At 38.7% G+C, this 60,948-nt stretch overlaps 1 protein-coding gene across 2 annotated transcripts; it reads right to left on the minus strand.

The window, feature by feature from the left end:
* Window positions 1-22,338: 22,338 nt before the first annotated feature.
* PDK1 (pyruvate dehydrogenase kinase 1) lies at window positions 22,339-60,158 on the minus strand. Of its 2 annotated transcripts, XM_029226040.1 has the most exons (11): window positions 59,898-60,158; window positions 57,994-58,135; window positions 55,214-55,285; window positions 52,991-53,175; window positions 52,582-52,677; window positions 51,488-51,565; window positions 49,940-50,016; window positions 47,997-48,095; window positions 30,675-30,785; window positions 27,163-27,276; window positions 22,339-25,035 (listed from the first exon to the last, which is right to left on the minus strand). In XM_029226040.1, the coding sequence occupies exons 1-11, from the start codon at window positions 60,097-60,099 to the stop codon at window positions 24,895-24,897; spliced, it is 1,317 nt and encodes a 438-aa protein (XP_029081873.1). In that variant the 5' UTR covers window positions 60,100-60,158; the 3' UTR covers window positions 22,339-24,894. The 2 variants fall into 2 exon arrangements, with proteins under 2 accessions (XP_029081873.1, XP_029081874.1); XM_029226041.1 differs by lacking the exon at window positions 51,488-51,565 and having other exon boundaries at window positions 59,898-60,143.
* Between the last annotated feature and the right edge of the window lie 790 nt (window positions 60,159-60,948).

Genomic DNA, 60,948 nt, shown 5'->3' on the forward strand with positions numbered 1-60,948 from the left:
AGTATCCAGGGATGTTTCCTTTCTTACTTCTCTGAGTTGTTTGGAAGTATTTCTTCTGTGTGGTCTTGATTTTATAGAATGCAATGGATAGCTTAGTTGCCTGCAGCAGTAATACTATAAATTGCTGTAAATCAAGTTAACTTCATTACACTGGTCCTGAGAAAAATTAATCAGAGAAAAATGTAAATCTTATTTCCTTGATTGAAAATAAAATTTCAGATTGTTTAATATGATACTTAATAGAAAAAAGGCCCGTTGAGTACACTGAGGAGTAGTAAAAGCTTTTACTTTGTTCAATTAAAGGTACTTGACCAAAGAATCACAATGTTGCCCCTTCTAAGACAAATTGGAGAATCTTCAGTTTGAATATGTTCAGTTTCCACTTAATCATTTTCTGGAAGTTTTGTGTGTACTTCTCATAATGTTAAACAGAACACCATTGTGATTTTGCTTTGAATTCAAGTACATTTAGGGTCCTCTCAAAAATGCCCATTATTAACTTGAAAAAGCATAGGTCTGAGGCAAGCATATTTTTAGTTTTGCCTATTGCAATAACTCACAATAATATGTGATTTGGGACTTACATTCTTTTTTCGTTATAGAAATTTAAAATTATACAATTTAATGTGGTTTATGAAAATACCCAATTATCCATGAGCCTCCAAATGTTCTAACTGAAAATGGAACCCAATCAACTGAGTGGCAATTAAATGATACTGGGAAAGAGAAATTTAATTCCATGACCTAGAAAAGCCATCTGAGGATGGTGCTTTTCTTGTAGTCTTTTTAGGCCCAGTGCCTTTCATGAGGCTTGCTATACAGTAGACACTCAAAAAATACATGTTCAGTAAGCAACCAATCATAGGTCAAATAGCTTTTAATATTTTCTCAAAGGGTCTAGATGCCTCACACACAGAGAAATGATATATAATTCAAAAGAACATTAATGATTTTAAACAGAAGGAAATGGAATAAGCAAAGAGACATTCGAAACAATAAAAAAGCAAGTTTTGGAGGCGGTAAAACAGCCACTGGTAAACATATGGATTGGGTTTCACATGGACAGACTAAACATAATGAATCATAAACTCTCATACAATGAAGCATGATGGAATTTTTGCATTGACCTCTTTGCCTTTGGCATCTCATCCTCAGCTGAGCCAAGTACTGGCGAGGCTACTATTAGTAATCCGTAGATAATTACTACTGAGATTTTTGCTTTATACTACAAAAGCTGCATACCATCTCATATGGCTTGGACAGCTATGGTCTTCCACTAACCATAGCTCCTTTCAAAAATATTTTTAGTAGAATTGCCCAAGAAACATTTGGAGAGGAAGTGTACTGGAAATGGTACACCATCCTGTCCTGAACTGGAAGCTGCAGATTGCAAATGTCAGTTGCCAATTCTTATTCTGTTCCTGGGAGTTTCCCCTCCCTCTGCTCCTCCTCCCTCACCTGCTGCCTGCAGGGTCCTTAAAGTTGGCTGCTGTCCAACCTGCTCATTTAGGACTGGCCCTGCTACAGCAGGACACAGGGTCAGCCTCCACTTGGAGTGTGGCCAACCTCATCCCTGGTGCCATACTCCTGGATTCTCCATCACATGACTGCTGGGGAAGAGAACTTCGCTTCATTCCAGTGGCTAGAAAGAACACAGAGCCCAGCACCGTGGGGCAGCCTGTAGCCGCAGTGATAACACTGTGAATGCAGTGAGAGTTGGCTTGCCTCAGGCTAACACCACCTCTTATATTTGTTTCAGGCAGGCCCAGGAATGCCAAGACAGCTGGGGGCATGTTGAAGCCATAATTCTTGACTGGGTCAAACTATATCTTAGAGAAAAGTATGAACAGCAGGGATTTGTGAAAGAACTATACTCTTAATTTACCCAATTACATTTTCACAATTGATTGTATTTCCAAACTCATAAAACAAAATTAAAAAAAAAAAAAAAAAAGGGCTTCCCTGGTGGCGCAGTGGTTGGGAGTCCGCCTGCCGATGCAGGGGACACGGGTTCGTGCCCCGGTCCGGGAGGATCCCGCGTGCCGCGGAGCGGCTGGGCCCGTGAGCCACAACAGTGAGAGGCCCGCATACCGGAAAAAAAAAAATCCAACATAGTAAGTGCATTCTTTTTGGTTTTGTTTTTGGGTTTTTTTTGCGGTACGTGGGCCTCTCACTGCTGTGGCCTCTCCCGCTGCAGAGCACAGGCTCCGGACGCGCAGGCTCCGCGGCCATGGCTCACGGGCCCAGCCGCTGTGCGGCACGCGGGATCCTCCCGGACCGGGGCACGAACCCGTGTCCCCTGCATCGGCAGGCGGACTCCCAACCACTGCGCCACCAGGGAAGCCCTATGTTGGATTTTTAATTTAAAATGGACCCAAAATGTAAGCATGTTGGTGTTAGTCTTTGGCTGGTTTAAAACATTCCTTTTGAAGGTAATATGTCCAAGAACTAATCTAGGCACAAACTGTTTCTCTAGGATTACCCATGTATATTTTCACTCTTATGTAATTTACCACTGCAGAAAATGACTCCAGGATAAGCTCCCAGGAATAATATCTCAAACCTTGCTACAAAACTGCCATGAGAAAGAAACTAGCACTGCTTAATAGTGCAGGGTTTCCTTTTGGTGTGATGAAAATGTTTTGGAACTAGAGAGAAGTAGTGGTTGCACAATTGTACTGGATGCCACAGAAATACTTTAAAACGGTTAGTTTTAGGTTACGTGAATTTCACCTCAAGAAAAAAAGTAGAAACAACAACAAAAAACGGAAGGAGAAAAAAAATCACCACCATATCCTGCCACCTCTGAGCACTAAAATCTAGGAACTCGACTTTACAGTAGCACCAGCACTGATGCCATTTCTGTTTCACGAACATGACCCTTGCGACCGCGATGCCCTCTGAAAGCCAGACAGATATGCCATGACTCACACCAGCACGTGGGAAACTGCACGGAACTTGTTCTTCGTGTTGCTTAGGGCAGGTGTTTCTAATCACCAACGCCCAGGTTACTGTCTGTCTTCTAGCGCAAAGGAGACTTGAGGAAGCAAGACTCATAATATGGAGGTTTACTAAAATATAGAAAGGCCATTCAAAAGATGGTGGGCTGCCACAAAATGGTAAGATTTATTACATCCTCCTTGCCATGTGGATGTCGTGGATACCGAGAATTTGATTAAGTGCTAAGAGAGAGGAGGCTTTGGCACATTTAACCTCCCAGATGATCAGGCAAAATCTTTGTCTAGCAACAACACTCAAGTTTCTTTTTGGGGTCATTATACTACAATCAATATTTGGCATGTATACTACATCACTTGTTAAATTGACCTGCATTCTTCTCCCAAGCATCACCTTCCCAGGAAGTATGGTTAACCACTATCCTGTTTAGACATAGGACTACCCTATCTAAGAGGGAGCACCAGAGACGTCACCCTTGGAGTTATCCACAAAACTAAATGATTTTATATATTTTAAAATTGAAATATAGCTGATTGAAAATATTGGATTACTTTCAGGCATACAGCAAAGGGATTAGTTGTATATGTTTTCAGATTATTTTCCATTACAGGTTATTACAAGGTATTGAATATAGTTCCCTGTGCTATATAGTAAATCCTTGTTGCGTATCTATTTTATGTATAGTAGACCATATCTGTTAATTCCATACCCCTAATTTATCCCTTCCCCCTATTTCCCCTTTGGTAACCATAAGTTTCTTTTCTGTGTCTGTGAGTCTGTTTTGGTTTTGTATATAGATTCATCAATATTATTTTTTAGATTCCACATATAAATGTTATAATATTTGTCTTTCTCAGTCTTACTTCACTTACTATGATAAACTCTAGGTCCATCCATGTTGCTGCAAATGGCAATATTTCACTTTTTATGGCTGAGTAATATTCCATTGTATGTATACCATATCTTAAGCCAGTTGTCTGTTGATGGGCACTTGGGTTGTTTCCACGTCTTGGCTATTGTAAATAGTGCTGCTGTGAACACTGGGGTGCATGTATCTTTTCAAATTAGAGAATTAGAGTTTTCTCTGGATATATGCCCAGGAGTGGGATTGCTGGATCATATCATAGCTCTATTTTTAGTTTTTTAAGGAACCTTCATGCTGTTTTCCACAGTGGCTGCACCAATTTACATTCCCACCAACAGTGTATGAGCATTCCTTTTTCCCCATACTCTCTCCAGCATCTGTTATTTGGAGACTTTTTGACAGTCGTTCTGATCGGTGTTAGGTCATTGTGGTTTTGATTTGCATTTCTCTAATAATTAGTGAGGTTGAGAAGCTTTTCATGTGCCTGTTGGCCATCTGTATGTCTTCTTTGGAGAAATGCCTATTTAGGTCTTCTGCTCAGTTTTTGATTGGGTTGTTTTCTTGATATTGAGTTGTTTGAGCTGTTTGAATATTAACCCCTTGTCAGTTGCACCATTTACAAGTATTTTCTCCCATTCCATAGGTTGTCTTTTTGTTGATGGTTTCCTTTGCTGTGCAAAAGCTTTTAAATTTTATTAAGTCCCATTTGTTTATTTTTGCTTTTATTTCTTTTGCCTTGGAAGACTGAGCTATAAAAATATTGCTATGATTTATGTCCAAGAATGTTTTGCCTATGTTCTCTTCTAGGAGTTTTATGGTGTCAAGTCATATTTAGTCTTTATTCCATTGAGTTTATTTTTGTATATGGCATGAAGGAGAGTTCTAATTTCATTGATTTACATGTAATTGTCCAGGGTTCTCAACACCACCTGCTAAAGAGACTGTCTTTTCTCCATTGTATATTCTTGCCTCCTTTGTCAAAGATTAATTGACCATAGGTTGGTGGGTTTATTTCTGGGCTCTCTATTCTGTCCCATTGATCCATTTGTCTGTTTTTGTGCCAGCACCATGCTGTTTTGATTACTGTAGCTTTGTATTACTTTCTGAAGTCTTGAAGGGTTATGCCTCCAGCTTTGTTCTTTTTCCTCACTATTGCTTTGACAATTCTGGGTCTTTTGTAATTCCATATAAATTTTAGTATGCTAGTTCTGTGAAAAGTGTCCTGGGTATTTTGATAGTATCACATTAAATCTATAGATTGCTTTGAGTAGTATGGCCATTTTAACAATATTCTTCCAATCCCAGAGCATGGGATAGCTTTCCATTTCTTTGAATCATCAATTTCCTTTACCAATGTTTTATATTTTCAGTATATAGGTCTTTCATCTCCTTGGTTAAATTTATTCCTGCGTATTATTTTTTTGATGTGATTTTATTTATTTTTGGCTGCATTTTTAGGGCGGTGGGGTCTTCGTTGCTGCATGTGGGCTTTCTCTAGCTGAGGCAAGCGGGGACTACTCTTTGTTGCAGTGCGCCGGCTTCTCATTGTGGTGGCTTCTCTTGTGGAGCACGGGCTCTGGGCACGCGGGCTTCAGTACTTGTGGCACGTGGGCTTAGTAGTTGTGGCTTGCAGGCTCAGCAGTTGTGGTGCACGGGCTTAGTTGCTCCACAGCATGTGGGATCTTCCTGCACCAGGGCTCAAACCCATGTTCCCTGCATTGGCAGGCGGATTCTTAACCACTGCACCACCAGGGAAGTCCCTTTTGATGTGATTTAAATGAGGTTGTTTTTTAATTTCTGATATTTCATTGTTTGTGTAAAGAAATGAAACAGTTTTCTGTATATTAATCTTGTATCCTACTACCTTGCTGAATTCATGTATCAGTTCTAATCGTTTTGTGTGGAGTTTTTAGGGCTCTGTATATAGAATATCATGTCACCTACAAGTAGTGACAGTTTTACCTCTTCCCTTCCAAATTGGATACTTTTTATTTCTTTTTCTTGTCTGATTTGCTGTGGCTAGGACTCCCAATACTGTGTTAAATAGAAGTGGTGAGAGTGGGCAAACTTGTTGCTGAATTTAGCAGGAAGGCTTTCAGCTTTTTACCATTGCATATTACGTTGGCTGTGGGTTTGTTGTAAATGGCTTTTTTAATGTTGATATATGTTCCCTCTATACCCATTTTGGTGAGAGTTTTTATCATGAATGTTGAATTTTATCAAAAGCTTTTTCTGTGTCTATTGAGATGATCATGTGGTTTCTTGGTTTTTTTTAAATATCTTTATTAGAGTATAATTGCTTGACAATGGTGTGTCAGTTTCTGTTTTATAACAAAATGAATCAGTTATACATATACATATGTCCCCATATCTCTTCCCTCTTGCATCTCCCTCCCTTCCACCCTCCCTATCCCACCCCTCTAGGTGGTCACAAAGCACCGAGCTGATCTCCCTGTGCTATGTGGCTGCTTCCCACTAGCTATCTGTTTTACGTTTGGTAGTTCATATATGTCTATGTCACTCTCTCACTTTGTCCCAGCTTACCCTTCCCTCTCCCCATATCCTCAAGTCCATTCTCTAGTAGGTCTGCATCTTTATTCCCTTCTTGACCTTAGGTTCTTCTGACCATTTTCTTTTCCTTTTTTTTTTTTCAGATTCCATATGTATGTGTTAGCATACGGTATTTGTTTTTCTTGATCTGACTCACTTCACTCTGAATGACAGTCTCTAGGTCCATCCACCTCACTACAAATAACTCAGTTTCATTCCTTTTTATGGCTGAGTAATATTCCATTGTATATATATGCCACATCTTCTTCATCCATTCATCTGTTGATGGACACTTAGGTTGCTTCCATGTTCTGGCTATTGTAAACAGAGCTGCAATGATCATTTTGGTACATGACTCTTTTTGAATTATGGTTTTCTCAGGGTATATGCCCAGTAGTGGGATTGCTGGGTTGTATGGTAGTTCTATTTTTAGTTTTCTAAGGAACCTCCATACTGTTCTCCATAGTGGCTGTATCAATTTACATTCCCACCAACAGTGCAAGAGGGATCCCTTCTCTCCACACCCTCTCCTGCATTTATTGTTTCTAGATTTTTTGATGATGGCCATTCTGACTGGTGTGAGATGATATCTCATTGTAGTTTTGATTTGCATTTCTCTAATGATTAATGATGTTGAGCATTCTTTCAGGTATTTGTTGGCAATCTGTATATCTTCTTTGGAGAAATGTCCATATAGGTCTTCTGCCCATTTTTGGATTGGGTTGTTTGTATTCTTGATATTGAGCTGTATGAGTTGCTTGTATGTTTTGGAGATTAATCGTCAGATGCTTCATTTGTAAATACTTTCTCCCATTGTGAGGGTTGTCTTTTCGTCTTGTTTATGGTTTCCTTTGCTGTGCAAAAGCTTTTCAGTTTCAGGAGGTCCCATCTGTTGATTTTTGTTTTTATTTCCATTTCTCTAGGAGGTGGGTAAAAAAGGATCTTGCTGTGATTTATGTCATAGAGTGTTCTGCCTATGTTTTCCCCTAAGAGTTTGATGGTGTCTGGCCTTACATTTAGGTCTTTAATCGATTCTGAGTTTATTTTTGTATATGGTGTTAGGGAGTGTTCTAATTTAATTCTTTTACATGTTGCTTTCCAGTTTTCCCAGCACCACTTATTGAAGAGGCTGTCTTTTCTCCACTGTATATTCTTGCCTCTTTTATAAAAGAAAAGGTGACCATATGTGTGTGGGTTTATCTCTGGGCTCTCTAGCCTCTTCCATTGATCTATCTTTCTGTTTTTGTGCCAGTACCATACTGTCTTGATTACTGTAGCTTTGTAGTATAGTCTGAAGTCAGGGAGCCTGATTGCTCCAGCTCCGATTTTCATTCTCAAGATTGTTTTGGCTCTTCGGGGTCTTTTGTGTTTCCATACAAATTGTGAAATTTTTTGTTCTAGTTTTGTGAAAAATGCCAGTGGTAGTTTGATAGGGATTGCACTGAATCTGTAGATTGCTATGGGTAGTAGAGTCGTTTTCACAATGTTGATTCTCCCAATCCAAGAACATGGTATATCTCTCCATCTATTTGTATCATCTTTAATTTCTTTCATCAGTGTCTTATAATTTTCTGCATACAGGTCTTTTGTCTCTTTAGGTAGGTTTATTCCTAGATATTTTATTCTTTTTGTTGCAATGCTAAATGGGAGTGTTTTCTTGATTTCACTTTCAGATTTTTCATCATTAGTGTATAGGAATGCAAGAGATTTCTGTGCATTAATTTTGTATCCTGCTACTTTACCAAGTTCATTGATTAGCTCTAGTAGTTTTCTAGTAGCATCTTGAGGATTCTCTATGTATAGTATGATGTCATCTGCAAACAGTGACAGCTTTACTTCTTCTTTTCCAATTTGGATTCCTTTTATTTCTTTTTCTCCTCTGATTGCTGTCGCTAAAACTTCCAAAACTATGTTGAACAATAGTGGTGAGAGTGGGCAACCTTGTCTTGTTCCTGATCTTAGTGGAAATGGTTTCAGTTTTTCACCATTGAGGACGATGTTGGCTGTGGGTTTTTCATATATGGCCTTTCTTATGTTGAAGAAAGTTCCCTCTATGCCTACTATCTGGAGGGTTTTTATCACAAACCAGTGTTGAATTTTGTCAAAAGCTTCCTCTGCATCTATTGAGATGATCATATGGTTTTTCTCCTTCAATTTGTTAATATGGTGTATCACGTTGATTGATTTGCATATATTGAAGAATCTTTGCATTCCTGGGATAAACCCCACTTGATTATAATGTATGATCTTTTAATGTGCTGTTGGATTCTGTTTGCTAGTACTTTGTTGAGGATTTTTGCATCTATGTTCATCAGTGATATTGGCCTGTAGTTTATTGTAGTATCTTTGTCTGCTTTTGATATCAGGGTGATGGTGACCTCATAGAATGAGTTTGCGAGTGTTCCTCCCTCTGCTATATGTTGGAAGAGTTTGAGAAGGATAGGTGTTAGCTCTTCTCTAAATGTCTGATAGAATTCTGTGAAGCCATCTGGTCCTGGGCTTTTGTTTGTTGGAAGATTTTTAATCAAAGTTTCAATTTCAGTGCTTCTGATTGGTCTGTTTATATTTTCTGTTTCTTCCCGGTTCAGTCTTGGAAGGTTGTGCATTTCTAAAAATTTGTCCGTTTCTTCCAGGTTGTCCATTTTATTGGCATAGAGTTGCTTGTAGTAATCTCTCATGACCCTTTGTATTTCTGCAGTGTCAGTTGTTACTTCTCCTTTTTTATTTCTAATTCTATTGATTTCAGTCTTCTCCCTTCTTTTCTTGATGAGTCTGGTTAATGATTTATCAATTTTGTTTATCTTCTCAAAGAATCACCTTTTAGTTTTATTGATCTTTGCTATCATTTCCTTCATTTCCTTTGCATTTCTTTCTTTTTTTTTTAACATCTTTATTGGGGTATAATTGCTTTACAATGGTGTGTTAGTTTCTGCTTTATAACAAAGTGAATCAGTTATACATATACATATGTTCCGATATCTCTTCCCTCTTGCGTCTGCCTCCCCCGCACCCTCCCTATCCCATCCCTCCAGGCGGTCACAAAGCACCGAGCTGATCTCCCTGTGCTATGCGGCTGCTTCCCACTAGCTATCTACCTTATGTTTGGTAGTGTATATATGTCCATGCCTCTCTCTTGGTTCACAGCTCACCCTTCCCCCTCACCATATCCTCAAGTCTGTTCTCTAGTAGGTCTGTGTCTTTATTCCTGTCTTACCCCTAGGTTCTTCATGACATTTTTTTGTTTCTTAATTTCCGTATATATGTGTTAGCATACAGTATTTGTCTTTCTCTTTCTGACCTACTTCACTCTGTATGACAGACTCTAGGTCTATCCACCTCATTACAAACAGCTCAATTTCGTTTCTTTTTATGGCTGAGTAATAATCCGTTGTATATATATGCCACATCTTCTTCATCCATTCATCCAATGATGGACAATCAGGTTGTTTCCATCTCTGGGCTATTGTAAATAGAGCTGCAATGAATATTTTGGTACATGACTCTTTTTGAATTATGGTTTCCTCAGGGTATATGCCCAGTAGTGGGATTGCTGGGTCATATGGTAGTTCTATTTTTAGTTTTTTAAGGAACATCCATACTGTTCTCCATAGTGGCTGTACCAATTCACATTCCCACCAGCAGTGCAAGAGTGTTCCCTTTTCTCCACACTCTCTCCAGCATTTATTGTTTGTAGATTTTTTGATGATGGTCATTCTGACAGGTGTGAGATGATATCTCATTGTAGTTTTGATTTGCATTTCTCTAATGATTAATGATGTTGAGCATTCTTTCATGTGTTTGTTGGCAGTCTGTATATCTTCTTTGGAGAAATGTCTATTTAGGTCTTCTGCCCATTTTTGGATTGGGTTGTTTGTTTTCTTGTTATTGAGCTGCATGAGCTGCTTGTAAATTTTGGAGATTAATCCTGTGTCAGTTGCTTCATTTGAAAATATTTTCTCCCATCCTGAGGTTGTATTTTGGTCTTGTTTATGGTTTCCTTTGTTGTGCAAAAGCTTTTCAGTTTCAGGAGGTCCCATCTGTTGATTTTTGTTTTTATTTCCATTTCTCTAGGAGGTGGGTCAAAAAGGATCTTGCTGTGATTTATGTCATAGAGTGTTCTGCCTATGTTTTCCTCTAAGAGTTTGATGGTTTCTGGCCTTACATTTAGGTCTTTAATCCATTTTGAGCTTATTTTTGTGTATGGTGTTAGGGAGTGATCTAATCTCATGCTTTTACATGTACCTGTCCAGTTTTCCCAACACCACTTATTGAAGAGGCTGTCCTTTCTCCACTGTACAGTCCTGCCTCCTTTATCAAAGATAAGGTGACTATATGTGCGTGGGTTTATCTCTGGGCTTTCTAGCCTGTTCCATTGATCTATCTTTCTGTTTTTGTGCCAGTACCATACTGTCTTGATTACTGTAGCTTTGTAGTATAGTCTGAAGTCAGGGAGCCTGATTGCTCCAGCTCCGATTTTCGTTCTCAAGATTGCTTTGGCTATTCGGGGTCTTTTGTGTTTCCATACAAATTGTGAAATTTTTTGTTCTAGTTTTGTGAAAAATGCCAGTGGTAGTTTGATAGGGATTGCACTGAATCTGTAGATTGCTATGGGTAGTAGAGTCATTTTCACAATGTTGATTCTCCCAATCCAAGAACATGGTATATCTCTCCATCTATTTGTATCATCTTTAATTTCTTTCATCAGTGTCTTATAATTTTCTGCATACAGGTCTTTTGTCTCTTTAGGTAGGTTTATACCAAGATATTTTATTCTTTTTGTTGCAGTGCTAAATGGGAGTGTTTTCTTGATTTCACTTTCAGATTTTTCATCATTAGTGTATAGGAATGCCAGAGATTTCTGTGCATTAATTTTGTATCCTGAAACTTTGCCCAATTCACTGATTAGCTCTAGTAGTCTTCTGGTAGCATCTTTAGGATTCTCTATGTATAGTATCATGTTATCTGCAAACAGAGACAGGTTTACTTCTTCTTTTCCGATTTGGATTTATTTTATTTCCTTTTCTCCTCTGATTGCTGTCACTAAAACTTCCAAAACTATGTTGAACAATAGTGGTGAGAGTGGGCAACCTTGTCTTGTTCCTGATCTTAGTGGAAATGCTTTCAGTTTTTCACCATTGAGGATGATGTTGGCTGTGGGTTTGTCATATAGCCTTTATTATGTTGAGGAAAGTTCCCTCTATGCCTACTTTCTGCAGGGTTTTTATCATAAATAGGTGTTGAATTTTGTCAAAAGCTTTCTCTGCATCTATTGAGATGATCATATGGTTTTTCTCATTCAATTTGTTAATACTGTTTATCACATTGATCGATTTACGTATATTGAAAAATCCTTGCATTCCTGGAATAAACCCCACTTGATCATGGTGTATGATCCTTTCAATGTGCTGTTGGATTCTGTTTGCTAGTACTTTGTTGAGGATTTTTGCATCTATGTTCATCAGTGATATTGGCCTGTAGTTTTCTTTGTGACATCCCTGTCTGGTTTTGGTATCAATGTGATGGTGGCCTTGTAGAATGAATTTGGGAGTATTCCTCCCTCTGCTATATTTTGGAAGAGTTTGAGAAGGATAGGTGTTACCGTTTCTCTAAATGTTTGATAGAATTCTGTGAAGCCATCTGGTTCTGGGCTTTTGTTTGTTGGAAGTTTTTTGTTTGTTTGTTTGTTTTTTGCAGTACGTGGGCCTCTCAGTGTTGTGGCCTCTCCCGTTGCGGAACGCAGTCTCCAGATGCGCAGGCTCAGTGGCCATGGCTCACAGGCCCAGCCACTCCGTGGCATGTGGGATATTCCCAGGCTGGGGCACGAACTCGTGTCCCCTGCCTCGGCAGGCAGACTCTCAACCACTGTGCCACCAGGGAAGCCCATGTTGGAATATTTTTAATCACAGTTTCAATTTTAGTGCTTGTGATTGGTCTGTTCATATTTTCTGTTTCTTCCTGATTCAGTCTTCGCAGGTTGTGCATTTCTAAGAATTTGTCCATTTCTTCCAGGTTGTCCATTTTATTGGCATAGAGTTGCTTGTAGTAATCTCTCATGATCTTTTGTATTTCTGCAGTGTCAGTTGTTACTTCTCCTTTTACATTTCTAATTCTATTGATTTGAGTCTTCTCCCTTATTTTTCTTGATGTGTCTGGCTAATGGTTTATCTATTTTGTTTATCTTCTCAAAGAACCAGCTTTTAGTTTTATTGATCTTTGCTATCGTTTCCTTCATTTCTTTTTCATTTATTTCTGATCTGATCTTTATGATTTCTTTCCTTCTGCTAACTTTGGGGGCTTTTTGTTCTTCTTTCTCTAATTGCTTTAGGTGTAAGGTTAGGTTGTTTATTTGAGATGTTTCTTGTTTCTTAAGGTAGGGTTGTATAGCTATAAACTTCCTTCTTAGAACTGCTTTTGCTGCATCCCATAGGTTTTGGGTCATTGTGTTTTCATTGTCATTGTTTCTACGTATTTTTTGATTTCCTCTTTGATTTCTTCAGTGATCTTTTGGTAATTAAGTAAGTGTGTTGTTTAGCCTCCATGTGTTTGTATTTCTTGCAGATTTTTTCCTGTACTTGATATCTAGTCTCATAGCATTGTGGTCGGAAAAGATACTTGTTATGATTTCAATTTTCTTAAATTTACCAAGGCTTGATTTGTGACCCAAGATATGATCTATCCTGGAGAATGTTCCATGAACACTTGAGAAGAAAGTGTATTCTGTTGTTTTCGGATGGAATGTTCTATAAATATTAATTAAGTCTATTTTGTTTAATGTATCATTTAAAGCTTGTGGTTCCTTATTTTCATTTTGTATGATCTGTACATTGGTGAAAGTGGGGTGTTAAAGTCCCGTGCTATGATTGTGTTACTGTTGATTTCCCCTTTTATGGCTGTTAGTATTTGCCTTATGTATTGAGGTGCTCCTATGTTGGGTGCATAAATATTTACACTTGTTATATCTTCTTCTTGGATTGATCCCTTGATCATTATGTAGTGTCCTTCTTTGTCTTTTGTAATAGTGTTTGTTTTAAAGTCTATTTTGTCTGATATGAGAATTGCTACTCTAGCTTTCTTTTGATTTCCATTTGCATGGAATGTCACTTTCCATCCCCTCACTTTCGGTCTGTATGTGTCCCTAGGTCTGAAGTGGGTCTCTTGTAGACAGCATATATACGGGTCTTGTTTTTGTATCCATTCAGCCAGTCTATGTCTTTTGGTTGGAGCATTTAATCCATTTACATTTATGGTAATTATCGATATGTATGTTCCTATTACGGTTTTCTTAATTGTTTTGGGTTTGTTATTGTAGGTCTTTTCCTTCTCCTGTGTTTCCTGCCTAGAGAAGTTCCTTTAGCATTTGTTGTAAAGCTGGTTTGGTGGTGCTGAATACTCTTAGCTTTTGCTTGTCTGTAAATGTTTTAATTTCTCTATCAAATCTGAATGAGATCCTTGCTGAGTAGAGTAATCTTGGCTGTAGGTTTTTCTTTTTCATCACTTTCAATATGTGCTGCCACTCCCTTCTGGCTTGAAGAGTTTCTGCTGAAAGATCAGCTGTTAACCTTATGGGGATTCCCTTATGTGTTACTTGTTGTTTTTCCTTTGCTGCTTTTAATATTTGTTCTTTGTATTTAATTTTTGATAGTTTGATTAATATGTGTCTTGGTGTGTTTCTCCTTGGATTTATCCTGTATGGGACTCTCTGTGCTTCCTGGACTTGATTAAGTGTTTCCTTTCCCATATTAGGGAAGTTTTCAACTGTAATCTCTTCAAATATTTTCTCAGTCCCTTTCTTTTTCTCTTCCTCTGGGACCCCTATAATTCGAATGTTGGTGCGTTTAATGTCATCCCAGAGGTCTCTGAGATTGTCCTCAATTCTTTTCATCCTTTTTTCTTTATTCTGCTCTGCAGTAGTTATTTCCACTATTTTATCTTCCAGGTCACTTATCCGTTCTTCTGCCTCAGTTATTGTGCTATTGATTCCTTCTAGAGAATTTTAAAATTTCATTTACTGTGTTGTTCATCTCTGTTTGTTTGCTGTTTAGTTCTTCTAGTTCCTTGTTAAACGTTTCTTGTATTTTCTCCATTCTATTTCCAAGATTTTGGACCATCTTTACTATCATTATTCTGAATTCTTTTTCAGGTAGACTGCCTATTTCCTCTTCATTTGTTAGGTCTGGTGGGTTTTTATCTTGCTCCTTCATCTGCTGTGTGTTTCTGTGTCTTCTCATTTTGCTTAACTTACTGTGTTTGGGGCCTCCTTTTCACAGGCTGCTTGTTCATAGTTCCCGTTGTTTTTGTTGTCTGCCTCCAGTGGCTAAGGTTGGTTCAGTGGGTTGTGTAGGCTTCCTGGTGGAGGGGACTGTTGTCTGTGTTCTGGTGGATGAGGCTGGATCTTGTCTTTCTGGTGGGCAGGACCGTGTCCAGTGGTGTGTTTTGGGCTGTCTTTGACCTTATTATGATTTTAGGCAGACTCTCTGCTAATGGGTGGGGTTGTGTTCCTGTCTTTCTAGTTGTTTGGCATAGGGTGCCCAGCATTGTAGCTTGCTGGTCGTTAAGTGGAGCTGGGTCTTGACGTTGAGATGGAGATCTCTGGGAGATTTTCGCCATTTGATATTACGTGGAGCTGGGAGGTCTCTTGTGGACCAGTGTCTTTGAACTTGGCTCTCTCACCTCAGTGGCACAGCCCTGATGCCTGGCTGAAGCACCATGAGCCTGTCCCCTACACGGCTCAGAATAAAAGGGAGAAAAAGAAAGAAAGATGAAGATAAAATAAAATAAAGTAAAATAAAATAGAGTTATTAAAATAAAAAATAATTATTAAGAAAAAAAATTTAAGTAATTAAAAAAAAAAAAACGGACAGACAGAACCCTAGGACAAATGGTAAAAGCAAAGCTATACAGACAAAATCACACACAGAAGCATACACATACACACTCTCAAAAAGAGAAAAAGGAAAAAAATATATATCGTTGCTCCCAAAGTCCACCTCCTTAATTTGGGATGATTCATTTTCTATTCAGGTATTCCACAGATGCAGGGTATATCAAGTTGATTGTGGAGATTTAATCCGCTACTCCTGAGGCTGCTGGGAGAGATTTCCCTTTCTCTTCCTTGTTCGCACATCTCCCGGGGTTCAGCTTTGGATTTGCACCCGCCTCTGCGTGTAGGTCGCCTGAGGGCATCTGTTCTTCGCTCAGACAGAATGGGGTTAAAGGAGTAGGTGATTCGGGGGCTCTGGCTCACTCAGGCCGGGGGGAGGGTGGGGTACGGATGCTGGACGAGCCTGCGGTGGCAGAGGCCGATGAGACATTGCACCAGCCTGAGGTGTGCCATGCGTTCTCCCGGGGAAGTTGTCCCTGGATCACAGGACCCTGGCAGTGGCGGGCTTCACAGGCTCCCGGGAGGGGAGGTGTGGATAGTGACCTGTGCTTGCACACAGGCTTCTTGGTGACGGCAGCAGCAGCCCTAGGGTCCCATGCCCGTCTCTGGTGTCTGCGCTGATAGCCACGGCTTGTTCCCGTCTCTGGAGTGCCTTTTTTTTTTTTTTTTCCCACATCTTTATTGGCGTATAATTGCTTTACAATGTTGTGTTAGTTTCTGCTTTATAACAAAGTGAATCAGTTATACTGGAGCTCTTTTAAGCGGCGCTCTTAATCCCCTCTTCTCTCGTACGAGGAAACAAAGAGGCAAGAAAAAGTCTCTTGTCTCTTTGGCAGCTCCAGACTTTTTCCCAGATTCCCTCCTGGCTAGCTGTGGCGCACTAGTCCCTTCAGGCTGTGTTCACGCCGCCAACCCCAGTCCTCTCCCTGGGATCTAAGCTCTGAAGCCCAAGCCTCAGCTCCCAGCCCCAGCCTGCCCCGGCGGGTGAGCAGACAAGCCTCTCGGGCTGGTGAGTGCTGGTCGGCACAGATCCTCTGTGCGGGGATCTCTCCGCTTTGCCCTCTGCACCCCTGTTGCTGCGCTCTCCTCTGCGGCTCTGAAGCTCCCCCCTCTGCCACCGGCAGTCCCCGCCCGGCAAGGGGCTTCTAGCGTGTGGAAACGTTTCCTCCTTCACAGCTCCCTCCCACTGGTGCAGGTCCCGTCCCTATTCTTTTGTCTGTTTATTTTTTCTTTTGCCCTACCCAGGTACGTGGGGAGTTTCTTGCCTTTCGGCAGGTCTGAGGTCTTCTGCCAGCATTCAGTAGGTGTTCTGTAGGAGTTGTTCCACATGTAGATGTATTTCTGATGTATTTGTGAGGAGGAAGGTGATCTCTGCGTCTTACTCTTCCGCCATCTTGAAGCTCCTCTGATCATGTGGTTTTTGACTTTTCTTTAGTTAATGTGGTGTACATATGTTGAACCATCCTTGAGACCCTGGAATGAGTCTAATTTGATCATGGTGTATGATCCTTTTTATGTATTGGATTTGGTTTGCTAATATTTTGTTGAAGATTTTTGCATCAATGATCATCAAAGATATTGGCCTGTAGTTTTCTCTTTTTTAGTGTCTTTGGCTGGTTTTGGTATCAGAGTGATGGTGGCTTCATAGAATGAATTTTGGGAGTGTTCCCTCTTCCGTCTTTTGGAATAGTTTGAGAAGGATTGGAATAATTTCTTTTGTTTTGTAGAATTCCCCAGTGAAACTGTCTCGTCCTGGACTTTTGTTTGCAGTTAGTTATTTTTTTATTATAGATTCTATTTCACTTCTAGTGATCAGTCTGTTCAAATCATGTTTCTTCTTCACTTAGTTTTGGCAGGTTGTTTGTAGAAATTTGTCCATTTCTCCTAGTCTGTCCAATTTGGCATATAACTGTTCATAGTATTCTCATGATTTTTTGTATTTCTGTGGTATTGGTTGTTTCTCCTCTTTCATTTCTTATTTTGTTTATTTGGGTCCTGTTTTCTTCTTGATGATCCTTGCTAGATTTTTGTCAATTTTATTTATCTTTAAAAAAAAAAAAAGCTTCGTTTTTCTTTTTTTTTTTAATTCTCTATTTTATTTCCTCTCCAATCTTCATTTCCTTCCTTCTGTTGACTTTGGGTTTTGTTTGTTCTTCTTTTCCTAATCTTCTACGTGGTAGTTTAGGTTGTTTGAGATTTTTCTTGTTTCTTGAGAAAAGCTTCTATTGCTATGAATTTCCCGTTAAGAACTGTTTTTACTTCATCCCATAGGTTTTGTGAGGTTGTGTTTTCATCGTCATTTGTCTTGGTATTTTCTGATTTCCTCCTTGATTTCATCATTGACTCACTGGTTTTTTTTTTTTTAGTAGCAAGTTATTTAGTCTCTGTGTGTTCTTTTTTTTACCCCCCATGTTTCTTTCTGTGGCCGATTTCTACTTTCATAGCACTGTGGTCAGAAAAAATGCTTGAAGTAATTTCTAGCCTCTTAAATTTGTTGAGGCTTGTTTTCTGACCTAGTATGTGGTTTATCCTAGAGATTGTTCCATGCGCACTTGAAAAGAATGTGTATTCTGTCTTTTGTTTTTGGATGTAGTGTCCTGTAGATATCAGTTAAGTGCAACTGGTCTAATGTGTCATTTAGGACCTTTCTTGCCTTATTGATTTTTCTGTCTGGAAGATCTGTCCATTGATGTTAGTGGGGTGTTAGTCTCCTGCTATGTATTCCTGTCAGTTTCTCCCTTTGTGTCTGTTAGTATTTGTTTTATACATTTAGGTGCTCCTATATTGCATATATGTTGAGTGTAATATCCTCTTGTGTTGATCCCTTTATCATTATATAATGTCCTTCTTTGTCCTTATGGACTTTGTTTTAAAGTGTATTTTGCCTGATATGGGTATTGCTACCCTTGCTTTCTTGTCATTTCCATTTGTGTGAAATATCTTTTTCCATCCTCTCAATTTCAATCTATGTGTTTTGTGCCCTGAAGTGAGTCTCTTGTAGGCAGCGTACTGAAAGGTCTTTTTTTTTTTTTTTAAGATGTTGGGGGTAGGAGTTTATTAATTAATTTATTTTTGCTGTGTTGGATCTTCATTTCTGTGTGAGGGCTTTCTCTAGTTGTGGCAAGCGGGGGCCACTCTTCATCGTGGTGCATGGGCCTCTCACTATTGTGGCCTCTCTTTTTTGCAGAGCACAGGCTCCAGACGCGCAGGCTCAGTAGTTGTGGCGCACGGGCCTAGCTGCTCTGCGGCACGTGGGATCTTCCCAGACCAGGGCTCGAACCCGTGTCCCCTGCATTAACAGGCAGATTCTCAACCACTGTGCCACCAGGGAAGCCTGGAAGGTCTTTTTAAAATCTAATCAGCCACTCTTTTGATTGGAACATTAATTCACTGACATTTAAAGTAATTATTGATAGGTATGTACTTATTGCCATTTTAGATCTGGTTTTCCAGTTGAGTTTTGTAGTTCTTTGTTCATTTCTTCTCTTTGTTTTTTCCTTCTGTGGTTTGATGGTTTTCTTTTCTATTGTGCTTGAGTTCCTTTCTTTTTAGTTTTTGTGAATCTATTGTATGTTTTTGATTTGTGGTTACCCTGGTTTTATCTTCTTGCTTTAGACTGATAGTCATATAAGTTCAAACACATTCTATAAAAGATCTTTCTTTTCTACTCCCCTCCCCCACATTTTGTGATTTGGATGTAAAATAGGACATCTTCACGTTTATCCTTTTGCTGTTAATTGTAGTTACCACTTTTACAAAATTTGATTGTTTTGTAGTCTGTGTACTGGTTTACTTAAGTGACCTTCGATCCTTTGATATATTTACCTTTCCTACTGTGATTTTTCCTTTCCTATAGATTCTTACTTTTGTATTTAGAGAAGACCTTTCAAGATTTCTTTCAGGGTAGATTTGGTATTGCTGTATTCTTAGTTTTTGCTTGTCTGAGAAATTCTTTTTCTCATTCTACTCTAAATGAAAATCTTGCTGGGTAGAGTATACTAGGTTGCAGGTTTTTCCCTTTCAGGACTTTGAATATATCATGCCACTCCCTTCTGCCCTACAAAGTTTCTGCAAGGAAATAAGCTGATAGCCTTATGGGGGTTCTCTTGTAACTGACTTTTTCTCTTGCTGCCTTTAGAATCCTCTTTTATCTTTAACTTTTGCCATTGTAATTATGGTATGTCTTGGTGTAGGTCTGCTTGGGTTCATCTTGTTTGGGACCCTCTGTGCTTCCTGTACCTGGATATCTGTTTCCTTATTTATGGCTGAAAACTTCCCAAACCTAATTTCTTCAAATACATTTTTGATCCCCTCCTCTCTAACTTCTCCTTGTGGAACCCCTATTATGTGTAGGTTGGCACGCTTTATATTATCCCATAGATCTTGTCTGTTGCTTTCATTTTTTTTCCCATTGGTCTTTCTGTCTGCTGTTCTGATGGGGTGATTTCCATTATTTTATCTTCCAGATCACTTATTCATCCTGTGTTAGTCTGCTATTCATTGCTTCTAGATTGGTTTTTATCTCGGTGATTGAATTGTCTAATTTTGATTGGCTCCTCTCTAGAGTTTCTAGTTCCATGTTACAGTGATCTGCATTTCTATCGATACTCTTTCTTAATTCCTTTAGCATTTTTATTACCTCCTTTTCGAACTCAGGGTCTAGTAGACTGAAGTCTGTTTCATTAATTCTTTCAGGGGATTTCTCGTGTTCTTTTAATTGGGAGTAGTTCCTCTTTTTCATTTACTTAACTGTTTCTCCTAAAATCAGAGACAGAGAAAGTTATCTACTGTGGTCTGGAAGGGTGTTTTTATGTGGGAACATCCCTGGGTAAGACTGTGAGTCCAGTATTTTTGGTGCAAGGGCTGGTTTTGGTATGGAGGCCAGCCACATATTTCCTTAAGGCCATTATTCCCTTGATAGTGGGTGTGATTGGTGTTGTGGTGTCCAGAGCCTTCACTGGGCCTACTCTTTGCTCTGTGGCTGTCGTATCCCTGTCAGGGATCGGGTTTGCTGCTTGGTTGTTGGGAGTAGAAGCCTTGAGGGTCAGGTTTGATAAGGCTTCATCACCCTGAAGTGTGTGCTGTGTCTCAAAGGAGATGATTGCTGAAGCAAGTGAGGCCCCTGTGGTCACAGCAAACCTATGTGCTGCCCATGCAGGTACGTTCAGTTCTGCCTGGAAGCAGCCCAAGGTCACGTCGCTTTCTCCGTTACGTTCATCCCAGACCTAGTACTAGGCTGTAGTGTGGGGTGGGCTGGTGCTGTGGCTGCAGGAATGGAGGTGTTTGTGCTGCTGCCCGGGACTTGGGCTGCCTCCATGACAGGCCTCTCCCAGGACCTGTCCGCCCTAGATCTGGCCCCAGGTTACAGTGTGGGGTGGGTGGAACTGGAGAGCTCCCACGGGGAAACAAACTGCTGTGTATTCCTCCCCAGGGACTGTCTGCACAGAGAGATGCGTCTCTGTGGCACCACTGTGTGTGTGTGCTGGCAGTGGATTGCGATGCTGGACCTGTGCCCCGCTGTTCACATGCTGACAATGAGCTCTGAGATTTGGCCTAGACCACACCCCAGGCCCTCCAAGCTATCTCCATGCAGTTAGACAGAGTCCTATCCCAGGGCCTATCTGCCTGAGATTCAGCATCTTTCCACTGTGCGTTCTAGCAGCCCTGCTCTGCATGCCTTTGGGACTGGGAAGGGCAGGAGGTGGCAGCTGTCAGTACTGGTCTCCCTCCACCCTGATCGCTAGGCAAGTCAGCATGCACACACTCCCTGCAATCAGAGTCCAGGCCACTCCAGCCTCTCCCAGCAGACCTCCTAGAAGGCAAGGGGGCTCCCCAGAATGAGAGCCTGCCCATGGGGACCTTTCCTCCTTCACAGATCCCTCCCAGGGGTGCTGGTCCCATCCTGATGCCTTTTTTTTATGTGTTTGGTCCTACCCAATTACATGGAAAATCTTTTCGGCAGCTTTAGTTGTGTAAGAGATCTTCTGCCAGTTTCCAGTTGGTTTTATGTGTGAATTGTTCCACCTGCAGGTGTATTTTTGATGTGTTTATGGCGGTAGGTGAGCTCCACATCCTCCTACTCCACCATCTTGATCCTCCTTCCCCCAAATGGTTTTATATCTATAATAATATAGAATCTCATGGCCACCCAATTTTATGGTCATCTCATGTCATAAATTTGAAAAGGCTGGCAGTCTTGTCTCTCGCTATTAAAAGCCTATGGTTAGTGACTGCTGAAGAAACGTGAAGAGTGGGTAGTATATACCTAATTATTTCCAAACGTGTAAACAGAACAAAAGGTGCAGTAATTTAAGAATGCCAGGACTAAGCAAACCAGCAGTGCGTTCTTTTTTGCCATACATAAAATACTTCACGCCACATTTTTTCAAGTGCATTCAGTTTGACTATAAGAAAATTTAATTTTGGGGGCCAGAAGTTAATCATATACAGTATTTGCAAACCAGCTTAACTCAACCCTGATTACTCATCTGTTTAAAACTTCACATTTATGGCACAGCAACTGAAGATGCAAACGAATTGGTTGATTTTTTTTTTTTTTTTGGCTTCCTTTCTGATTGGCTGTTCACAAGGCCACAAAGGGACCCTAACACTAGTAGTCTGTTTCCCTGGTTCTTTACCTATGCAGTCCTTTTATGGAACTTGTTGGCTTTAATAATGAAGGGAAGATTGATGGTCATATCCCATTCATCAGGATCAGGACAGGAACCTGTCTTTGACTAGAGGAGTTTAATTTTGACTTTCGGCTGGTACAAGCACACAGTAATGCTGGTTAAATTAAGGCTTTTCCTATCTTACTTATATTGTGAAAAGTTATTCAAAGAGTATACTAACATAACCTCTTGAAAATCACATAAGAGAAGATGTTCATTTATGCAGTAAGTCAGTCATCTGTGGCTGTTTGGATAATGAAAATCTAGCATAACTCAAACCATACAAACGACTGCCTGCTTTGGCGATTAGAATATACACGTTGGAAATCTAAACACTTGCTCTACCAAGCATAGTGAGGTGCACTGTGAGCCACATAGCTTCGACTTTTTGAATGTTTACAGAAAGCTGACCCTTGATGATGAAAGAGACCTTTATTTTAAAAAACAATTGGTCAATTTATTTTCAGAATAAGAGTTGATCCATGTTTTCAGTTTATTGCCATACACAAAACATTTTATAAAATAATAGGGTAGACTGCCACTTCAGCATCTTCATGTAACAACTTCACAGTGCAAGGAAGTGATTACCATTAAGTATGAAGACATCTAAAGCCAGCTAGTACTTTAAGTACAGGGCAGAATACTTTTTGTGATTCTTCCTAAAAAAATGTTGGCATATTCATTAAATGCCCAGGTTACAAAAATCACTTAGTATCCATCTCTTATCTTTCAGTATATTTAAAAAATCTACATGGCATCATATTAAATGCTGGTGGGGGAAAATAGTATAAGAATCTAAAAACTTTCCAAGTAGCACAATAATTTAAAACCAACTAAGAGAAAGCATTCCCCCAAATATTTCTGTATGTAACTTTGTGTCCCTTACCACAGTAACAAAGTGAAAAAGCCATTATACCTTAAAAAGAAGCTAAAGGAAAAGATTTCATTCTTCCTTTGAAAATACAATTTCTTAGCTCTTAAATAAAGAGAGAAACTTTAATTTTGTGTGTGTGTGCGTGGATCATAAGTAAAAATATCAAATTTATGTCAGTTGTACAAATGTCTCATTTAGGAAAGAAAGTGAATACTTTGATTCAAAGGATTCGAAACTATTTCATCATTATAAGAAAAGTGTAATTTTAAGCTAAAAAAACTGTGACACATTGAACTAATATAAATCATCCACTAGCATATCCTATTGTTTATCATAAAATCCATAATTAAGGAGTAATAGGTAAAAGATCTTTTTCCAACATTTGGTCACATCAGCTAATCAGCCCTGGGCAAACACCACACACCCCGGGTTTCAGGATCCTCATTTCTTATGTGAGAGTCCTGGGCTAACGGCCCTTTAACATCCCTTCCAATTTACAAATTTGTATAGCACTGTTAAGCTTACATAATCCTTTTGAGAATGAGCTGTTTCAACTCAATGTATTTACCAGATAAAGCTCCCCATTTAAGTAGTAAAGCTGTTCTTTAAACATTTAAAATCTTACTTTAAAATTTATTTTCAGTGTACTTCCCTGTCACCTTAAAAGATGAGGTAAGACTAACAACTTAGTCTCCTGACTTTCATGGTCTCTTAGACCAGGCGGCTGACAGTGATCAGCAGATACAGCTTGAGCCCTCACGCCAATTCTGGACAGCTTTGGGCTATACTCTGAGTCTCAAAAACGAAGATGATACCACCTGTTTGGTATCTCTGTCTTAAAGCCTAACAGAGTTATAATATACTGAATATACCAAAAATTTGTACACTACAAATTAACATTCGAATGTAAACATTTGAATGTGATAAGCCCAAGGTGACTTTTTCCTGATAAAGTATAGATATTTTTCATAACATGTTTTTTCTCAATACCTGTGCATTTACGGTTCTAATCCTTTGGTTACCTGACTCTTCTTCTGTAGCCAACTTGTCTCTTGCTTCCAATTATGCTTCTAATTGCACCAGAGTCTAGAAGTCTGACCTTTCAATAGGTGAAAACCAAAATATAAAGATCTGTTATGTTAGCAAATGTGGTATCATCATTACTCACTTTAAAAGCGTGGCTTCCTAACTAGGTGAGGCATCAGACTGGTCTAGGAAGTGTTATAAAAACTGCGATTCCTGGACTCCAGCCGCAGAGTCTGATTCTGAATGTCTGGAGTAGGACTCAGGAAAACTTTCTCAAAAGCGCCCCCAGGTAATCGCAACAATCTTTAGTACAGTTTTTGCGACTCACTGTTCTGCCCTCAATTTCTTAAATTCAATTTAGAATTTTAGCAGCTGTTCGGTTTTAGTATAAAAATTTCCCATTGCATTAATCGTAAGCATATTCAAAGTAGACTGCCCATGATCTTGGTTTAGTTCCATAGGAAATCAGTCATTACAATCCTTTGCAATAAAATTAAAACATGATAAATTAACTTCAGAGTGAAGACAATGCATGTAGATGCTGAAAGGTGGCTGGTTCTACACTTAACAGGGCAACTGTTTACCACTTTAATTGTAGTCAGTCGTGTAAATCTGTAAATCATCTTATTACATCTGTCATTACTAAATAAAGGCTGGCAGAACTCCTCTAAAACAGAAAGATGGCTAACTGGCTAATCGATATTAAGGAAATGTTTCTAGCAGACATAAAAGTATTTCTTAAAAAACTACAAAACTACACAGCTTCCTGTAGAAACCCAAAGACTTCTACGCTTCTGAAGTCTACTGTAAAGAGAAAGTTGACCAGAACTACAGTTGTTTAAAAATGTTCAATTAACTGTGAAAATTTAAGTGTAAAATAGGTACAACTTCATCCTTTAGGAGATTTAATGGGCATAAAAGGAATTTAGCTTACCACTTATTCTATCTACCCAAATAGTTAACTGTGAAAACGACACATGAAGTATTTGGTATAGTGTAGTTCTGAACACCATCCCTTCCAAATTTAATTAAAAAACACATCTGGATTTTCCAGGGGTCCCAAGTGTGTCTAGGCACTGCGGAATGTCGTCATGTCTTTCGGTTCTCTGCTGGGAACACACCAGTCGTCAGCCTCGTGGTTGGTGTTGTAATGCTTCCAGGCAGCTTTGTTATATACCGGGAGTCTTTCTATTGATTCTGTTGACAGAGCCTGAAAGTCAAAGCAGGACCTAAATCAGGCATTTTTTTGGAATGCATTATTTGAGAAAATCTACAGTGGCCAAAAGGTTACTACAAATTAAACAATACTTCATTGGATTTGTATTTTATCAAACATAAGACCATCTACATACATTTTAAAATAGAGCACATCTTTGAAACGTGTTATTTACTAAGCCCAAGGCAACTGCTTGATGTGCATGTTGAGTTTATTGCTTGCGGTAATTCTCCAGCCAGCCTGGGAGCTGCTGGATTGAAGTTTGACACACGTGTGATAGACATTCTTATAAAACATGACAAACAGAAGTTGGTTAACTGAAAAAGTCAGTTAAGTGTAAAAGCATAAAAATTCACATATGTACCTTATGTAATTGTACAATCATTTAATGAAATCTGGGTTTGATCCTGTGTCTTCTCCTACATTAAAGTCACTAATTTTAGTTATAGCATGATTTCTGTATATGATTTCTGCATCATGCATAGCTGACCCTCTGTTATCACCCCCCCACCCCCGCATGCATACCAAAGTCTGCCCATGCTCAAGTCGCTTATATAAAATGCTGTAGTATCTATGTATAATCTTTACATAACCTCCTGTATACTTTAAATCATCTCTAGATTAATTATAATAGCTAATACAACGTAAACGCTATACAAATATGACGTAGATATTATGTAAATAGTTGCTGATGTGCAGCAAATTCAAGTTCTGCTTTTTGCAACTTTCTGGAATTTCTTTTTTCCTCAAATATTTTTTAGTCGTGTTCGGATCTATGGATATGGAACCCGGGGATACAGAGGGCTGATTGTAATTTCATGTTTCCACCATATTATCACAATTAATTCACCGTTCTATTTCAGCTTCCCGTGTATCATTGAGATAAACTATGTTCCTCATTATCTTCAAATTAGGATATTTTGGTAGGATTTCAACCTTAAGCCACAGGTATTCCCCAAGATGTAGAAAATATTGAACTGGAAGTTTCATTCCAATAATAGGAAGGAAGGACCTTAATTATTCTATAAGACTTCATGTATTCTATTTTTTTCCAAAATGGAGCTAGAAACCTTTCACCTATACATCATATTCTCTTTATGCTGGAACTCCTTGATCTATAGACTCAAACAAAAATGTTACATTTGATGATATAAAGGGCATCATGAAGGCAATGTTTTTAAGTTCCTCACAATTGAGATGGTTTAAAAAAAGAAAATTGTCTTGAAAGAACTTAACCTTTTCAGACAATTTTTACTTTTTCTAATGTAAAGTCTTTAGCATTTCCTATAAAATAGGTGCCATCTAGTGGCCAGAACAAGAAACTAGTATCGCTAAAAAATTAGGTACCAACAGCCCACTGCTGAACTAATCCAGGGCTTTCTATCCCTGTAATTTATACTGATTTGTCAGATAAACACATGGAACAACCCAGGCAAGTCTGTTTCCACCAGGTGAGCTATATGCTTACCAAGAGTCACCTGTAATTGTTCCTAAATCTGTTAATATACTTAAATCTGTCATTGTAATTTAATCTAAGTATTGCTTTTAACAAAGCACAAAAAATGGGCGGGGAGGGGGGGGTTCTTTGAAAACTAAGATGAATGTTTCATAAAGACTCATGAAGGAAAGCCACATAAAAATTGCTGTCAAATCAGAAGACAACTGTAAGGAAATGCATAATAATCAACAAGGATTATGCACTTGGCTATTTCTTTGATTAAAGAAACCAAAACAAGGTATTGTAAGTATAGCTTCTGCAAGAAAGACAATTGAAACTTCAATCTGCAGACCCATATGCAAATGAAAGGCCTCAGCAAGTACATCAAAAGGCTGGTGAATCAATGTCAATTCATGTGTCTTATCTTACAAATTTAATTTTAACATAAGTTTTTGAAGCCCCACTTTAACCCAGTTTTTTTTCTATTAACAAAGCCCTGATCATTACAGTCGAGCGTTTCTTACCCACAGTCAAAGAGATCATTTGTCAAAGCAGAGAAGATCCTTGTAATAAAAACATTTATATTTTAATAGCACGAGGTAGAAGAAAATTTCATTACAGTTAAATGCTGGCATCTTATAATCAAAGAAGTATCATTAAGTCCAGAAGACTATAGTCATTACCTTAATGTAGATAACTGCATCTGTCCCATAGCCCTCTAGGGAATACAGCTTTAGGTCTCCTTGGAAGTACTGTGCATAAAGGCGTGATATGGGCAATCCGTAACCAAAACCAGCCTGTTTGATGAGAAAAATGAAATTCTATTAGGAAAGCCACACACTGAAATACTTCTCTAATTAAAATAGACGTTATTGGAGTATCCCAGGGCTATCAGAGCCCACATCTAGAAGATCAGTTAATACTTAAGTATTAAAAATGATCAAGCTGCAGCCCAATTGAGTACTGCATTAGACGGCTTCCCTCTGGTCATTTAAAATTCCTCATTCTTCTTATTTGTATAAAATGACCTGTGGGGGTCTAGAAGAAGCATGGTTCTCTTCTTTATTGCCCTGCTCCAGAGCATCCCAATACTGCTTTCGGTGATACTACATAAAACATGGCCTCTCTCGGGAGCAAGGGTAGAAAGAGCCTGGTGGCAGCCTAACAGAGCCTGGTGGCAGCCTAACAGATATATGTCATGGCCTCACACCATGAACTGCAGCCCGTGTTCCGAACCTGAAGAGATCCCTAATAGTTCTCTTTTAATTCTCACTGACAGGTCACTTACCCTGCTTAAAAATCTTTGAAGCACCCCAAAACCCTCCCCACCCCCATCATCCAGACCCACTGCCTAAAAATCCAAGCTTCTAAAAAAGAGCTTTCAAGACTGTAAGATCAGGTCTGTCCACCCACTTTCCAGTCCAGCTGAAGTAAATCTCCTCCTAAGTCCCTCAAACAAATCATGTTATTTTTCACATCTGTGTTCATTCTGTTCCCAGTATCTGGAATGGCCATCTTTACCTGGATAAATCCTACCAATTCTTTAATACAAAGAAGAACATTTGGATAAATGTAAGAAAGGGTCTTATCACCAACTCAGATGTTCAATGACATTCCATATAGTACTTCAGTAAAGAGTGTATGTGGATTCAGGAATCTTCTATTAAAAAATCCAGGCTCTGGCCTTATCTACCTCTATCATTTATTACTTGATTTTTTTAAACCAGAGTTTCTGTTTACCCCTCCAAATCAACTATCCATTCTCCACATTTCTCCTTGCCCTGGGAGGCTGACCTGAACAGATGTCAGTGGATTTCTGTGCCCTCTGGTTCCAGTGGGTCTAGCCAATGGGGAACCCAGTAGGAGTTCCAAGGGAGTCAAGTCAGGGTATTCATCCCCTGCTTCTTTCTCACTGAGGTTGCTTCCCCTGGGCAGGCTGGGTCCCTGGGGAGTAAGCAGCTGCTCTGCAACTTTCCCTTCTGGGTTCTGCTAACTTCTCCTTCTCCCCTGGAGTCAGGGTGGTGACAGCTCTGCTGCTGCTAGCCAGGATTCCTGTGCTATCCCACCCCTATTTCTATAATTTGTCTCTTCGTAGATAAGCCTTCCTTGAATTATAATTATCTCTTTCCAGGTGGGACCCTGATTGACACATTAAGTGGCTCTAGAAATGGCCCCAAGAAAACTGCATGAGCAGGTGGCTCAGGATCCCATGGTACCTGATCTACTTTATCACTGCCTCTCCCTGAACCTACCACACCTGTGGACCCATCAGGCTTCCCCTATAAGTAGTTAACATAAAAGTAAAACAGCACGGGCCTGGTCCACTGCTGGATCTACACAGTGTCCCACACCAGCCAAGGTGGACTGCCTTTTCACTACAGCCTCTCTCAGGGCCGGGCCTGAAAGACAGGAGTGAAAGCAAATCCTACCAGTGGGTGGAATTCAAAGTGGAACACCTACATGGACCATGGGCAGTGGCAAATGGGCTGGCTGGTCAGAGACTCGGAAAGAACAAAACTGGATTAACAGAGAAGGTCTGGAAGAGGGAAATGTGGACAGTCGTCTCTGAACAGGCTTACAGCGTGAAGACATTCCATCCATGTAGATGCCCACCAGAAGGCATCACGTGGAGGAAGCTCTCAGTAATCAGGTATGACCTGATGACCACTCCTGTGGAGGTCAAGCAGCCTTTCCCCAGCTGCGCCAGTGCTTGCCTACTGGGTCCACTTACAAAGGGGTCATGACATCAGGAATGAGGCTATGTAAAAGCTTAACAATAGGCTTACCCTCGGTAAGACTGTGTAGGTGTAGGGGCAGCCTGCACCACATCAAGCCTCCTGTTTTCTTAAAAATTCAAGTAAATTTTGCATCCTAAACAAACACTTACATGGCATTTACTGTGTGCCAGGTACTATAAAAAGCATTTTAGATATATTAACTCAATCTTTATAATAATTCGATTTTTTTTTTTTTTTTTTGGCCACACCACGCTGCATGTGGGATTTTAGTTCCCCAATCAGGGATCAAACCCGTACCCCCTGCAGTGGAAGCAGGGAGTCTTAACTATTGGGCCACCAGGGAAGTCCATAATTCGAAATTTAAAGCTGGGGAAGCTATGGTATTGAAAGGTCAAAAATATTCCCAAGGCTACACAGCTAGAATGTAGTAGAGCTGAGAATGGACCAGACAGTTTAGACTCAGAGTCTGGACTAGTACAGTATGCCGCTCTCCACAAAAATTCTACAATGTTTGTTCACTACAAAAGCAGCATATCCCTTTTCTCCACTTCTTAGAGTAAAATCAGGATCTAAGAAGACACTGGTGTTCATTTGACCTTTTCTGTCCCACGGCACATGGATGCCTACCCATATCTCAACTTGAAAAGCACATTCCTAGGGCAATCATTTTAAAAGTTTGGTAAGACATGAACTGTATTACAGTTGTAGAATGTGCTGTGCAATTAGAATGAAGTCCTTTTAGTAACTTCCTAGGAAAGAGTCTAAAATAGACCCATCTTATACTGTTTTTAATCACATTACAGTGTAACTCCAGTGTATATGCCAGAGAACCTTCAAAGCCCGGAAGAACAAGAGTTCTTCCAGAATTACAGGTAAGAGATTTGGCAAAGTGCTCTTCTGGGTGTTGGAGGACCATGAATGAGTCCATTCAGAAGCTAACCTTATTAAAACCTGAAAATAGGTGACTATGATCAGTTAAAAAACCTATTAACGCCATTATCATTTGAGCCATTTTCAGGCTGGCAATTAAACTGATCAGAGCTCTAGTCATACTTCTCAGTCTCAAACATGTAATCTTTCTAATTACAAGTACTTGAGGGGAAAAAAAACCCAAACACTGAAGATTAAACCAAGTACTAGTAAAGCTGGTAATTTAGGCTTCACATTAGAGATAGTATATCAAAATGTGGTTTACCACGTGGAAACTACTGACACACCACTATTAACCTTGTCCTTGCAACAAGAACTCTAAAACCATACTCCTTGTCCTATGCTCTTATCATTTTAAAAAAGAGCATTTTAAAAACTATAAATTTAGAGGAAAGTGGGGCTTTTCCCCCTTAATAGCTTCATTTCGTCCTTGTGGTGAAACCTACACAATGGCTTAACTGATTTATGTGGTAAATTATTTTATGACAAGTCACAAAAATCTGCTTCACAATTTCTTGATCACATACCAAGGGCACTGCTCGGGACGTCTCAACGCGAGGCCGGGGTGCAGTTGAATACATGTAGTTGAAGAGTCGGTCAATTTTCCTCAGAGGAACACCACCTCCTCGGTCACTCATCTAAGGTAATAAAGGATCATAGCCTGTCACCAAGTCCAAGAAACAGCAAAATACCAACACATGCTGTGTCACCATTTAACTGCTGGCTGAAAAGCTCTGCTTTCCAAAATGAATACCACGTGATACAAGTTGCGAATGTAAACATTTCCACCACTGCTGGACTTAACCCCTCTAACATGTAGAATTCTAAGACATAAGAACTCCGCTGTAATACAAATTTCAATGCTGTGGCTTTGTGTAATTATTGCAGTCACACTAATGATGCAGTACAGCACACAATGGGGCATAGGCTTAGCTTATCTTGGATGTAACAATAAATTTGTAATTCCTTTCTAGCAGGCAGTTTGGCAACCAGATGAAACATGCATGTACCCTTTGACACAACGTTTATCCTGAGAAAATAATCCGAAAAGGATGCTAAGTACGTATGAGAATATCCATCACAGTACTGTGTAGAACAGCTAAAACTGGATTACCACCTCAATAGGGGGCTATTTAAGTAAACTAACATACATTCTAAAACAGAATACTATTTCGCCACTAAATATTAGGTAGAACTGTATGTACTGGCATGAGAGGCTCATAAAATATTGTTAAGTAGCAAAAAAAAATGGAGAAGCATTTATGACATTCTAATTCTGCAAAAATTATAAAGAAGTCTAACGAAATATAATTGTCAATGGAATTATGAGTGACTTTCTTCTTTTGGGGTTTTAGTTTCTTAATTTTTTTCCACAATTACCTCTATTATGGAAATAAAAGTATAATTTCCATTTTCAGGGAGGAAAAAAACAGAACCATTTCATTGTGTTTTAGAGTCTCATCTACAAGTAATTTCACAGCACAGTCTCCCAGACAACTTTCTGGTGAGTTATAAAGGACACAGTTCTTTACATTGTTCTTATGTCATTTTCCAACTCAAATCATATGGTAGATTGAATTTAGTAATTTATTTAGATTGTCTTCATTGTTTTCCTTCAGTTAACATGGACTTGTTTTCCGAGCTATCGTACAGCTTATCTTTTAATCTACTTTAGCCATTTTCCCTTGTCACAAAATCTAAATTGATTCTATCTATAATATTAACATGGTTGTGATATACAAACCTGCTTTTAACATGTGTATAGATATACAGATAAAAACTGTATGGAATGATACATATTAAAAAGCCAATTTGAATGGCTTACAGCTGAGTTTTTATATAGTCTCTAAAAATATTTATGTGCACATCTATTACACTCACAATGGAAATTCATAGCTATTTTAATTTTTCAAATACAAATCTGCTTTGAAATATCATTTGAAGACTGGCCTCTGATGTCTATAATTAGATAACTACAGTATAAAAATATACAAGCACTTTATTAAGAACTTATATATGTAGCATTATGCTTGAAATTGTTCTTGGCTATGAATTCAAGCCCCGTGAAGAGATTTATTTTAGTAAGATGAATGAAGGGCTCTGGGTATTTTCTGAGATCCATCAATTTGTTAATTATTCATCCTTTAATTTAATGCTCTGCTGCACATTTACTGGTAACATGAGTCAAGTGTGGTTCTATAAATATTAAGTAAACAACACATTAGATACTAAGATAAAAAGGTACACTTCAATAAATATTTTCTGATTTTCCTTAACCTTTTGGTCAGAAACACTACAGCAATCCAGCAGGTAGGAAACAAGAAGTGATTTCCAGCCATAGGTTAGTATGATAAAAGCAGAGAGTGGAAAAGAAAGGCCAGGGGTGACTCTGAGAAGTGTCATCTCATTAGAGGTGGAGGGGTAATCTAAGCCATGGAAATATAGTTAAAAATTAATAAAGGTAACTGCTTTTGCTTTGCAGCCAAAAATACAATAAACTGGAACCAGTACATTTCTGAAGTGGTCAAAAGATTTTCCAAGAGAATTGTAACAGGTATTATAACAGAACCTGAGTTCTTTGGGAAAAAGGGACAGAGGGAATAACGGAGAGACAGACAGACACGTTTGGTCTGCATATATTTAAGACAAGAAGAATGGCACTCTGATGACAAATATATTGCAAAAGAGATGTGAAAATTGAAAAACTCTAAATATTATTTGAAGAAAAAAAAATCAAGAATCATAGAAACATAAGCCTACACCAAGGAAAAGGAAAGAGATTGTGAAGGAGAAGGGCAGTGTGGAGTAATGTCAACAGGAAGGCAGAGGAAGAGAAGTTTGCCAATTACTTTGAAAATTTTCTCCTCAGCGCATGAAATCACCACCTCTCAATGTCATCTGAGACCTGCCATCCCTAAAGTCCTGTTCCCCATAACACTAGGCTCCCTGGGCTAATATATGTGGATTTTCAGGTCCACGGGAAATGAACCACTACTAACTTGATGACAGTTCTGAAGGCAGGAAATTTACTAATCCTGAATTCACCCATAGCTCCTGAAGTTTCTTAGTCAACAGCTTTTAAACGTCCAGTTTGTAAAACTGCTAACAGTGAATGAACCAAGACATTTAAGTTTTAATTTATAAGACATGTGGCTGTAAACACTTATGTTATTTACTGAATATAGACCAAACACCAAATCTGAAACAGTAGCTAGACTTGTAAGTCAGAAAAAACCAATTCTTTCGCAGGATTTTTAGCAGAGGGATAAAAAGTTAAATAAAAAAAAAAGTCAATAATTTCAACAAGCTAAAAGAGTGGGGGGCAAAAAAATCCAGGCCTTGATCCTGAAAAGTCTAGAGTAAGTGATGGGGATGAAAGCTCTACTGAAGAAAATTAAAGCAAGCATTTAACATGGAAAGCGGTAACAAGAGCAGATGCAGTCATGTGACCTGGATGTGAGGAGGGCCTGATATAGCTAAGCACTTGTACAGAAGCTTCTGGAACAGTCTGTTCAAAACCCTTACAAGCCTTTCTTTTTTTAAACAGCTTTATGGAAATATAATTCACATACCATACTATTCACCCATTTAAAGTATACAACTCAATGGTTTTTAACATACAGGCATACCTGTGAGATATTGTGAGTTCAGGTCCAGATACCACAGTAAAGCAAATATCACAATAAAACGAGTCACTTGAGTTTTCTGGTTTCCCAGTGCCTATAAAATTATGTTTACACTTATCCTGTAGTCTATTAAGTGTGCAACAGTATTATGTCTAAAAAAAATGTACATAAACATTAATTTAAAAATATAAAACAAAAAACCATTAGAATATCAAAGATCACTGATCGCTATAATAAACACGATAATGAAAAAGTTTGAAGTATTGCAATTACCAAAATGGGACACAAAGAAATGAAGTGAGCAAATGCTGTTTGTAAAATGATGCCAACACACTTGCTCATCGTAGGGTTGCCACAAACCTTCAGTTTTTTACAATAATGCTGCAAAGTACAATGGAGTGAAGCGCCATAAGACAAGGTATGCCTCCATTCACAGGTATGTACAACCACCACCAGTCAATTTTAGAGTATTTTCATGAAACCACGGGCTCTTTACTGATTACACTCCTAAGCAACCACTAATGTATCTCTTGTCCCTATGTATTTGTCCATTCTGGACTTTTCACATACATTAAGTCATAATGGGTGGCCTTTTGTGATTAGTTTCTTTCACTTACCATATTGTTTTCAGTGTTGTAGCATCCATGTTGTAGCATGAGCCAATACCTCATTCCCTTTATGGCCAAATAATATTCCATTGTATGGACGTACCACATGTCTGTTGATCTATTCGTCAGCCGATGAACATCTGGGTTGTTTCTAGATTTTGGCTACCGTGAATAATGTTTCTATGAACACTCATGTATAAGTTTTTGCTTAAATACCTGTTTTTCAAGCTTTTGGGGTATATACCCAGGAGTGGAATTGCTGGGTTATTATGAACCTTTCTTTATACCAGACAGACACAGAGTCCCTAAGCAAAGCCTGTCCCCCAGCACAGAATGAGTCACTGATGAGTGCTGAAGAGCTCAGTGAACCTTGATCCATACAGTGATGGATGACCACAAGTAATGGAAAGCAGCTGCAGACAAGCATGCTAAAGCACAAGAAACACAAGCAGAAAAAGGTGCGAGAAAGACCATGCTGCAGCACAACTGAGGCCCCAAAGCGGAAGACATATGGGACTTATTCTGAATCAAACAGACCCTAATAAGCAAGTAGCTGACACATAACTAACCAAAAATTAGGCACACATTAGCATCTGGAATGGAAAAAAGTGACACGTTCACATTACCTTTTCAGCAGAGAATATTCCCATATATTTATTTGTGCCTCATTCTTTTATATGAATAGCCAAGAGGGATAAACAGAAAAAAGGAATTCAGAGGAAACAGTACAGAGAGCTGAAGCACTTTAATTTTTAAAAAAATAACTAATATCACTATCCTCTGAGTGATTTAAAAAAAAGATGAAACCAGAACAGAATACTACAAAAAAAAGGAATAATAAAAAATAAGTTCCTGGGAAATTTATAATAGAAATAAAAATTCAATAGAGGAGTTGGGAATTCAAAGTCAAAGAAATCTCAAAGTAGAATGAAAAGTTCAAGATATAAAAAACAAGAAGAAAAGATAAAAATCAGAGGGCCATTTCACGAAGCCCAACATCTTTGAAATATGACTATCAGAAAGAGAAACAGTAAAGAAAGTATTTCAAAGAAACAGTGGAAATTCTAAAGGACCCAGCTCAATGGGTACAAAAAGGCTCACATCAAGTCACATCATTATGAAATTTCAGAACAGAGCTGAAGATCTTAAGAACTTCAATTAAACAAAGAAAACAACAAAACCTGTCACTTATAACTGGTCACATACAAAGGAACAGGGATTGGAATAAGCATAAGTCTTCTCAAAAGGAATAGCAGGAGTGACGTCAGCAGAAACAGTGGAGAAAGGACCTCCAAAAAGTCCTCCATCAAAGCACCAAAGCAAAAACGCAAAAATTGTCAGGACTCTGGAAATTAACCAAAGGCTTGTAGCAATCTGGGGAGTATTGACTCAAGAAAAACAACAATGAGCTTTGTGGTATTTTAACTTGGCTTATTCCCACCTCCCATTCCCCCACCCATCAACAACTTGCAACCAGAGTTGCCTGGCAGCCACTGGGAAGACTATCTTTCTCTGACCTGATTCTGTGCTCCCCAGTGCGAAAAAGTCTTCGGTGCACGTACCCCGCATCCTCAAACACTTGTCAAAAACACTTAGAGGTAACTAGTTAATCTGACAGCTGCCTGAGGCAGTCTACGACAGTTAAGGCAAATAATAGGCTACCCAAAAAACTTAGTAGGAAAAGCTAAGGAATGAGATGTCCACAGGGGCTTAGAAAAGCTCAAGGATATCCTGAAATCTAGAAGGTCATGCTCATGCCCAGGGCTATGTTCAGGAAGAACCTAAAAGGGTCCTAATCTTTCACCTCTGACTAACCTTGAGGCTCTGTACAAGCAGAACCTGAAGGTTAATTCAGAGTTGTCAACTGCCTGGCTAAACATTGAAGATGTGCCCCAATAGGCACACAGAGTCTCTTGACAAAGACTGGGAGAAGGCATTTAAAGAAACCTCGGTCCAATCATTAGTTGACCACTAAGCAGAAAGCACACACAACAAACAATACAGACATTACAGAATTAGTTTTATAATGAAAAGTCACCAAACAACTACCACCAACAACTTTAGGGACCTGGAAAGTAACTGGTCTTCAGAGTTGTTGCATCATATATATATTTTTTTACATCACACCCAATTTTCTTTATTAATATCTTACACTAATATGGTACAAGTGTTACAATTAATGAACCAACAGTGATACGTGATTATTAACTAAAGTCCACATTTTGTTCACATTATGCCTTTTTTCCATAACAGGACACCCCATTACGTTTGATTGTCAGGAAAATGTCTCCTTAGGCTTCTCTTGGCTGTGATAATTTCTCAGACTTTCCTTGTTTCTGCTAACCTTTCAGAGTTTTGAGGAGTTCTGGAAAGTATTTCATAGACCGTCTCTCAGCTGGGATCTGTTTGATGTTTTGCTCATGGCTTGACTGGCGTAAAGGGTTTGGGGAAGGAAGACCACAGAGGTAAAGTGCTCTTCCCATCAGGGGTTCCTACTATCAACATGACTCATATTTTTGGTTATGGTATTTTTTTTTAAACATCTTTATTGGAGTATAATTGCTTTACATTGCTGTATTAGTTTCTGCTGTATAACAAACTGAATCAGCTATACATATACATATATCCCCGTATCTCCTCCCTCTTGTGTCTCCCTCCCACCCTCCCTATCCCACCCCTCTAGGTGGTCACAAAGCACCGAGCTGATCTCCCTGTGCTATGTGGCTGCTTCCCACTAGCTATCTGTTTTACATCTGGTAGTGTATATATGTCCATGCCACTCTCTCACTTCATCTCAGCTTACCCTACCCCTCCCCGTGTCCTCAAGTCCATTCTCTACGTCTGAGTCTTTATTCCTGTCCTGCCCCTAGGTTCTTCAGGACCTTTTTTTTTTTTAGATTCCATATATATGTGTTAGCATATGGTATTTGTTTTTCTCTTTCTGACTTACTTCACTCTATATGACAGACTCTAGGTCCATCCACCTCACTACAAATAACTCAATTTCGTTTCTTTTTATGGCTGAGTAATATTCCATTGTGTTTATGTGCCACATATTCTTTATCCATTCATCCAATGATGGACACTTAGGTTGCTTCGATCTCCTGGCTATTGTAAACAGAGCTGCAATGAACATTGTGGTACATGACTCTTTTTGAATTATGGTTTCCTCAGGGTATACGCCCAGGAGTGGGATTGCTGGGTCGTATGGCAGTTCTATTCTTAGTTTTTTAAGAAACCTCCATACTGTTCTCCATAGTGGCTGTATCAATTTACATTCCCACCAACAGTGCAAGAGGGTTCCCTTTTCTCCACACCCTCTCCAGCATTTATTGTTTGTAGATTTTTTGATGATGGCCATTCTGACCGGTGTGAGGTGATACTTCACTGTAGTTCTGATTTGCATTTCTCTAATGATTAGTGATGTTGTGCATCTTTTCACGTGTTTGTTGGCAATCTGTATATCTTCTTTGGAGAAATGTCTGTTTGGGTCTTCTGCCCATTTTTGGATTGGGTTTTTTTTGATATTGAGCTGCATGAGCTGCTTGTAAATTTTGGAGACTAATCCTTTATCAGTTGCTTCATTTGTAAATATTTTCTCCCATTCTGAGGGTTGTCTTTTCATCTTGTTTATGGTTTCCTTTGCTGTGCAAAAGCAATTTTAAGTTTCATTAGGTCCCATTTTTAAATTTTTGTTTTTATTTCCATTTCTCTAGGAGGTGGGTCAAAATGGATCTTGCTGTGATTTATGTCATAGAGTGTTCTGCCTATGTTTTCCTCTAAGAGTTTTATACTGTCTGGCCTTACACTTAGGTCTTTAATCCATTTTGAGTTTATTTTTGTGTATGGTGTTAGGGAGTGTTCTAATTTCATTCTTTTACTTGTATCTCTCTAGTTTTCCCAGCACCACTTATTGAAGAGGCTGTCTTTTCTCCATTGTATATTCTTGCCTCCTTTATCAAAGATAAGGTGACCACATGTGCGTGGGTTTATCTCTGGGCTTTCTATACTGTTTCATTGATCTGTATTTGTTTTTGTGCCAGTACCATACTGTCTTGATTACTGTAGCTTTGTAGTATAGTTTGAAGTCCAGGAGCCTGATTCCCCGGGTTCCATTTTTCATTCTCGAGATTGCTTTGGCTATTCAGGGTCATTTTTGTTTCCATACAAATTGTGAAATTTTTTGTTCTAGTTCTGTGAAAAATGCTATTGGTAGTTGATAGGGATTGCATTGAATCTGTATATTGCCTTGGGTAGTATAGTCATTTTCACAATGTGGATTCTTCCAATCCAAGAATATGGTATATCTCTCCATCTGTTTGTATCATCTTTAATTTTTTTCATCAGTGTCTTGTATTTTTCTGCATACAAGTCTTTTGTCTCCTTAGGTAGGTTTTTTCCTAGGTATTTTCTTCTTTTTGTTTGAGTGGTAAATGGGAGTATTTCCTTAATTTCTCTTTCATATTTTTCATCATTAGTGTATAGGAATGCAAGAGATTTCTGTGAATTTTGTATCCTGCTACTTTACCAAATTCATTGATTAGCTCTAGTAGTTTTCTGGTAGCATCTTTAGTATTCTCTATGTATAGTATCATGTCATCTGCAAGCAGTGACAGCTTTACTTCTTCTTTTCCAATTTGGATTTCATTCATTTCTTTTTTCTTCTCTACTGCTGTGGCTAAAACTTACAAAACTATGTAAAATAACAGTGGTGAGAGTGGACAACCTTGTCTTGTTCCTGACCTTAGAGGAAATGGTTTCAGTTTTTCACCACTGAGAACATGTTCGCTGTGGGTTTGTCATACATAGCCTTTATTATGTTGAGGTAAGTTCCCTCTATGACTACTTTCCGGAGGATTTTTATCATAAATGGGTGTTGAATTTTGTCGTAAGTTTTTTCTGCATCTATTGAGATGATCATACGGTTTTTATCTTTCAGTTTGTTAATATTTTGTATCACATTGATTGATTTGCATATACTGAAGAATCCTTACATTCCTGGGATAAACCCCACTTAATCATGGTGTATGATCCTTTTAATGTGCTGTTGGATTTTGTTTGCTAGTATTTTGTTGAGGATTTTTGCATCTATGTTCATCAGTGATATTGGCTTGTAGTTTTCTTTCTTTTTGGCATCTTTGTCTGGTTTTGCTATCAGGGTGATGGTGGCCTTGTAGAATGAGTTTGGGAGTGTTCCTCCCTCTGCTATATTTTGGAAGAGTTTGAGAAGGATAGGTGTTAGTTCTTCTCTAAATGTTTGATAGAATTCACCTGTGAAGACATCTGGTCCTCAGCTTTTGTTTGTTGGAAGATTTTTAATCACAGTCTCAGTTTCAGTGCTTGTGACTGGTCCGTTTATATTTTCTGTTTCTTCCTGGTTCAGTCTCGGAAGATTGTGCTTTTCTAAGAATGTGTCCATTTCTTCCAGGTTGTCCATTTTATTGGCATATAGTTGCTTGTAGTAATCTCTTATGACCCTTTCTATTTCTGCAGTGTCAGTTGTTACTTCTCCTTTTTCATTTCTAATTCTATTAATTTGAGTCTTCTCCCTTTTTTTCTTGATGAGTCTGGCTAATGGTTTATCAATTTTGTTTATCTTTTCAAAGATCCAGCTTTAAGTTTTATTGATCTTTGCTATTGTTTGCTTCATTTCTTTTTCATTTATTTCTGATCTGATCTTTATGATTTCTTTCCCTCTGCTAACTTTGGGGTTTTTTTGTTCTTCTTTCTCTAATTGCTTTCTTTAGGTGTTAAGGTTAGCTTGTTTATTTGATATGTTTCTTGAGGTAGGATTGTATTGCTATAAACTTCCCTTAGAGCTGCTTTTGCTGCATCCCATAGGTTTTGGGTCGTCGTGTTTTCATTGTCATTTGTTTCTAGGTATTTTCTTATTTCCCCTTTGATTTCTTCAGTGATCACTTCGTTATTAAGTAGTGTATTGTTTAGCCTCCATGTGTTTGTATTTTTTACAGTTTTTTTCCTGTGTTTGATATCTAGTCTCATAGCGTTGTGGTTGGAAAAGATACTTGATATGATTTCAATTTTCTTAAATTTACCAAGGCTTGATTTATGACCCAAGGTATGGTCTATCCTGGAGAATGTTCCATGAACACTTGAGAAGAAAGTGTATTCTGTTGTTTTTGGATGGAATGTTGTATAAATATCAATTAAGTCCACCTTGTTTAATGTATCATTTAAAGCTTGTGTTTCCTTATTTATTTTCATTTTGGATGACCTGTCCATTGGTGAAAGTGGGGTGTTAAAGTCCCCTATGATTGTGTTACTGTCGATTTTCCCTTTTATGGCCATTACCATGTGCCTTATGTATTGAAGTGCTCCTATGTTGGGCACATAAATGTTTACAGTTGTTCTATCTTCTTCTTGGATTGATACCCTGATCATTATGTAGTGTCCTTCTTTGTCTCTTCTAATAGTCTTTATTTTAAAATCTATTTTGTCTGATATGAAAATTGCTACTCCAGCTTTCCTGTGATTTCCATTTGCATGGAATATCTTTTCCATGCCCTCACTTTCAGTCTGTATGTGTCCCTAGGTATGAAGTGGGTCTCTTGTAGACAGCATATATACTGGTCTTGTTTTTGTATCCATTCAGCCAGTTTATGCCTTTTGGTTGAAGCATTTAATCCATTTACATTTAAGGTAATTATTGATATGTATGTTCCTATTACCATTTTCTTAATTGTTTTGGGTTTGGTATTGAAGGTCTTTTCTTTCTCTTGTGTTTCCCGCCTAGAGAAGTTCCTTTAGCATTTGTTGTAAAGCTGGTTTGGTGGTGCTGAACTCTCGTAGCTTTTGCTTGTCTGTAAAGCTTTTAATTTCTCCATCAAATCTCAATGAGATCCTTGCAGGGTAGAGTAACCTTGGTTGTAGGTTTTTCCCTTTCATCACTTTAAATATGTCCTGCCACTCCCTTCTGGCTTGCAGAGTTTCTGCTGAAAGATCAGCTGTTAACCTTATGGGGATTCCGTTGTATGTTATTTGTTGCTTTTCCCTTGCTGCTTTAATATATTTTCTTTGTATTTAATTTTTGATAGTTTGATGAACATGTGTCTTGGCATGTTTCTCCTTGGATTTATCCTGTATGAGACTCTGTGCTTCCTGGACTTGACTATTTCGTTTCCCATATCAGGAAAGTTTTCAACTATAATCTCTTCAAATATTTTCTCAGTCCATTTCTTTTTCTCTTCTTCTGCAACCCCCATAATTCGAATATTGGTGCATTTAATGTTGTCCCAGAGGTCTCTGAGAGTGTCCTCAATTCTTTTCATTCTTTTTCTTTATTCTGCTCCCTTTCTCTTCTTTGTTTGCACAACTCCTGGGGTTCAGCTTTGGATTTGGCCCCGCCTCTGTGTGTAGGTCACCTGAGGGCGTCTGTTCTTCGCTCAGACAGGACTGGGTTAAAGCAGCAGCTGATTAAGGGGCTCTGGCTGGTGGGGAGGGAGGGGTACGAAATGCAGGGCGAGCCTGCAGCGGCAGAGGCCAGCGTGACATTGCAACAGCCTGAGGTGCGCCGTGCGTTCTCCCGGAGAAGTTGTCCCTGGATCATGGGACCCTGGCAGTGGCAGGCTGCACAGGCTTCTGGGAGGGGAGGTGTTGATAGTGACCTGTGCTTGCACACAGGCTTCTTGGTAGCTGCAGCAGCAGCCTTAGCATTTCATGTCCGTCTCTGATGTCCGCGCTAGTAGCCGCGGCTCGCGCCCGTCTCTGGAGCTCGTTTAGGCGGTGCACTGAATCCCCCTGTCCTCACACACCCCAAAACAATGGTCTCTTGCCTCTTAGGAAGTTCCAGACTTTTTCCCGGACTCCCTCCTGGCTAGCTGTGGTGCACTAACCCCCTTCAGGCTGTGTTCACACAGCCAACCCCAGTCCTCTCCCTGGGGTCTCACCTCTGAAGCCTGAACCTCAGCTCCCAGCCCCCACTCACCTCGGCAGGTGATCAGACAAGCCCCTCAGGCTGGTGAGTGCTGGTCAACACCGATCCTCTGTGCAGGAATCTCTCCGCTCTGCCCGCTGCACCCCTATTGCTGTGCTCTATTCCGTGGCTTTGAAGCTCCCCTCGCCCGCCATCCCCCGTCTCCGCCAGTGAAGGGGTTTCCTAGTGTGTGGAAGCTTTTCCTCCTTCACAGCTCCCTCCCCAAGGTGCAGGTCCTGTCCCTATTCTTTTGTCTGTTTTTTTTTTTCTTTTGCCCCATCTAGGTATGTGGGGAGTTTCTTGCCTTTTGCAAAGTCTGAGGTCCTCTGCCAGCATTCAGTAGGTGTTCTGTAGGAGGTGTTCCACGTGTAGATGTATTTCTGATGTATTTGTGGGGAGGAAGGTGAGCTCCATGTGTTATTCCTCTGCCATCTTGAAGGTCTCCATATTATTTTAAATGTCTAATTTTCAACAGAAATTATAAGATATACAAAGAAAGAAGAAACTGTGTTCTATACACAAGGGTAAAAAAGGAATCAATAGAGACTATACTTGAGGAAACTCAAATTTACTAAACAAAGACTTCAAATCAGCTATTTTAAATATGTTCACAAAACTAAAGGAAATCATTTCTAAAGAAGTAAAGTATGAGGATGATGTCTCACCAAATAAAGAATAGCAATAAAAAATACAGAAATTATGTAAGAGAACTAAATAGAAATTCTGGAGTTGAGAAGTATAATAACCAAAACAAAAAAATTCACTAGGAGGGCTCAACAGCAGACTTAAACACTTGTAAGAAAGAATCATCAATAGTGATGACACATCAACTGAAATCATCCCATCTGAGAAACAGAAAAAAAAAGAAAAAAAAAAAAGAACAAAGCATCAAAAACACCTGTGGGACTCCATCAAGTGTACTGATGCACATATTGGGAATTCCAGGAAGAAAGAGAGAAAGGGACAAAAGAGTATTTGAAGAAATAATAGCTGAAACTTCCTGATTTTGATGAAAAAGATGAAGCTATTCAAACTCCAAGTATAATAAACTCAGAGATCCATACCTGGACAGATTACGATCAAACTGTCAAAAGCCAAGAAGAAAGAATCTTAAAAGCAGCAAGAAAAGTGACTCATCACACACAAAGGATTCGAAAAAGATTAACAGCTGGTTTCTCATCAGAAACCATGAAGGCCAAAAGGCAGTAGGATTAACATATTCAAAGAAATGAATATAGAAAGAAAAAGACTATCAACCAAGAATTCCATAGCCAGTAAAATTATCCTTCAAAAATGAAGGAGAGGGCTTCCCTGGTGGCGCAGTGGTTGAGAGTCCGCCTGCTGATGCAGGGGACACGGGTTTGTGCCCCGGTCTGGGAAGATCCCACATGCCGCGGAGCAGCTACGCCCGTGAGCCATGGCTGCTGAGCCTGCACATCCGGAGCCTGTGCTCCACAACGGGAGAGGCCCACATACCGCAAAAAAAAAAAAAAAAAAAAAAAGGAGAAATTGAGACATTCTCAGATAAGCAAAAACTGAGTTCATTATTGGTAGACCTCCCCTATCAAGAAATACTGAAGGGAATCCTTCTCCCTAAAATAAAAGAACAATAGACAGTAAATCAAATCCACATGAATAAATAAAGAGCACCAGGAAAGGTAATCACATAGATTAATATAAAGGATTGTTTAAGTGTATTTTTTTGTTCATAACTTTTTTCTCCTGTATTATTTAAAAGACAACTGCACAGAGCAATAATTATAAATCTGTGTAGATGGACATACAATGTATAAAGATATGTATATGTATATGCCAATAACACCACAAAGGATGGGGAGGGGGAGGCAACAGACCTATACTGGATCAAAGTCTGTGTATACTATTGAAACTAAGTTGGTATATAATCTGAACTAGATTGTCATAAATAAATATTAATTATAATCTCAGGACAACCACTAAGAAAATAACTCAAAGAAATATAATTTAAAAAAAACAAGAAGGAAATTAAAATGATAAACTAAAAAGTATCATTTAAACAAAAAAATCAGCAGTAATGGTGAAATAAAGGATAAAGACACGAGATATATAGAAAAAAATGACAAAATGTCAAATGTAAATTCTACATTAACAATTATTATGTTAAATGTAACTGGCTTGAACACTCCCAATTAAAAGGTGGACATTGGCAGGATGGATTAAAAAAAATGAACAAACCATATGCTGTTTACAAGAGACATATTTTAGATTCGAAGACGCAAACAGGTTCAAAGTAAAAAAGTCTGGAAAAACATACACCATGAAAACAGAAACCAAAAGAGAGCTGGGATATTATACTAATATTGGATAAAATATACTTTAGGTCAAAAATTGTTAATAGAGACAAAGAAGGACATTTTACAATGACAGAGGGTCAACACATCAAGAAGATATAAAATTATAAACATATATACACTTAATAACTGAGCTCTGGGGCTTCCCTAGTGGTGCAGTGGTTAAGAATCCGCCTGCCAATGCAGGGGAATCCGCCTGCCAATGCAGGGGACACAGGTTCAAGCCCTGGTCCAGGAGGATCCCACATGCCGTGGAGCAGGTGGGCCTGTGTACCACAACTACTGAGCCTGCGCTCTAGAGCCCGCGAGCCACAACTACTGAGCCCACGTGCCATAACTACAGAAGTCCGCACACCTAGAGCCTGTGCTCCGCAACAAGAGAAGCCACCTCAATGAGAAGCCTACACACTGTAACAAAGAATAGCCCCCACCCACTACAACTAGAGAAAGCCCGTGTGTAGCAAAGAAGACACAATGCAGACAAAAATAAATTAATTAAAAAAAACAGGCCATCATATAAAAGTAAAAAAAAAAAAAAAAAAAGGCTGAAAGCTTTCCCAAGGTTAAGTAAAAAGAAAAGGACACCTGTTGTACTCAACATTGTACTGGAGGTTCTAGCCACACAATTAGGCAATGAAAAAAAAACAGATTGGAAAGGAAGAAGAAAAATTATTTCTATTTACAGATGACATGATCTTGTGTATAGAAAATCCTAAGGAGTTCACAAAAAAATTATGAAAATAAATGAGTTTGGCAAGGTTGCAGGATACAAGATCAGTACACAAAAATCAATTATATTCCTATACACTGGCAATGTACAATACAAAAATGAAAGAAAACAATTCCATTTACAATAGCCCCCAAAAGAATAAAATAATTAAGAATAAACTTAACAAAATAAGTGTTAGACTTGTACACTGAATATCATAAAACACTGATGAAAGAAATTAAAGAGATCTAAATAAGTGCAAAGACATCCTGTTGTTCATGAAGTGGAAGACTTAATTGATCTAAAACATTGAACTTGATCCCCATAAAAATTCAAGCTGGTGTTTCTTGCAGAAATTGACATGCTGATACTAAAATTCTTATGAAAATGCACTGAACCCATAATAGTCAAAACAACCTTGAAAGGGAAGAACAAAGTTTGAAGACTCACATTTGCCAATTTCAAAACTTACAACAAAACAATAATAATCAAAATGTGCTTAAGGAGAGATATATAGACCAATGGAATAGAATTGAGAATCCAGAAATAAACCTATACATTTACAAGCAATTGATTTTTGACCAGGATGACATGAAAATTCAATGGAGAAAGAATAGTCTTTTCACAAATGGTACTGGGACAACTGGATATCTATCTGCAAAAGAATGAAACTGGATCCCTACCTCAAACCATTTATAAAAATTAACTCAAAATTAGATCAAAGACGTAAACATAAGAACTAAAACTATAAAACTCTTAGAAAGAAACAAAGGCATAAATTTTTGTGATTTTGGATTAGGCAATGGTTTCTTCTTAGATGTGACATGGAAAGCACAAGCAATAAAAGAAAAAATAGAATAACTGCAATTCTTCAAAATTAAAACCTTTGTGTTCCAAAGAACACTATGATGAAAGCCACAGAATGGGAGAACATTGGCAAACCATATATCTCATTAGGGACTAGTATCTACGATAGAAAACAAATAAATAGAACTCTTATAGCTCAACAATAAAAAGACAACCCACTTAAAAACTGAGCAAAGGATCTTAATTGACATTTTTTCAAAGAAGATATATATCACTTACACCCATTAGAATGGCTATAATCAAAAAGACTGACAATAACAAATGTTGGCAAGGATATGGAAAAATTAGAACTTTCATTCATTACTGATGGAAATGTAAAATGGTACAGTCACTTTGGAAAGGAGTTTGGCATTCCTCAAGTTAAACAGAGTTACCTATAAGCAATTCAACTCGTATGTATATTCATAAGAGAACTGAAAACCAATGTTTACACGAAGACTTGTACACAAATGGCAGCATTATTCACAAAAACCAAAAAATGAAAACAACCCAAATGTCCATGAACTGATGAATGAATAAGCAAAGTATGTTTATATCCATTCAACATAATATTATTCAGCCAAACAAAGGAATGGATACATGCTATAATATACTAAGTGAAAGAAGTCAGTCACAAAAGACCACGTATCGTATGACTGCATTTTTATGAGATGTCCAAAACAGGGAAATCCATACACAGAAAGTGGATTAGTGGTTGCTAAAGGCTGGGGAGAGGAGGAAATGGGGAGTGACTGCTAATGAACACTGAGTATTTTCTTGGGAGTGATGAAAATGTTCTGAAATTAGACAGTGGTATGGTTGTACAACCTTGTGAATATACTAAAAACCACTGAATTGTATACTTAAGAAAAAAAAGGAACAGTAGGTGCCTTCAAAAGTTCTGCAAGATGATTATTTTTAGTCTATAATTCCATGTATGAACTTATAATGCTAGGAAAATGGCAATTGAGGCTGGGGGAGGAGAAAGAGGGGAGATGCTCTAAGAGAACTAACTTCTCAGCTACCATAACTGAAAGCTGATGTTAGCTATTTAAAATTTTCTAATTTCAGAAATAGCAATATTAGAATACTACTTTAAACTAGCTAAATACCAGAAGAAACAACTAAAAGACTATCTCTGAGTAGTGATCTACAAATGGCAAGGACCTGACATATATGATTTTTATATGCTCTTCATTTATTAATTTAATACAAAATTTAAAATGACTATTTTTAAGAGAGAAACATCATCATACTCTAAGAAACTGGACTATCTGAAAAATGTAGTAGAGAAGGCCTGGCACTCGGGTCAAAAGACTGATTTCACGTCCTGTGTCATTTATTGGCCATCTAATAATGAACTAATCACTGTGTCTAGTTTCATATCTGTAAAATTGAGAATAAAATTACCTTTGCTCCTAACTAAAATTTGCTATGAAAATCAAATGAAACAAAAGTAGATTAAAAAGCATTGTTTAAAAATGAAAAATTATGTACTATCTACATAACACTACAAATACCCAAATATTTTAGATTTTACTTATCAAAGTAGATACCAAAGTGGACATTCATGATCCTGCTAAGCTGTCTGTCTCCAGGATTTACTTTAACTTGAATCATCTAGATGAAGGACCAGAATAGAAACAGACTCAAGGGAATATTCCATAACCTGCCAGATAAATGAAGTAATGTGCTTATTATCAATTAGTTACAGAATTTCTTTCTCCTAAGAATTGTCTTCTAGAAAATATGTGCATGCCTGTACATCAATTTAAAAAAATAAAGAACAGCATTTACCTTCACAGTCAAATCCTCATTACCCAGTGTGACGTGGACTTGAATAGGCGGGTAAACACCTTTGTCGGCATGATGCTCCATCGTTGCTCTCATTGCATTCTGAAATACATAAGGGTTACATTAAAAATGCAACTTTGAAGAGAGAAACTAATTACAATTTTCAAGTACATATGCACTACTTGAAATTTTTTTAAAAATTTAATTCAGTGGAAATATGCCAGAGAATCATAATTCTTATAACCATATTTAAAGAATTACTTTAAAAAAATAAGTCAGTTTTGAAGGACTTGGTAGATATTTAGATTTAAAGACCCCAACTAAATTCTGCATATTTTCCAAAACCAGACTTCTCGACACTTTTAACTAGTTTTACATGAAAGCAGAAAATTCTATCCAAATATTTTTATAATTTGGTAATGGGCAAACCTTGTTTTTTGAAAACAGTTTCATCTCCATTTTAAAGAACTATTTAAATTGCCATAAATTGCTTTAAGAAAAAACAATTTTTTCATTTAGTATTAATAGCAAGTCTTATTATGATGTAGAAATGAATCCAAGTTACCACTAGTTTGAAACTGGGGTATTTACACTGTAAAACTGTTTTGACCAATTTCTAGAGGATACAGGGTACACAGTGCCAACATATCATAAGCACTAAGTGATAACATGACACGTAGCATTGGAGTAGGAACTGCTAAGACTAGATACAGTTTAAAAGGCAAAAGACAGGACTGAACTTGGAAATAAGAGTGTGTGGCCGTGGAACACCAATCAGGATTGAGTCCCATGAGGAGGAGATTCTGTCATCTCTACCAAAGGCCATTTAAGATCAGGTTTCAGACAGAAGCCATTATCACTGACATAATATAAAATCTGTTACATAATATGGTAATATTTCTTTTATAAAGCATCATGGGGAACAAGATCTTTATGTGACTGCAATTTCAAGGAAAAAAGTTACTTTTAATCCTTGAAGTGCCAATCGTTTATTCATTTAACCACTTTGGTAGAAAGATTTTTGTAAGATATTCGATACGTTCTTGCTGTCTTAGAACCAAGAACATTCTTCAATCTTCGCTATTCTAAGACAGTCAACCAGTTTTTCTGTGTTTCACTGTATTTTTCTTTTTCATGATCAGGCTGAAAGCCACCTCTTCTCTCTTCCACAGGCTCTTGGCTGAAGACATGGTAACCACACTGAGAGAGACTACAGGCTTGATCTGGGGTGTAATTTTCAGCCACGTGGACCCGTACCACTCCTCATCATTCACTTTCCTGTCTACCAGCAAGTGTCATTGGTGTGTTGATGAGAAAAAACGTACTCTCAATTAATAATATTTATTATTGTATATTTATATTTATTTATAATATTTATAATTGTATTTAGTTTTCAAATTTTGCTGTAAAGAGCAAAAATAACAGAAGTCCTGTAAATCAATATAAATGACTTTCTCAAAAAAATGCATATAACAGTGGGACTGGTCCTTTAGAGGTGAAAGTTGAGAATCATTCTTCTAAATATTTTGTTTTGTAAAAATATAAATAAAACTTTATTGAGCACCTATAGTGTGCTGCCATTGTATTAGAATTTAGTATGTTATTCTCTTCATAGTAACCTAGATAGTATTATCCTTGTTTTACAGAGGAGTAAACTGAGGCTCAGAAAGGTTGAGTGACTTGCCCAAGGTCACACACATATTACGTGGCAGAACTGGAATTCAAATCCAGGTCTTTCTGAGTCCCAGGTCTGAGCTTACCACTAAACTGAGGGGCCCGTGAGTGTTGACAAACAGCTGATCTCCAGTGATGTGACATGACACCGAACATGAAAGGGTATCTTTTAATGAAACTGAGGAAAATGCGGTACAGTATTTAAACTTTCAAAGCAGATTCCTAACCTTAGAAAAGGACTGATAAAGGTGACGTAATACTATTTTACAAACCTTGAAAAGTTCAAACACCATGTGATAGAGATGGGATGGTACATAAACCACTTGTATTGGCTGTCCTGGTGATTTTGCTACAGAGCAGAAGAGAAAAATATGAAAGTACAGAGAGATGTGCTTAGAGCATTTTAAAGAATATATTGTGTAGTGATGAAAAGAAAACATTTACTATGGAGGATAGTACTATTTGGGGGAGAAGGGCCACACCAGTTCTTCACTGAATCAGTGTTTGAACCCAATGCTCACACAAATTTATAACTGACTGTGACAACAAGAGTCCTGCACTCACTCTTGCAATCCTGCATAATGATCTACCAACCCATCTTCCCATTCTTGTCTACAACGGTGAGTCTGTTTAAGACACTCAGCCTTAAGGTCGGAATTTTACCTTCCAAAAAGAAGTGTTAAAGTCTACTTGGTCCAACCCACATAAATACATTATTTCTTTAAAAAGCCATTTTTTAATTTTTTCACCCAGGTGGAACGTTTTGTTTTATTTTAGGTACTTCAACGGATATAGATCTGAATAAAAACTTTGAGCTAGCATCAATTTATCAAGGACTACTAATTCTACATTCAAACATTTAATAGGAGCCCAGCTGGGGGTAGAGGGCAGATAATAAGTAAAGCAGAACTTTTAGTAAAGGAGTAAGGGTCTCCATACCTTAGAATTCTAATTCAGCCAATAAACTGGACTCTCCACTGAATACTGTCCCTTGGAAACATGCCCACAGCAGTTCAGGTTCCCAAACTATCACTTGTGCACTGTGGTTCTTATTTACTGAATGGTACCATATGGCTTTAGAAAACCAGGCAATTCTATTTTCAATGGGGCAACTTCCTCCACTGCCCTCCCACTCTAAGGTCCAGAATACAACTCAGTAAAGCCTATTTAATTTCATTCTTCTTAAAGGGTGATTTTAACTTAGGAAATGTTTGTCCCTCTATCAAACTACCCTACCTCAAGGAAAAACAGGGAGACTCATCAATCTCCTTCCAAGGCATCTAAACCTTTTGTGTCCAAAAGGCACTAGTCAGGGTGAAAAGAAGACCATCAGAAATAATCAGATTCTCATATAGATGAGCATCCTTCTTTCCTCTTTTACATCTCCAGTCTTTTTACTTTCTCAACAATAAAAAATGGTTTACAACTCAGGAAACAGAAATCTTAAAGGGTAAACCATACATTATTGAAGTACATATAAAAGTCAGATGTAATTTTCTCGGCATCACTTTTTTCTATGACTAACCAGAAAATCAAAAATAAGCAAAGAATCAATATTATCAATTAAAAATAAGGAAAACGGGGAAGAAAAAGCCAAAATGTCTTTCAGACAGGATCCAACTAAATTAAAAAAATATATATATATATGTACACACACATAAATACATATATTTTTAACATGATTTGCTCTCCCTCAGTTTTCATATCCAGTGAAGAAGTTGATGAAAAGTTCTTTTAATTAAAACAAATCTAAATTCTTCTTATCATCCCTTCTCTGGTAATCATAACACTAATCATTAAGGAAAAGGCATCAGGCTTACCATTTAGTTCTTCAAGTTCTAGTTCGGGAGAGTTAATATAATACAAATCACACAGACGCCTAGCATTTTCATAGCCATCTAGTGTGAATCAAAACAAAAAAGTCATTAAATAAATTTACTTCTGTTTCATGCATTAAGATGGCAATAGTATATAGACAAAAGAAATTTTAAAACTTTCTATAGAAAAAAATATACTTTAATAATCTTAGTTTGGGGAAGGTCTTTTTTAAGTATGACATGACAAAGCCTAAAGGCCAGAAAGGAAAAAATGACAGATATGATCACAAAAAATTAAAATATCTGTATGGGAAAAGACACCATAAACAAAGTAAAAAGAAAACCAGAAGGCTGAAGAAAATATTTACAATACAGATAACAAAAATTTAGAGTTGTAAGGGTTTAGGGAATAGCCACTCTCATTCATTGATACGTTTTTGGAGGTATCAAAATTTGAAAGGCACCTTAAATATTTTTGATTCTAGGAATCTTGCCTTCTAAAATACTAGCAAAAGTCAGCACATATCTAAGGATGTCCACTGCAGTACTGCTGGTGATAGAAAATTTAAAACAACCGAAATAGGCATCAATAGGAGATGGATTAATACATTCTGATACATCCGTAACGGCCATTCAATAATATGGTGTATATCCATATGTACTGCACATGGTACAATGTCTGTAAACTTGTAGAAAAATATACACAAAGTACCCCATTTTCCAAAAACAACAAACAATATAAGACCAACAGTTATGTATGTGTGCGAGTATAGACGGTACAAACACAAAAAAGTGTGGAAAGATGCAAACCAAACTATTATGAATTATGGCTCCAATATACGGAATTAGAAAGGGGGGAGGAGGAAATATTTTGAAGTCAACCGATAGCCTCATAATATCACCACACTCTAACAAAACACTGTATCAACAAAACATTCGTCCTATTCATAGTGCACAGTTAGCATTATAAAGTTATATTCAAACCCATACGTTCACTCCTAACATTTTATCTCATAATATAAATAATTATTTTAATAGCAAGAAATAATACTCAATTTTGATTTTTTCATTTTTTCTGAAAGGAGAAAGGTACTTACCTTTAATAACTTCAACCACATTGCAGTTTGGATTTATGCTTCCAATGTGTTTTCGATGAGACAGGCTTCCTTTGCCTTTTCCACCAAATAATAAAGCTATCAAAAAATAAAAAACAAATAAAATAAGCTAAAATACCTAATGCCCCTGTCCAGATTTGAATACTGTTTCTCTAATGGGTAGCAAACAGTAGAACAAGTATTTTCCTTAAACATAAACATAGTATTTTACATAATGTTAAACATAAAAACTCAATTTAAAAAAAGCTCTTTTGTACGGCAGTCTATTTGCTTTTCTTAATACGTGAAAAAGTAAAATTAAATGTTCTCCCTAAAAGGAAGTTTTCTAAATAAATTTAAAATACACCAACACATCTTATTTAGCTTCTTCTCTTGACTTGCAGACACTTACAGTGCTGATTGAGTAACATTCTAATTGAAATGCGACTCATGTAGAAACGATCCAAAAAGTACTGAACATTCTGGCTGGTGACAGGATCCACCCCGAAGCTCTCCTTGTATTCAATCACACCCTGAGCCATCGTGGGAATCACGTCATTGTGTCGGTTCCTGATCCGTATCACAGTATCTGTAAAGCTAAACAAACCCGTCTGGTTAAAACAGCCAAATATTTTGGCAAGTGAATGGGATACTAAAATCTAAGTTTACTCAATAATACTAGGCAAGGAAGCCCTAATTCAGTAAAAGAAGCATCGGTGCATGTTTTCTTACACTTATTTAAATATATTTCAGATGATAAAATATACCACATCTATGGAGATGTTAAGAAATTCCAAAATAGAACTTGTGAGATGTAATTATTTTCTTGGAACTCCTAAAAGTAACACGGCCACAAAACACAATCCTACAAATGTGAAGGGTTTTCTTTAACCATTATTAACTAAAATTATATGAGCACCTGCTATGAGGATGGATCCAGGGACATTCAGCATAAGGGAAGACAGAGCACTTGCTTCTAGGGAACACATGCTCTGTAAGGAATGAAGATGAATGAGCCAATAAAGGCTGTCTGTTTTGGAACTATTCCCCAGGTTCAAAAAGAGAAAGGGCCACTTAGAAAAGTAGAAAAGAATTCTAAGTCCATTCATCCAATGAGTTTAAAAAAAAATGGGAGAAGAAAAGGTAAATGTTGTGTTCAAAGAAAAATCTTCAAGCCATCCAGGCTTCCCATTTCTATCATTCGGAAGACATTATTGCATGGTTAATTTAAAGAACTAAATAAAAGAGGAAAGAAGTCTTAGTTATGAAGTAACAAAATCCATCTTGTAATATACCGGTAAGAATTTACACTTCCGAATGAGTGCTTTCTCATTCAAAGTCATCATCTTGAATGCTATTAACCTATTCCAATGATGCTCTCACCACTCAAAACATTTCTGGAATTCCTAGCTTGTAATTAGTTTTGAAACCAAACTGTTAATCCAAAATACAAACAACAAAACTCCTCAAAAACAACAATCAACTCATCATTTCTAGTCACTCCTTAATCATTTATTTCACATCTCTCTATCTTGTCAAAACCAAAACCTGCAGTATTCTGCCTGGCTGCTCACCTTATTTTTTAAAATTCAGCTCTGAATAACTTTTCCCAGAAGGTTCTACAGCATAATGTTTACTTTTAAGTAAGACTGAGTGGGTCCAAATCCATTTGCTATCTCTGTGACCTTAATGCTATCTTATGTTACTTAACCTCTTTGTGCACAGATAGTATTACCTCAGTAGAGTTATTTTAAAGATTAAATGACATCATCTGTGTAAACTATGCTGCATACCTAGACACAGAGTAAATTCCTGATGTTATTTTCAGACCAAAATCATGTTTAAAAAGTGAAATGTTGCTATCACCTTTAAAGACAGTAAATAAAAAATGTGTAATGCACTCGAAGGACAACAAAAGAGGTAGCCTTTAAGTTCTGAGCAACATTCACTGGAATAAGCAGGTAACTTGCCTTAGGGGACTATGGGGCTTATTAGTCCTGGTATGTTGATTATTAAACAGGTCACATTACTTACACTGTCTCACAGACCACTGGTCATAAACTAGAGACCCATAGACAAGTTTTTGTAGGCCTTCAGTGTTTGTTAAAAATTTAATTAGTTTCCAATCTTTCAAAATTAGGAGATTTTACTTTAAAAAAAACTAGACTTGCAGTTTTTCTTACACACACACACACACAGATCCGATGATCTGGGCAGTGTTTCTGCTCAGCAATGATCAGCAGAGCTGAGATGGCTGTCCTTTAGAAGCATGCACTCTCCAGGTCAAGAGTCCTCACCAGCCCCCTATCATCCAAGTGGTACTGAGGCCACATCTACATTTCCATATTGGTCATCCCATTTGAATTGTATCTTTCTTTACACTAGAGTTAAGAGGAACATGAAGATTTTCTTATGCCCAGCCCAATTTACGAACTTATGTTACCTGATTGGCCTGTATGAGCTGCTATAGACACATATACCACCATATGTTCTAGAGCAGTGGGAAACTAAAAGTTAATCAATTTTCCTAAAGTGACCCAACAGCAGGTATAAGCTCAATACCTTTACATTTTTTATATGATGTTCAAACAGTATAAAAATTGTGTTCAGAATAGGGTCAAAACTGTGTACTTACTCATAAATAGTTTTAGCATCTTCAGCACTTTTGTCCTTAAAATCAAGAAGCTCCTGAAGACTCTGGATATACCTAAAATGCAAATCAACCCCTAGTAAAGCTGTTCTTATACATTTTGAAACTTTAATATTGTGAAAATGTTCAAAAGGCATTTTTAACATTTCTTAATTTTTAATTAATTTTTAACAAATTATGGTTGAAGTAGGATTTTTATACCCATTCACGTTCAAGCAAAGTGCCTGACAATAATTAGAAGAAGGTACATGTTTTCTCCTAAAAGCTTAGGTTAAATTTGATTTAAGAATTTTAAGATTTCCTACTACTTTTTTTTTTAAAGTTCTATACTCTAAGATAGTTTTTAAATTTCTTAAAATTACCACTGTACCTTACAGTATAAATACTGACTTATGAGAACTGAGTCTGTCACCAATAGCTATGTGATATTGGGCAAGTGACTTAACTTGTCTTAGTCTCAGTAAAATGTGGATGCCAGCCTACCTTGGTCTAAGAGTCTAACTTAAATGCCTCTGCTTTAAAAACTTAATTTTAGATGTCTGTGTCCAGTCAACAGATGTTTATTGAAAGTTTACAATCTAACATGCGGTTCTTTTAAACAACTGAACAAAAACACAAAAGTCATGAAAATGCAGGTTTTTAATTTACCTAACAATTCAAGGGAGCAAATCGCCTGGTAAAGGAACAAAATGAGGGAAAAGCCAAATGACTCTCTGAAGGTCATGCTGAGGAGCACAGTGGCAGTGCAGCGCCAGAGCCAAAACACCTACCATTCAATGACCATCAGTAGTGTAAGGTCTGCTTTGGCTTGATCTAAAACTGCCATAACTTAGCAGGCACCCAGGGGCAATGAAAGTGTTTTAAAAATCTGTAAATCCACATGTTGGTTTGGAAAGTTGTTTCTGACAAGCAATATGCCTTACTGCATGCCAACACATTCCAAAGTCAAGTGATTCTGATGTCTACTGTTATGACTTAACACTTAGTTTTCTCTTTATTGGCAAGAACAATTACGCTCTTTATTCAAGAGATACTGAAACCAAGCAGGACCCTGTGGGGCTCCTGGGCATGGAAGCCTTTCCATGTCCCCTGTTTCTTGTTTGTAGGGAATAGACTCCAGCCTCCACAACCTTCCCTGAGTTCCAAAGGGCAGGTCCAAACAGTTGGTAATCAGGGAAGGGAGGGGATGCAGAGACAAGGCAGGAGCAGCCAAGAAACAACAGTGCAGCCTTGGGGCAGGTCCTGGTTCCACCTCAAGTGAGATACATAACAATATCTTTGAGCTTTTTTACAGAACTAAAACCCCCAACAAATGGAATACGTTAGCATTCTTTAATCCAGAGAAGGTCACAGTTTGATAACCTCAGGAAGCTCATCGGGAGACCACCTGAGGCCAGATGAAAGGACTGCAGGCCCTGCACACACCCTGGTCCTTATCAGCAAATCCTGCCCTTGAACCACTGCTATAATCACCAAATCTCCCTGGGTTGGGACACAGTTTTTCAGGGCATGAGCCCGCTGTGTCCCGCTTTGCCTGGCAAAGCAATAAGCTATTCTTTCCTACTTCTCCCAAAACTCTCGTCTTCAAGATTTGATTCGGCACCAGTGCACAGAGGCCGAGTTTTTGGCATCAAATTATCAACACTTACAATGTGTTAGGCACAGATAAGATTTCAGAATGCAGCATATTCTATTTTTAATGAATTAAAAACAAAACAAAACAAAACAGGAATAAGCCTCCATAGAAAATTGTATGTCCCCCTTCCATCAGAGTTCCTCTTACTTAAACCACATTTCTGTTACATTCTTGGACTACATGGCATCTAATTATCATTTATGTAGCAGTCATACTTCTTTCACTTATTTTAAAAAACTGACATTAGATCAGCTTCTTCCAAAACTATAATGCCTACAACAGGAAAGCTAGGATCTCCACAAATCATAATTGGGAAATGTCTTGCAGCTCAATTTTTTCCATTTAAGACTGAAATCTGGCAAACTCTTTTGTTTGAAATCTATAGTGCTTAAGAGAATAACACTTTTAATAACATTAACAAGAAAGGCTGTACACAGGTGGCCACATATGTGTGCACACTCTTAATACCTCTACTGTCATTTTTTAAAGGAGAGATCATAGTTTCTACACAATTCTAATAACTTCTAATTGTCTTTAAATGGTAGAATAAAGATTTTAACTTTTGTGATTTATAAAAATATACTTCAATAAAATAAATTCAGTTTATAAAAAATATTTATACCCTTTAATACATTTTATTAATCTGACCACAGCATGGGGCAGTAGAAACAAACAAATCTGAGTTTGAATCCCAGCTCCACCACGACTGGTACTGCCTTGGACAAAGGACTTAATCTGTAGGTGCCTCAGTTTTCTCATCTATAAAATGGAGGTAATCATGCCTACTGGGCAGGGTTATTGAAGGGATTAAAGGTAATGTACATAAATCCCTAACTATCAACATACAGTAGATATTTTTATTACATTATAAAATAACATCCCTGCAGATTTAATAACACAAATCTGAAATATAGTGTTTGTATTTCTGTGCAGTTCTGATTGTTTTTTTCAAAACCAAAAAGTAGTACAGTCCAGGATTCAGGGGATAAACCCAGATACATCCAAACAAAGGAGGAGGAATGCTGCCACTACCTTAAGATTCCACTGAAGAGTAAAAAAGTATTTGCTTTAACTTCGGGTAAAGTCTACAACTCTATGGAAATTGCAAACTCAAGACAGGGAATCTTACCAGCTTTGCACCAATTGAACTGATGGTGTCCTGAGAAGATTATCTGGAAGAAGACTTATTTCTTTCATTATATTTGCCAATCTCACAGGCAACTCTTGCCGCAGAAACATAAATGAGGTCTTTTCACAAGCATTCACAGATCCTGAAACCAAACAGTGGGAACAGCAGTAAGTGGAGGCCATAAGGCAGGGAGAAACACAGAGGGAGTTATTTGGCAAGTGGTAGCATCACCATATGACAGGGCAAGGAAGAGGAGGCAAGGGACAAGATAGCCTGAATGACCTTCCAACTCCTACCCTTCCAACCACACTGTACAGCAGCAATGAGGATACTTTCTTATCTCCATTACTCACATCTCCCATCTTAGAACTAAGACAACCTAAGCAAGCCTAAGCAAGTCACAGGGTCTAATTAACGTAGGACCTGCAAAAACCTATCTTATATAACCTGTTGTTGCTATCATTAAAAAAATCTGTTTCTTAACTCTAGGTTTATGAGAAGAACCTCTCTAAGAAACAGTGGAAATTTTGACATGTTCACAGCAAGATGCATTGATTCCACGCAGAACTACTATACTAATTGCCATAAGCAAAGAGTAAATGTAGAAGAGTCTTTCAGGCAACAGAAAGCAAAAAATACCAATGCCTGCTCAGCAACCATCTTCAAGCTTCTCCCCCAGCAGGTCCTATTCAATTGTTTGATTCCTGGAAAGCAACCTGCTTCCTCCTCCACTCCTATCTCAAGATGCTAAGCAGAACAGCTGTAGAATCTCCTTTGGCAAGCAGTTTCATTTAAAGTTAAACTAAAAAGCCCTGTTATTTCAGTAATGCATTTTAAACTCACTGATTTAATCTTGCTGTTTTAGCAAGAGACATCCTTAGCAAAAACTAGATTGTCAATAGCAGGAATTATTGTATTAAAACATTTTCCTGTGAAAGTTTAATGGCATACTTGGGAACAAGGCCAAATTCACCCTTAATCACACTAGTCATTTTAAAGTAAAAACAAAAACCAAGAGCTCCGAGCCAAACAAAATTGCCACTGTAAACCACAAGTTCAAGATACCAAAAGATACCATGGTGGTATCTTTCAAGCCACTAGTGATCCGTTAGTGACCAAACAGCACTCAAAATGCAGAAGATAACTTTGCCTACTCAAAATTTTGACTTTATTAGTTTCCCCCGTTTCCCCTTAGCGCCCCCATATGAGAAGGCAAAGTTAAATGCCTGACTTTGAAATTCCTCTGCAGCCTTTCTAGAGAAAACCAGGAAGCACCCATCCGAGGAAGGCGAAAGTCGACAGTCACTTTGGTAAACAAACCCCACATCATATTGTACTCACGCACTTTACACGTGCTCCAGAGTTTGTTGTTGACGAAATGAATGTGCCATTGGTGGAAACTCCTAAGCCAGTGGCAAGGAAAACATTCTCTGAAACACTGGGCCAGTTATAACCTGCTTCCCCACTTTTATGCAATCATCATATGCAAAACTAAGCATTTATCAGCACTCTGCAGAATCCCAACGCGACTCCCGGAGGTGTCAGCACACTCGCTTCCCATCGGAGCTGCGCTCTTCCGAAACGGCCAAGCTGCGAGCGCGGAGGTGCACACGGGCGCTGAAAAGCGACGGGTCATTCCGCCCTCGGCCCCGGGTTTGTTTTTCAACAATACACGGCAAAAAAAAACCCCACACGCTTCCAGTTATCTCGCCTGCCCCTGCACCTGAGCAGAAAGATCCATCCGCGAGGAAGGAAGGAGGCGCCTAAGGCGCCCCGGGAGAGACGTTGAGTGGGGCGCTCAGAAAACAAGAGGGCGTCCGCGCGGGCCGGGCCCGGCCGGGGTCAGCGGCCGCAGCTCCCGATTGGGGCTGCGCAGGAAGGTCCGAGGTCCGGGCCGCACTCACCGAAGTCCAGGAACTGCTTCATGGAGAGCGGGGACGGTGAGAAGCGCGCGTAGAAGTCCACTTGGCCTGGAACGCCGCGTTCAGGCGCCGGGCCGGAGCCCGAGTCCGAGGTGAGGCTGCGGCTGACGCTGGGGCGGGCGTCGCGCAGCCCGGGGCTAGGACCGGCCGAGGCGGCTCCGCGCAGCAGCCGCGCCAGCCTCATGCTGAGCCCCGCCGGAGGAGCCGGAGCCCCGGGCGCCAGGTCGCCGCTCCGCAGCTCGTCCGGGTAGTACGTGAGGGACGTGGCGGCCTCGGGGGCGGGGAGCCGCTGTCACCGCCGCGGCCACCGCCCCCTTCGCCGGAGCCCGGCCCCTCCCCCGCCGCTGGGCGGGGCCCTGGTGGGGAGGAGGCGGGGAGCGCGCGCCGGGCCGCCCCCGGGTCAGAGTCCGGCCCCACGCGCCGCGGGGCGGGGCCCGGAGAGCGGCAGGGCGGGCGCGTGCGCCTGGAGGCCCGGCGCTGTGTAGTGCGCCCTCCCACGCCCTTTGGGAACAAAACCCACCTTCCTGCTTGCCCCGCCCTTCCAGCCTCAGCCGAAAGGCTCAAGGGCGGGGCCTGGCTCAAGGGCTCCGCTTCCAGGCGCCACGGTGTCCTGCTGTGAGCGTGTTCCAGAAACCCTCCTCTGTGATGCAAGCCCAATATTTTACAGGGGAGGAAACTGAGACCCAAAGAGTTTCAGGAGCAGACCGTTGCCAAACAGTGGGACAAAAGTACGAATGGTGATCACTGCAGAGTGTGGGCCTAAATAATAGCACAACGACCGCCGTTCCAGGAGAAGAGAATTGGCAGCCCAACTTGAAGCGTTATCTACAGGCATTCTCGGCCTGGGCAGCAGTGTATTAAAAAAGGCTCCCTCCATTCCGATTGCCCTTCTCTCTGTCCTCTTAGCGTCACAGTTTGGTTGCCCCATCCTTTCTAGGTTTCTAAATATAATATAAGACTAAATGTAATAATATAAGACTACAGAATTTCTAATTTTGATTCAATCCCTTAGAGTTGCAAAGGCTGAGTCACA

The sequence above is a fragment of the Monodon monoceros genome, unplaced genomic scaffold (assembly GCF_005190385.1).
Source record: "Monodon monoceros isolate NGI ecotype Baffin Bay Population unplaced genomic scaffold, NGI_Narwhal_1 Super_Scaffold_16, whole genome shotgun sequence".
Taxonomy (NCBI): domain Eukaryota; kingdom Metazoa; phylum Chordata; class Mammalia; order Artiodactyla; family Monodontidae; genus Monodon; species Monodon monoceros.

Coding starts and splice junctions, on each gene's coding strand:
- PDK1 (XM_029226040.1), bottom strand. CDS start 60,099: ATGAGGCTGGCGCGGCTGCTGCGCGGAGCCGCCTCGGCCGGTCCTAGC. Junction 52,678..52,990: donor AATGTTACTCAATCAGCACT/GTAAGTGTCTGC, acceptor ATTTTTTGATAG/CTTTATTATTTGGTGGAAAA. Junction 50,017..51,487: donor AGAACTTGAAGAACTAAATG/GTAAGCCTGATG, acceptor TCTGCTCTGTAG/CAAAATCACCAGGACAGCCA.